We start from the raw sequence: 60521 nt of genomic DNA on the forward strand, positions 1-60521 counted from the left end.
CTAAAGCCCCCTTGATGTCTCTCTCTCTGTGGCAAAACCACCTTCTGAGCCCATGTACCTGTGTGCTCTGGACATATTTTCTTTTCTGGGCTCTGCTCTTTCCCACAAGGGACTGGATGAAAGTTGTCAGACATCCTTGGCACTCTGAGGTGCCAATTCACCTTTGTGTCCCACCCCAGTGGCGACCTGCATGTGTCCACTTCAGACATCGATGCTTCTGTAAGGGTCTGATCAGAGCTAAGAATTATTGAAGATAAAGTGTTTGCAAACCACGGGAATACAGGCCTTATTGTTCTCTGTGACACTCCAGAGGCTGGAAACTTAGATATCTGTCTTCTGATGTGTTTTTGGTCGTCATTACTGGGAGCCAGAGGGTCACTGAGCAGAGTCTCCAGAGGGTCACTGAGCAGAGTCTCCAGAGGCTTTTTTAAGGAACACGACTCATGGGGTTGCACTTGGTGAGCAGCCTAGGTTGTTGTTTCCTCAGATCTATTTTTAGTTACAAGCAGGGACCCACGTGCATGTTTGGTAGGGACAAGACCTGTAGACTCTCGCCACAGGTAGTCCAAATCCACATTTCATGTATCATCCAAGTAGGAAACAACAGAAAGGTTGTTTTTAGCTTTCAGAAACATTAAAATTTTCATGATGGTAAAAGACAGCACATGACGGAGCGGTCTCTCAGTTCACTCTGCCTTTTGCTGTGAATTAAATGCATGTGTGCCTGTGGGACACCATCTCTTCAGCATCTGTAAGTCTGAAAAACCACCTTACGGAGTCCAGCTGACAGATACACTCTCTTAGGGATTTTTTTTTTTTTTTTTGCTAATAATAAATCACAAAGAAATTTATTTTAAGACAATTTGTTGGTATACATACAATTTTATCATTTAAAAAGACCAAAGTGAATTTGTATGTTAAATGAGAACATGCTTTTCTGTATTTTATGTTTATTTTATTTTGGCTTTTTGAGACAGGGTTTCTCTGTGTAGCCCTGGCTCTTCTGGAACTCTCTCTGTAGACCAGGCTGGCCTGGAACTCAGAGATCCACCTGCCTCGCAAGTGCTGGGATTAAAGGCGTGTGCGACCTCTGCCCAGGTATTTTTATTTTTAATTAAATTACAATTACAGCATTTCTCCCTTCCTTTTCCTCCATCCAACCCCTTCTGTGTTCCCCCCCACTCAAATTCATGTCTTTTTTCTTTATTGTTATTATTATATGTATACAAACACATGAATTTATCACTACAACCTACCGAGTTTGTTTAGTGTTACTTGTATATGATTTCAGGACTCACCACCTGGTATTGGATAACCAATTAGGGAGCTCGTCCCTGGGGAAGACACTCTCCTGCTCTTAGCTCTCCTTAGTTGCCTATAATTCTTTGTCTAGAGGTGGGGTGCCGTGGATTCCCCTTTCCCAGTCTGCATGCTAAAAGACATTTTTCTCCCAACCTTTAACATCAGCTATATGAACCCCAGCCTTCTCCGGGCAGATTCTTAAAATATCTGCCATCAGCAGCCTCTCAAAGGGGAATGTTAATTGTTACCGTGATGTCAAAGAGGCCCCAAGAGAAGGGCCTGGGCCAAACTCAGCCTGTCACTCTCTGGCAGTGGCTGAGTGGGAGATAGACAAAACAGACACACAGAAAACCTGGTCCTCTCAGTTCCCCAAACAGCCCAGGCAGCAGGGCAGGCTGGTGCTGTGCAGCAAGGTTCTTAACAGGTCGATGGTCTTCCAGACGACCACCTAAGTGAGAAGCAGGCCTGGGGTGCTTGTTTCCTTGCCTCTGCCCTTACCAAGCCGGAACTGGGATGTCAGGAGTTTCGGAGGAGGATCCCGAGGGTCTGGGCCCTCTGGGTCTGCCAGCGTTGAGCAGAGCTTGCTTAACCACCGTGGACAAAAAACTTAACGCGCTGAGTGAGAAGGTTGACAGACTCTTGCATTTCCAAGAAGATGTTACAGAGAAGCTTCAGTGTGTGTGCCGAGGCATGGACCACCTGGAACAAGGTCTTCATCGGCTGGAGGCCTCCCGGGAGTTTGGTCTGGCAGGGCCTGACATTTCTCCTCCGGCCACTGCTCAGGCTGCATGGCCTGAAGTCCTGGAACTGGTGAGGGCTGTGCGGCAGGAGGGTGCTCAGCATGGTGCCAGGCTCGAAGCCCTCTTCAAGATGGTGGTGGCTGTGGATAGGGCTATTGCTTTGGTAGGGACCACTTTCCAGCACTCAAAGGTGGGTGATGTCGTCACCCAAGGGAACGTGCCCTGGAGAAAAGGCAGCCTAGCTGACCGCCCTGAGGAGGTTGGTTCTGGATTCCCTGCCCTGGTTGGAGGGGGTTCCGGGACCCTGGTGGGGAGACTGGCCAGGAAATGAGTCTTAGAAGAACTGGGAACATTGTTTCCTCATCATGCATTCTGTGTCCTGTTGATGGGGAAATGAAAGATGGAAACTTAGGGATTATAGACAGATTTCCATGCAGTCCACTGATCCCCGCTCTCTCTAAAAAAGGATGAGGTAGTGAGTGGTCCAGTCAGAAGGTAGGTCCTTGGGCAACTCCTGGGCCACCTAGATGTGAGGGACAAACTAGCTGTGAGGAAGAGGAGGGTGTTGCACTTAACATTCCTGGGACTTCTCTGTCCCCTTTCTGTCCCTTTATACCTTAAATAAGAGACATGGTCAATTTACCCCACAGCCCTTACTCAACAACCCAACTCTCTCTGTCCCCTACACTTTGCTTTGTCCCAGAGTAGGCAAAGTGTGTAGCCGCCTGTGGGGAAATGAGTGTTGACAGTGACTCACGGGACAAGCAGAAGCCTGACCCTCCCCCAAGGTGAAAGATGGCATTTCTGGGAGTGGCTGTTCCCAAGGGTTGTATAATCACACCCTCTGGCTAATAGAAGCTTGCCCAATGGTCAAGGGTGTGTGTGTGTGTGTGTGTGTGTGTGTGTGTGTGTGTGTGTGTGTGTGTGTGTGTGTGTGTGTGTGTGTGTGTAGGGAACACCCTGTTTGAGAACAGCTGAGGACCAGCCACTTAGCAACACCAGATAGCCTGGAGCCACCATTTAAGATTCTGTGATTATCACTTGCCCCTGGCAGGGAATGGATTGGGGTCTAATGAGGTCTGTGCTTGAAGAGGATGCCTTCCTTCCCAGCCCAGCAGGTCCTCAGCCACCCAGCTGTTCCTCTTCTCCCTGTCTGAAGCTCCTTCCTCCTGGAGCACACCTCTCCCTCCGCTTCCTGATCCCTGCTCTGCAGCCCTGGAAATCCTGGCCTGCAGAGAAAATGGGACACATGGCTCTGGCTACTGATAACCAGCCTGGATTTTGTGAAAGAAAAGGAATCTAATTACACTCCTAAAATAAATCGAATTAATGGACTTAAAAAGAAAATTAAACTAAAATCTAAAATGCTTTTAATTTGATAATTTAACATGATAAAAGAAAAATATTTTTGCTATAGGAGGCCCTAGGTTTAATCCCCAACACCAAAGTGAGTGTGTGTGTGTGTGGGGGGGGGCGGGAGGCGGGAATCAAGCAATTATAAATTCAAGAAAAACTCATGAAAATCGTCTCCTTCCAGTTCCACCCCCGGGTCCCCAGGAGACTCAGTTTCCAGGTTCCTATGAGCTATCCAGGTAAAGGTTTTGCAACTAAAAGCACATTATGTGGGCAAAGCCTAGCCAGCCTTTTAAAAATGTCATTTAAGGGGAGGTGTAGCAACACTTGCCTGCAGGATGATGAGGAGCTTAGGGCCAGCCTGGGCTATATGGGGCCTTGTCTAAAAAAATAAAAGGTCATTCCAGGGGCTGTGGGTGGAGGTTCATTATGACTTCAGTAAAGAAATTTCTCCTTGGTTTTCTGAGTGTAGGGAGTGAATTCTACCCCCTCCTGGGGGATATTTCTGCTACAAGATAATAACTATTTACATAGCACATTACATTAGGAACTATACTATACAGTGTATAATGTACAGAGGATTTGAAGTCCACAGGAATATCGAGGCTGGAGGCAAACACTAAGTCTCCTGTGTGTCCTGGATGCTATGGGGTGAATGTTCTTGAAGAAGTTGTTTTGTTTTGCTTATGATTTTGAAGTTTATCGTATTGAAATATTAAAAATGCACATGAGATCCCATTTCCTATCCATCAGAATGAAAAGAGTAGTGGAAGAGGATTAAAATGTTGGATAATGTGCTCTTTAGAGGCAGTGGTCTCACATTTATATAAGGCAGAGAACTAAGTTGGAATGAGTGGTGTTGCTCAATGGGGACTCTTACCCAGCATACCCGAGGCCCACGTTTCAAACCCAGCACTACAGTAAACAAACAACAAGAAGAATTTAGCATTTGTGTCTAAAAGACAAGGGCTACCTCAGACACACAATCATATCGCTGTTAGAGTATCCCCGAAGTAAACAGCTTTGCTACTATTTGAAGTTAGTATTCAAGCATCCCCGAATGTCTTAAACTTCTTAAAATTCTTACAGTTTTCTTATTAAATCAGACCTAAATGAAACAATTGGTGATGTCTTATAAAGCTAATTCATCTTTTGAACTCATAAAAATCTGTCTTTTTAATAAGGAAAGCCTCAAACATAACCACAAGCAGACAGAATGACATATTCTAAAGCTTTGACGTCTTTCACTAAAGGATGGAGCATTGTTTAAAACCTTTTTGCATTTTCGGTGAACGACCTGTTCACAAACTTTCCTCCTCTTTCCTATTTCATTCCCTTCCTTTCCTTATTTATTGATAAGAGTTGTTTGTGGGATAGTGGGACTAACTGATACCCGTGTTGTTATATATAGGCATCGCAGAGTGGGGAAGTCAGAGACTGTCATTTCATTCTTGCATGATTCCCTGTCTTCGCGGCCCCACTGCATCTCCCTCTGGTTTTGTGCTTAATTCATGTATCATTGACGGTCTGCTGTGTTGGGTCCTGTCTTTCCATTACATTGTCAATTGTTAATTGGATCATGACATGCTTCTGCTGTCAGGGATGAACTTGGAGTTCAGAGAACTCTGTGAACTGAGGTGGGAGTAAAGCTTAATGTCCTTGGTCTTGCAAGATGGTTCAGTGGGTAAAGACGTTTGCTGCAAAGTCTGAAAGCCTGAGTTAAAAACCAGTGGCAGAAGGAGGGGAATGAATTCCTGCAAGTTGTCATGTGATCTCCAAGGGTGGGGCTCATGCTTACACACACACACACACACACACACACACACACACTGAATGAATGAATGAATGAATGAATGGATGAATGAATGAATGAATGCAATACTTGATGCTCTGGGACCACAAAGGAGTAAGAAGGGAACAGGACTGAGAAGTGAGTGAAGCAAAGGAAAACTGGAGGGGAGTTTGGGAGATGGGAGGACTTTGGGGAACTGCCCTGGAGGATGAACCAAGGATTCAGGCCAGGAATGGAAAAACAAACTCTACCCTAAGTCAGATCAACATTCAAACTGCTATGGTTCTGGTTGAGATTGAATTTTGAAGTCAAATCATGCTTGGGGGATGGGACACCCCAGTCAGTGTCTAACCCCAGCCTGGGAACCGGGTGGGGACCACACTTCAGCCTTCCCAGTGCAGCAGTGTGGCAGGGACCTGGCCTCTCAGTCAAACTTGCTGCTTTGAACTCTGCTCTCAGCACCTGGACGACCCTCCGCTTCACTGCTTCTCACTTTCTCTCTGTGAACCAGGAATCATCCCATTAGTAAATATTATCTACCTCAAAGAGTGGACAGGAACCGGGAATCATCCCATTATTAGTAAATACTATCTGCCTCAAAGAGTGGGCACTAATCTGTGAAATGTTTCAAAAGTGTGTCCAGCACACCAAGTTAACCAACAGCTACAGCTATTTTGAAACAGTGACCAGTGTCAAGGAGCCACTGTGTAAGGATGCTGAACACTGGTCCAGAGACATGCCGGGCAATTCTCCTTTAAACCTAAAAGGTCTGCTAGAGACCAGGGCCTGATAGACATGCTCAGAGCCCTATACTGGTCCTGATCACTCTGTGAGTGTCAGGGGGCTCTCCAGAAAAGGTTTCCATCTCTTGCTGGGACCCTCAGGGGTTTTGAACCTTGAACCTTTGACCAGTGTAGTCCCAAATGTGGCTCCTGGTGTTAAGTCACAGAAATAGCTCTGGTTAATATACCCTTGGTCCCCTGTACACCAGGGGACATGATTCACCAGTCACAGGCCTCTCTCCGACCCCAGTCACAGAGTTCCTTAATGGGGAGCCCAGAGATAAAAACAGCTGAAGACACATTTTGTCTGCAGCATTAAAAAGATTTTAATTGATTTCCAACACTGAAGATTTAAATCTTTGGATTAAAACTCTAGGGATCCCTTTGAGGGTAGCAGAACTGTCCTATATCTTGTACATTTGTTGATTTGGTATGGTGGTGCACATCTTTAAGCTCAGTACTCAGGAGGCAGAAGCAGGAGGATTTCTGTGAGTCTGGTCTTTAGAAGGAGTTCTAGATCAGTCAGGGCTACATGGTGAGACACTGTCTCACAAAAAGGTTTATACTTCGTATGTGTAATTTATTGTATACAAATGATGATTTAATAAATTATTTTTTATTTAATTTTACACTTTAATAAGTCTGATTTAAACAAAAATCTAATTCCAGTCTCTCTTGTAAAACAAAGAAGATCTGGCAACTCTAGGCCCAAATGATAAAGCTCAGGTGGAGGCGTTCCTCAGCTCCCAGGCTGAAGTTAGCCATTGACTGTGGTGCCCCATCCCCTAATCATGGATTTGACTTTGGAATCCACTCTCAACCAGAACTATAGCAGCATGAATAGTAGAGCTGAGTTGATGATTTAGGATCGAGCTGTTTTTCCCATTCCTGGCCTAAGAGCCTTGTACTGCAGTGTGTTTAAAACCTTCTCTTAGGAGGCCCAGCGCCCTAGCTGTTCAGTGAAGCACTGGGAAGGATGTGGGTTCTGGGTTTGAGACTAGGCTCATCTGAACTCAGTGTCTTTATTCCCAAAGTGATAGTACTGTGCATCCCCTAACACTGCTGTGGATCATCTGAAATAAACCAACTACATCGAAGTGTGTGGTAGGTAGTTCATGGATGTCTGAATGATGTGTTTTTATGTGGTTATTTCAGAACAAGGAACAAGCAGAAATTACGGGAGTAAAGTCGAAGCATGTGCTGAGCCCCCGAGGTGAGCAAGCTGATCTCCCCAGGAGGCTGTGGGAAGGTGAGCTGCTGCTTGTTTGTTTCTACTGCACACGCAAGGGTTCAGAATCAAGTACCAAGTGGCATGGTTGTTTTAGTTTTGTTTGGCTTTTTCAGACAGGATCTCATGTAGCCCAGGCTGGTCTCAAACTCCACCATGTAGCTGAGATGACCTTGAACTTCTGGTCCTCCTGCCTCCATCTCCAGAGTGCCGGAACTAAGGGCATGGTGTTGGCATGGTGGTGCACACCTTTAATCCTGGCACACAGAAGGCAGAGGTAGGCAGATCTCTGTGAGTTTCAGGCCAGCCAGGGCTACACAGTGAGACCCTGTCTCAAGAAGACAAATTTTTTTTTGAATAATGTTTTTAGGGATCTAAGGTCAGATTGACAAAACAAGGTATGCTAAGAGAAGTCTGGCTATGTCCTTCCTCCCTAAGGTCTTTATTTGTGATCATTTAAAAGGTTCTTATCTTGTCTGCCAGGTCCAGTCTATGCAAAGCACTTGTAAATTGTTATATATTTACACATGTGCACACTCACAAACACCCTCCCTTCTTCTCTCAGTGTGTATTGGTCTGCATGTGTCTGTGCACCACTTGTGTGCACATTGTCTGTGGTGACCAGAAGAGGGCATTAGATGTCCTGGAACTGGGGTTACAGACAATTGTGAGCTACCTTGTAGGTGCTGGGGATCAAACCTGGATCCCCTGGAAGAGCAGGCAGTGCCTTTAACTGGTGAGCGACCTCTCAAGCCCCTATTTTCTCATTTTAAAAATGGCTGTACAACACTCCATTGGGTGACTATTCTGTCACCCAGACACATCTCCCATGTGTGGGTTATGTCCAGTTTTGGCTTTTATCGATGTGGTATATGGAATGACACATATATGCCCGTCTTTCCTTTGTGATCCATTTCTCTTAGAGTGCATTTCACCCCTCCTGTTACCTTCTAGAGAGCCAGAAGGAGGACGGACCAGTGGGGAGAGTGGAGAGGCTGCCTCTCATCATCAATACTTCACTGAAGGGAGCTGACTGCACCCAGGCAGGAGCCTCACCGAGGCAGGGAGTTGAAGTTCTTGGGCCAGGCCAAGTAGCCCCACCCACAGAAGCAGAATCCAGGCTTCCCGAAACATCCATTGAGAATACTGGGACGACCCTGGAATTGTCTGTAGCACTGGACAGAATCAGCGAGGTCCTCACCAGCCTCAAGATGTCACAAAGTGCGGGACAAGGAAACTCATCCAGCAAGTCCGACTGTTGGCTCTCAGAAGAGGGCATGAGACTGAGTTCAGGGCCTAGCTCTCAGCCCTTAGGGCCACTGACTCCAGCCAGTGAAGTTCACAGTGGTGAAGCACTCCCCAGGTAAGGGATGCTCTTCTGTGTTGGCCATGGGTGGAATTAGCTGCACCCCTTGACATGCAGCACGGCCAGTGGGCCAGTGGCACATGCTGGGTGACTGCTGCATATATAGAGCTGCTCTAGACTCAAAGGGGAAGGTCTTATGTTTGGGATCCTGGGGGTACTGGAATCTTCCTGGCCATGAAAATTACCTGGAGATAGGGAGTGGGGTTTAAAAAGAAATATCCATGCCCAGAGATTCTGATTCCTTTGGTCTGGAGTGATTCTCAGGTACCATTCTTGGATTTTTGTTTTTCATTCTAATGGGGAATAGGGTTGAGAATGACTAACTTTTAGATAAATAGTTACTTCAGCAAATGGGTTTCACAGAGCACTCTGTCACATGCCAAGCACTGGTATAGACTTCTGCAGCCATCTCATTTTATTCTCCCAGTATTCCCGGCATGTGAAGTTGGTTGTCATATTATTTTACCGGTGGTGAAATTTGGGCCGAGTGCTACCATCACACAAAGCTACCAAATCTATGTGCTTAACCACACACCTACTCCCTTGGGCCAGCATTATAAGTCCCAAACAATATGGTGATGAAGAAGGGTGGGGCAGACAGGTGGAGTCATTCTAGGGACTTTTGGGAGATTTATGTCCGACGTTCTGGAGAGGCAGTGATGCCTGGGACATAGCTTTGGGAGCTGTGCTCAGTAGAAACTGTAGAAAAGAGAGCTGGCTGGCTGTATCCAGTCTGTATTCAGTGTCATGGTGCAGCCCTGCTGTATCGTATCGGCACAGACTCTGAGGGACCTGCCTTTCTAGGCTTTTCTCAGTTACTTGATGCTGGCCTCTCCTGCCCCAACTCCCTTAACCTATTGCAAAGACCACAAGACCTGACGCTGGGAGATTATCTAGCCTCTTTTTGCTGTGGTGATGGGTTCTGGAAGGAAATGGGACCCCACCGGCACCCCACACACTCTGACCCAGGGGCCTTGACAGGCTGGAAGGAGGGATACCTGGTAGATGTGCTTGGATCTAGGCCAAAGCTCTGAATGTAGCGACCATGGTAGGCATGAACTTCCTGTAAGGTGTTAGGGATCCCTAAAAACCTCTCAGTGAGGAGCACTGTCCACCCCAGTCATAGCCCTGTGCTGAATTTCAGACACATCAGACTAGAAGCAGGTCTCCGGAAGTGGGGAGGTCACCACCTGCCCTTCCCCACCTAGAATGTGTTTTTTGAGGAAAGTAGATTGAAAATTAAGTGTTAGTTCTGACCAGAAGGGACTGCTTGTATGGGTATCCTGAGACCATTCCTGAACTTGGCAGCATGGAGCTTGTGGTTAATTGGCAATGTCTGTGGTAGGCGTGCTATGTGGTAGGTAAGGAAGCTCTGGACACCAAACACGACACAGAGCTGCGTGACACTGGGGTCACCTCCTACCCCACTGGAAGAGAAGGCCAGAGAGGGCAGAAGTGGCCAATGGCCTTTTCCATTGACCACCTGGATACTCCTCCAGCAATTGACTTGTCAAGTTTTGTGGACCCTTTGGTCTGAGGTAGGCTCATGTGACTCAGCTTGGATATCACCTTTCATCCACTGTGGTCACTGATGCCTGTCTAGGCCCAAGCACTCCTGCCAGTGCTTAACTGTAGACAGTCTGCCAGGTCTCTCAACTGCACCACTTAGGGCAGCTTCTGTTCTCAAAAGCCTAAACCTCAGAGAGCAGCCTAGGCTTTCAGCTGCTGGAGGAAGGTCTTGTATTCTTCTTTGTTCTCGTTATTATGACAAATGACGTAACATAGAATTTACCATCCATCTTAGTCTGTTGAAAGGACGATAAACAGCGCTGTTGGCGGCACTGGTTACTGCATGGAAAGGTCACAAGCACGACAGAACCCAGTGTTAGTTTTTAGAGCTTTATTAGGAGGGAAAAGGAGGGGGGAGGAAAGCCAGTCCTGGAGAGAGAGAAAGATGGTGATGGTGGGGAGCAGAGCAGAGCAGAGAGAGAGCAGAGAGAGCATGGGGTCTGTGTCCATCTTTTTAAGGTACGTACCTAGTCATCAGCGCACACTGATGACGTAAGACGCAAGACCTTTTGCTTAACTCCTGAACTGCTCATGTGCGGTCACAAGCTAGAGTAAGGGCAGGATCCTAATGTACGTGTGTGTGTGTGTGTGTGTGTGTGTGTGTGTGTGTGTGTGTGTGTGTTGTTTAGCTGGGGGTGGAACTAAGGGCATTGTGTATGCTAGATGAAGGCTCTACCATTTCACCCCGGCCCATCTTAACCATTTTTTATTTCTTCTTAAAAATCTGAAAGAGCCATATTTGTGTTTATTTTTGTAAACATTTTTAAACAAAGATGTATTTCTTTATCTATTTGTTTATGTGTATACATGTCTATGAGAGCATGCACACTTATATTTGCAGGTATATGTGCCCATGTGCATGATGTCAGAAGAAGGCATCAAGGATCTTCCTCTACTTCTTTCTGTCTGTTCTTTTGTGGCAGACTCTGTCCTTGAGTCTAGGGCTCATGGGGTATTTTGTTGTCATTGTTGTTTGTTTTTTGTTTTTGTTGTTGTTTTATTCTTGCTCGGCTGGACGCCCCAGTCATCCTGTCTCTCCCCCTGTCACAGCTGCAGTTATAAACTCATGAGATGCCCAGATTGTTATATGGGTGCTGTAAGATTTGAACTCCAGTCTTTGATTGGCAGCCATTTCTCCAACCCCAACATTTTCAGAGCTTCAAAGTTGGAGGCTAATGTTCCACAAGAGGATAAATGAAGAACTAAAATATTGTTACTCTTTACTTATGATTTTATATCATGTACACTACAAACTTAAATTTTTATCTTCCATAGCGCATTAAAGATTATTAGTGAAGGGGGAACAATGTAACTATATTTTAATTAAATAAAAATAAAGCAATCATGCCTAATGTTGCACAAATGATGGCTAGAAAACATAATTTAGGCTGAGCGTTGGTGGCGCACGCCTTTAATCCCAGCACTCGGGAGGCAGAGCCAGGAGGATCTCTGTGAGTTTGAGGCCAGCCTGGACTACAGAGTAAGTTACAGAAAAGGCACAAAGCTACACAGAGAAACCCTGTCTCGAAAAACCAAACCCTCCCCCCCAAAAAAAACCAAAAAACATAGTTTAGTATCTTATTATCACAAATACTATAATATGAATGCTATTGAAGCAATTTTGTCATTTGTATTTGTAAATCTCTAAGTATTTGTTTTATTTTTACTAGCACTTTTAAACTCTTAACAAATCCTTTCATCAGTTGGCTTAAAAAAAAAAAAGACAAAATTATTAGGACACTGGACTACCATGATGGAGAGATATTCTGTAGAACACACAGTTCTGACAAGGCAGTGATTGAAGCCAGGAACTTGCACATGCTAAATGTCTTAGTTTGCTTTCTGTTGCTGTGATAAAACGCTGTGACCAAAAGCATCTTAGGGAAGAAAGCTTTATTTGACTTATAGGTTATAGTCTATCATCAAGGGAAGCCAAGGCAGGGACCTGGAGGCCATGAGGTTTGCTCCTCATGGCTTGCTCAGCTCTCTTTCCTTTTTCTCTTAATTAATTTATTTATTCTTTGTTCATATAGTACATCCTGATTGCATTTTCTCCTCCCTCCTCTCTTCCCAGTCCATCTCCCCACCACCCTTCTTCACCAGATCCACTTCTCCTCCATTTCCCTTCAGAAAAGAGCAGGCCTCCCAGGGATATCAACCAAACATGGCATAACCAGTTGCAATAAGACGAGGCATAAACCCTTAATATTAAGGCTGGATGAGGAACCCGGTAGGAGGAAAAGGGTCCCAAAAGCAGACAAAAGAGTCAGAGACAGCTCCTGCTCTCACAGTTAGGAGTCTCACAAGCACACCAAGCTATATAACCATAAGGTATATGCACAGGGCCTAGGTCAGACCATGCAAGCTCCCTGATCATCCCTTCAGTTGCTATGAGCCCCTAGGAGCCCTGCTTAATTGATTCTGTGGTCCATATTCTTGTGGTGTCCTTGACCTCTCTGGATCCTACAATCCTTCCTCCCCCTCTTCTGCAGGATTCTCTGAGCTCTGCCTAATGTATGGACTGAGGGTCTCTGCAGCTCCGCTACCTTTTTCTTATATAGCCCAGGCCCATCTGTCTGGACAGAGGGCTGACTATAATAGGCTAGGCCCTCACACATCAATTAGCAATTAAGAAAATGCTCCCTTGATATGGACACAGGCCAGTTTGATCTGGACAATCCTTCAGTTGGGGGTTTCCTATTTCCAGGTGACTCGAAGTTTGTGTCAAGCTGAAGCTAACTATGACACTAAGCAATGCTTTGCTGCTGAGTTTCATCCCCTAAAATTCCTTGTTCGGAACCTCAGGGCCATATTTCTCTCTGCCCAGGATCTCTAGCCATGTGCAAGAGATGGATACTGCTGGGGAGCTGCTTGAGACACAAAGGGGCATTCCCATGGCCTCTGCAGAAGCACCAGCAGTTACCCAGCCTGATGAGCAGGACCCACATCCCAAAGGCCCTGGAACTGAGCTGGAAGAGCAGATCCCTAAGGGAGCCAGACCATCTCTACCCCTGCCAAAGAGGGGTAGCGACAATGGAGGAGTGAGCACAGAGGAGGAGGAGGGGCCTGGGGCTGAGCCTCTCACAGGACCAAGCTTGGCCACAAGGGACTGTGGAAATGAGGCTGTTGGGACCACAGGCCTGCAGCAAGACACAGGCCCAGGAGCAGGGAAGCCTGAGCCTGGGAAGGACCCTGCAGTCAAGGGCTCAGGGGGAACAGAAGCTGGAAGGAGGATGCCTGCTCCTGCAGAGGCTGCCATCATGGTTCTCGGTAAGTGGGGCCGTGGCTCAGCTCAAAATGGCCTTGAGGTGAGTGGCTGGGAGCCTTCCTACACCTTCCATAGATTATATGGTTCTGAGGAAGCCTAAGGTTCTGGAGAGTTAAGTCCTGGTGCTAGAGTCCAAGATACAGAAATGTGAAGGATTAGACTCAGGTCTTGAAACGGCTTTGATGGTTGTGAAGTGGGAACCTCTGGGGGCCAACTGGGTAGATTTCTCAAAGCGACTTCCCCGCCTGAGGGTTCCACCACTGGCACCATTTTAAATGAGAGCAGACAAGAATGCAAAAAACACAAGGGCTAGGGATGTAGCTCAGTTGCTGGGGTGTTTGCCTAGTATGCGTAAAGCAGAAGCCCTGGGTTTGATCCCCAATGTTGCATAAAACCGAATGTGGTATGGCACGTCTCCAATCCAAGCATGTGGGAAATGGAGGCGCAAGGATAAGTTCAAGGTGGTCCATAGCTACATAATGAGTTTGAGGTCAGCCTAGATTCCATAGGATGCTCTCCCCTCAGAGAGGGGGTGGAGAAGAAAAGAAAAACAGAGAAAAGACACTGACTGATATGTGTAAGACACAGTGAGCCATTTCCACTGCCATTTGCAATGGGGTGGAAGTGGTGAGATTTTGACCTACTTGTCATTCCTGAGGGGTGTTAGGTGTCTCTGTGTTCTTCTGCCACAAAGACCTTCAGCTCCAACAGTTCAGGAGTCTCCCTCCTGGTGGGAGAATTGTCTGCGGAGCACTCTCTACACTCAGGGAACACGCAGGATGCTTCAGGACAGGCGAGAACAGCCAATGAATGGCCCAGCCTCAGCGTCTTCCAGCCGTTTGTGCAAAAAACGCTTTGTAGTGTTGTGACTGTTGCATGTTTCCTTTTTAAAAAAATAATTTCATGTGACGTTTCTAGGTGTCATTATATTACCCAATTAAACATTCACATTACCCAATTAAAATGAATACCGAGGGCCAGTTCAGCAGGTAAAGGCATTTGCTGCCAAGCCTGAGTTCAGTTCCTGGGACCCGTATGGTGAAAGCTGAACCAACTCCTGAAAATTATCCTCTGGCCTCCATGTGTACGTGTGTGCCATAGCATGTGCGCGCACGCACGTGCACACACACACACACACACACACACACACACAAACACACACACACACACACACACACACACACAGAGAGAGAGAGAGAGAGAGAGAGAGAGAGAGAGAGAGAGTAATAAAATTAAAAAGAAAAAAAATCAATCCTAAATGTCTTTCCCCACTGTCTTCCCAAGTGCTAGCTGCCCTTAGCTTCCCTTCTAGATCCATTATCCCTCCTCAGCAACCCATGCCCTAAGAGATGCTCACCGTGGGCTCCACCACAGGCTCTCTTGTCCTCTGGGATCTAGTTGAGACCAACTATCAGGGTAAAGGCTGAGCAGTGAGGATGGTGTGTTTGTTTTTCTAGCTGTCTCCCTTTCACACTCCCCTGACTAGTTCCCATAGCCCCGTTGCCTTTGAACACAGCCGCCTCATGAAAATGTAGCGTGCTCAGCTTCCTCTCCTGCCAAATGTGTAGCTCCAATGGGGTGACTCTAGAGACAGGGCTCTGATGTGGGGGGCTGTAAGAAGGGCAGTGAGCTTGCCACCTGGTAATCCAAGTGACGTTTAGTGGGTTTAGGAGGGGAGGGTACTTGTAGGAGACTCATGGGTTCTCTGTCGTCTCTCTACAGATGACAGTGCAGCACCCCCAGCCCCTTTTGAACATCGGGTAGTGAGTGTCAAGGATACCTCGATCTCAGCAGGCTACACAGTGTCCCAACACGAAGTCTTGGGAGGGTAAGTGCAGCCTCCACCTGGGTGAGGGGCAGGGACTGGAGCATGGAGGCTGACCTGCACAGAGAATGAGCAGAGGTCTCCCCGGGATGCAGGTGGCTGTGCAGATGAGGGAGGAGAGGTGTAGGAGACTCTCAGAGTAGGACAAGGGAAACATTCCCGAGGCAGCAGGAGTGCCGGGCATGGGTGCGGTAAGGAGGCTGGCATGATGTAGAATGGATATTCCCATATCCAGAACAGACCATGGTAAGGTCAGGAGGTTTTCCCCTAGGTTACAGAGATGATCGTATGATTGTGAGTGGTGAAGATGTGATTTTCTAGACTTCGGGTTAACCCAGGGGTGAGTGATGACTAAGACAATAGCCTGAGGTGTAGGACAGTCCACATGGTGTGCATGAGGAGAGAAACAGTGACGCTCATGAGTTTGGTAGGCTTTTCATATTCTCAGCTTCCTGTGTCCCTGTGTCTCTGTAGGGGCCGGTTTGGCCAAGTGCACAGATGTACAGAGAGGTCCACAGGCCTTGCACTGGCAGCCAAGATCATCAAAGTGAAGAACATTAAAGACCGGGTAAGACATGTGCCCCAGGCCAGCCAGATCCTCTAGCCAAGACTCAGAAGCTTCCATTTCCTCCCTAGCAACCTGCCCCAGCCCCCTCCATTCCAAGCAGGAACCTTGATGTATTCCCTCCCTCTTTACCTTGGCTCTCACACATCAGTCACTCAGTCAGCCACATTCCTTACTCCAGACCTCATTGATGTGGATGGCCTGGCATGGCTCTGCCAACATGCTTGCAGGACCTTGGACACCAAGGGCTCTTCCTTCTTGGGCCTCCTGTCTGTGGTGTGAGTGGATGGATTGAACCAAGGTCCCTTCTGTTATAAGAATACAGTTTGGGTGATGAGTTGTGGAGACCTGGTGTGACAGCAGAAGTTGGAAGAAGCATAAGATGTGTGTGTGTGTGTGTGTGTGTGTGTGTGTGTGTGTGTGTGTGTGTGTGTGTGTGTATGAATGTGTGACTGTATGTGTGAGGGTATATATTTGTGAATGTGTGTATGTGTGTGTGAGTGTATGTGTAAGTAAGTAAATATGTGTGAATATGAGTGTGTGTGTGTGTGTGCGTGCAAGTGGGCACACATGCACACATATTGGGAGATGCAAGTAGCTTCTCTTCCTGACCTATTTTCTTGGAAAACCATTTTTCCTCTGGTCCCACAAGGAGGACGTGAAGAATGAGATCAACATCATGAACCAGCTCAGTCATGTGAACTTGATCCAACTTTACGATGCCTTTGAGAGCAAGAACAGCTTCACCCTGGTCATGGAGTAGTGAGTATCTCAGGGGTGGGTGCTAGCTGCTACCCAGGGCCTCATGGCAGGGACGGAGAAATTTCACTCTACACAAAACTCCCCATCTCTGCTCCTCACAGGCATGCCCAAGCCATGCCACCTTCTCTGGTTTAGTGCTTAAAACCTGAGCGTAGAAATTGGAGGACAAAGAATTTTTGTCACAAACCAGTAATCAGCATGTCTGATCTGATCTGAAGATATTATGCCAGTTTGGTCTAAATAGTTGTTAATGATTATGTATGAGCGATTAATTGATAGAAATTGGAAAACATAGACAGAAATTAGAAAATCTTTCTATCTGGCTTTCATGAAAACATAAACAATATAGATTGGACCCACATCTATGTCTGTAGAGGTGTACTGCAGCTCACTCTGTGTAGAAGTATACTGCAGCTCACTCTGTGCAGAGGTGTACTGCAGCTCACTCTGTGCAGAGGTGTACTGCAGCTCACTCTGTGCAGAGGTGTACTGAAGCTCACTCTGTGTAGCGGTGTACTGCAGCTCACTCTGTGTGTGGTGTACTGCAGTTCACTCTGTGTGGAGGTATACTACAGCTCACTCTGTGTAGAGGTGTACTGCAGCTCACTCTGTGCAGAGGTGTACTGCAGCTCACTCTGTGTGTGGGTGTACTGCAGCTCACTCTGTGCAGAGGTGTACTGCAGCTCACTCTGTGCAGAGGTGTACTGCAGCTCACTCTGTGCAGAGGTGTACTGCAGCTCACTCTGTGTAGAGGTGTACTGCAGCTCACTCTGTGTAGAGGTGTACTGCAGCTCACTCTGTGTAGAGGTGTACTGCAGCTCACTCTGTGTAGAGGTGTACTGCAGCTCACTCTGTGTAGAAGTGTACTTGTAGCTCACTCTGTGTGTGGGTGTACTGCAGCTCACTCTGTGTGTGGGTGTACTGCAGCTCACTCTGTGTGTGGGTGTACTCAGCTCATTCTGTGTGTGGGTGTACTGCAGCTCACTCTGTGTAGAGGTGTACTGCAGCTCACTCTGTGTAGAGGTGTACTGTAGCTCACTCTGTGTGTGGGTGTACTGAAGCTCACTCTGTGTGTGGTGTACTGCAGCTCACTCTATGCAGAGGTGTACTGCAGCTCACTCTGTGTAGAGGTGTACTGCAGCTCACTCTGTGCAGAGGTGTACTGCAGCTCACTCTGTGTGTGGTGTACTGCAGCTCACTCTGTGCAGAGGTGTACTGCAGCTCACTCTGTGCAGAGGTGTACTGCAGCTCACTCTGTGTAGAGGTGTACTGCTGCTCACTCTGTGTGTGGGTGTACTGCAGCTCACTCTGTGTGTGGGTGTACTCAGCTCATTCTGTGTGTGGGTGTACTGCAGCTCACTCTGTGTAGAGGTGTACTGCAGCTCACTCTGTGTGTGAGTGTACTGCAGCTCACTCTGTGTGTGGTGTACTGCAGCTCACTCTGTGCAGAGGTGTACTGCAGCTCACTCTGTGCAGAGGTGTACTGCAGCTCACTCTATGCAGAGGTGTACTGCAGCTCACTCTGTGTAGAGGTGTACTGCAGCTCACTCTGTGCAGAGGTGTACTGCAGCTCACTCTGTGTGTGGGTGTACTGAAGCTCACTCTGTGTGTGGGTGTACTGCAGCTCACTCTGTGTGTGGTGTACTGCAGCTCACTCTATGCAGAGGTGTACTGCAGCTCACTCTGTGCAGAGGTGTACTGCAGCTCACTCTGTGTGTGGGTGTACTGCAGCTCACTCTGTGTGTGGGTGTACTGCAGCTCACTCTGTGTGTGGTGTACTGCAGCTCACTCTGTGCAGAGGTGTACTGCAGCTCACTCTGTGTGTGGTGTACTGCAGCTCACTCTGTGTAGAGGTGTACTGCAGCTCACTCTGTGTGTGGTGTACTGCAGCTCACTCTGTGCAGAGGTGTACTGCAGCTCTTTCTGTGTGTGGGTGTACTGCAGCTCACTCTGTGTGTGGGTGTACTGCAGCTCACTCTCTGTGTGGTGTACTGCAGCTCACTCTGTGTTTGGACCTAATACATTCACTCTCTATACTGACGTACCACAACTTACTGGTGTACTGTAGCTCAGTCGAGTTGAGCCTTCTGTTTAGGCCAGAAACTAACTCTTGGCACTGAAGCCGCAGCCTAGGGGCCATTTATCTTTGTGCTTGTGTTGTTGTTTACCTCAGATAGGGATAATGAGAGTAAAACATTTGTCATAATAAAAGTAGGAAAAACAGTGGTCTCAGTGGTAGAGTGCTTGCCAGGCATGTCTGAGACCTGGGGTTCAATCACAGTACTGGCCAAAATATTTGGGAAAGCAGAGAAAACTTTTGCGTCACATTTGGTCTAATTTGCCTATTTAGACTTCTTTTTAGCTTTTCAGCTAATTAACTTATTAATTTGTTTTTTGAGACAGGGTTTCATGTAGCACATGTCTGGAATCATTGTGTAGCTGTGAATGATCCTCAACTCTTGACCGTCTTTTCTCCACTTCCCAAGTGCTAGGATAATAGCTGTGGGTCACCGTGCCATGCTCCTTAGGCTTCTTGCCATGTGAGTGCTACCTGGCACTCCCTGCAGCTGTATTTGTAACCCTCATTTAGATTATCCAGGTTCAAGGAAAACCTTCTGTGGCATATGTATCAGAACAAAGGACCCAAGCCAACTCCATGTAGCAGTGTCAGGAGCCCTTGGTAACCAGCCTTGGCATTCGGGGGCCTAGGCGACTTTAGGCATAGCGAGACTGACTGCCCCCAGGCCCTCTGAGAGCTGCACTCAGTTTGACCCTCGCTTCTTACTTTTGTCTGGCAGTGTGGATGGAGGGGAACTCTTTGACCGGATCACGGATGAGAAGTACCACCTGACGGAACTGGATGTGGTCCTGTTCACGAAGCAGATCTGTGAGGGTGTGCATTACCTGCACCAGCACTACATCCTGCACCTGGACCTCAAGGTCAGTGGTGTGCCGGGCCTCGGCAGGTCCCTCCTGAGCATCTTGTGCCCAGGTCACCGGGGCCTCTGGGGCTTCCCTTCCTGGCTCTGCCATTTCCAAGTTCTGGCATCTAGAACAGACCTGTTATTTTGCCTCTCTATTCCTGTTTGGGACTTATAGATAATTGTGCCTCTTTAAGTGTTGTTTGAATATTAAATAATACAGTAGCCTTTTTCTTTCAAAGTGTCTTAAAATTAATTTTTTGGTCTGGAGAGATGACTTAAGAGCACTTGCTGCTTTCCCCAGGGACCTAAGTTCAGTTCCTAACATCCACATTGGGTAGCTCACAACCATCTGTAACTATACCTCCAAGGGGTTTGATACCCTCCTCTGGTCTCCACAGGCACCCACATACACATGGCATACACTCACACAGACACACTTCCATAAAAATAAACCTTTAAAATTGCTTTTTAAAAACCTCAAGGGGCGGGCCTGTGAGATGCTTGGAAGAAATGTTGCCAAGCTTGATGATCTGAGTTTGACCCCCAGGTCCCACATAGTAAAAAGAGAGAACTGACTCCAGCAAGGGATCCCGTAACTTCCATACATATATCACAGCACATGAGTGCACACGCACCCCTGTCCCACCCCCCAGACACACCCATACCCATACACCCACACCTACACACACACACAAACACACACACACAGTCAAATAAACAATGTAATTTAAAAAATAAAGTTCAAGGGGAGAGTTCTAGAGGAAGTGGGGGAGGGGTAGGAAGTGAATATGATCAAAATACATTATAAACATGTATAAAATTGTGAAAGAATAGATAAAGATCCTTGGAGTGGCTGGAGAGATTGCCACACAATCATGAGGATCAGAGTTCAGGTCCCAGCATCCACATAACAAGCTGAGTGTCCCATACAGCACACCCTAGAGTAGTATGCCTATAACCCCAGCACTAAGATAAGTGGAAACAGGATTGCTGGGGTTACTGGCTCCCAGAATAGCTGGGGAAACAGGAGTCCCAGTTTCAGGGAGAGACCCTGCCTTAAATGAAGACAGGTAGAGTGATAGAGAAGGATATCCAATGCCCTCTTCCAGCTCAGTGCATGTGCTCAGGAGCATGCATACACTCACACACAAATAAGTACATAAAAGTATTATTTTTAAAGTTCAACGGGTTGAGGAGATGGCTCAGTGGGTAAAGCGCTTGCTGTGAAAACCTGAGGTCTTAGCTCAGAATTCCAGTACCTGGGTAAAGAGTATCATGTGGTATCTTGTGTCTGTAATCTCACTAGAGACAGAAGATTCTGGGGTCAGCCAGTTTAGCCAATAGGTGAGCTCCAGGTTCAGTGAAAGACCCTGTCTCAAAAATAAGGTGGAGAGCAGTAGAGGAGGACACTCATTGTTGACCTCCGGCTACTACACATACGATCATACACACCCACACACAGATATGTACATACATGCATATACCGCACATGTATACATGCATGCGCACACACAGTTTAAAAGCTTGTGGTAACAAGTATGGGCAACATAAAAATGTGTAAAATATGTTTTTCCCAACCAGTCTTCATGAACATAGGCCTTCTGTATGAGTGACTTAGCATTACACAGGAACACCTACAAAGGGTCATAGGATGCATCCTGATTTACATTGTGGTGTGTGAGTGTGTGTGTGCATAGATGTGCATATTCCATGATACACATATGCCACAATGCATTGTGTAGAAGTCAGAGAGCAACTTTCAGGAGTTAGTTCTGTCCTTCACCATGTAGTTTCCAGGGTCAAAGCTGGGCATCAGGCCAGGTGGCATATGCCTTGACCAGCTGAGCCATTTCATTAGGCTTGTGTCTTATTTCTTTTTCTTTTTTTGTTTTTCGAGACAGGGTTTCTCTGTGTAGTTTTGGAGTCTGTCCTGGATCTCACTCTGTAGACCAGGCTGGACTCGAACTCACAGAGATTCACCAGGTTCTGCCTCCCGAGTGCTGGGATTAAAGGCATGTGCCACCACCGCCTGGCTCTGAAAGACTTAAAAAGAAAAATTTGTCAAGGTCACAATTTCAACCCTATGGGTCATAGTTATTACTGCTGACTTGCAGACATTGCCCTCCCCAAGATTTTGTTTTTAATTCTTTGTGTGTGTGTGTGTGTGTGTGTGTGTGTGTGTGTATGTCCGTCTGTCTGTCTGTGTGAGAATGTGCAGGTGAGTGCAGTTTTCCATGGAGACAAAAAAGATGGTGTCAGATACACTAGAGTTATAGGTGGTTGTGAGCTGTCTAACATGGGTGCTGGGAAGAACTCAGGTCCTCTGCAAGAGCATCACATGCTCTTAACCACTGAGCCATTTCTCCAGCCCCCTATGCCAACAACTGTTCTGTTAGTGCAGCTCATTTATTTGTATTATGTCTAGCCCCGTATGACTACCCTAAGCCATTTGCTTCCCTTAGATTCTGAGAGAAGGAGGCCTATGAACAAATAAGTGTGAGAGTTGTAGGTTTCCTTAGCCAGGGTAAGGATAAAATGTCTCCCCCCTCCTTTTCTCTTCCAGCCAGAAAACATACTGTGTGTCAACCAGACGGGACATCAAATTAAGATCATTGACTTTGGGCTGGCTAGAAGGTAAGGCTCCTGATATTTTGACAAAATCCCTTCTTCAGTGGCACCTACAGCTCTCTGGAATGTGCTTACCTGTCTGAGATCTAGCCATTTTTTTAGTTTGGAGATGGATATAAGAAATTCTCACACAGAGACTGGTGGCCTCTGGCTTGCTGTTAATCCAGTGGGGTTATAGTACAGGCTCCATTTGTCCTAAAAGACTGTAGAATTAACTGTACTTCAAACCACCCGTGTGAGCAGAAGACCATAGTTACCGGGGACTGCTGAACAGGGTTCAAGGTGGACTGAATTCCATCAGTTCTCCATTCTGCTAGGGGCCAAGCTAGGCAGTACATTCACCGCCATCCTTGCACTCGGAGAAATCTCTAGCTTAATATGAAAACACGTATGTGAATTGGGTGGTGCCATAATAAGTAGATCTGGAACCATTGAAGACTAGATTGAAATTTAGTACAGTGGTGACATAATGACATTCTCGCTCATATGGAGAGAGTCACGAGGCCTAAATGGGATCTTATATGGGTAGTGCAAACTCCGTTAGGTCCTCAAGTTTCAATACATTAAATGGATATTGTTTACAATTTAAATTTTTGTTACATTTATTTATGTGGGAGCAAGGAGGCACAGTGCATGCTGTAGATTCTGTGTGGAGATCAGAGGACAGCTTCCGGAAGCTGGTTCTTTTCTTCCTATGTATGGGTCCTAGGAGCCAAACTCAGGTCATCAGGCCTGGCAGCAAGCACATTCACCCAGAATATCTCACTGGCTCTTATATATAATCTTTTAAAAAGATTGATTTATTCTTATTGTAAGTATATGGTGTTTTATTGCATGTGTGTCTGCATAAAATCTGTGGAAGCCCACAGAGATCAGAAAAGGATGTCAGATCCCCTGGAACTGGAGTTACATATAGTTGTGAATTTCCATATAGGTGCTGGGAACTAAACCTAGGTCCTCTGAAAGAGCAGCCTGTGCTCTTCACCACCTAGTATTTCTCTAGCCCTCTTCATATGTAATTTTAAAAATATCTTAAAATCCACAGAGCCTAAAGTACACACAGTTTTACTTCCCAGTCTTGACAGTCTCAAGCCCAGGATGGGCACAGCTGGCAGCATGGATTCCCAGAAGAGACTGCAGAAATCTGTGGTGTTTAGGAAGACTGCCCACCAAACCTCCGGTCTCAATTAGGATGCTAACTAAAACTGATTCTCTAGTTGTGTGCCATCCTCCAAGCTTCCCTCCAATTTTCTTTCCTCCAAGAATGACTCTTCTTTGGGAATCACATATTTTCTGGGTAGTTCTGAGTATAGTAACTGTCTTAGTCAGGGTTTCTAAGCTGCGAAGAGACACCATGATCATGTCAACTCCTATAAGGAAAACATTTAATTGGGGCTGGCTCACAGGTTCAGAGGTTCAGTCCATTATCATCATGGTGGGAAACATGGCAGCACACAGGCAGACACGGTGCTGGAGAAGCAGCTGAGAGCCCTACATCTTACAGGCAACAGGAAGTGGTCTCTGACACCTCAAACTTGTTCTGCAGTGAGGATGACCTTGACCTTTGAAGTCTTGATCTTCCTGCCTTCCCCTCTTTAGTGTCGGGATTATAGCAAGTGCCACCACAAAGCTTTGTTTATCGGTTTGTTAATGAGACAAGGTCTTATTATGTAGTCCTTGGCTGGTCTCCAACTTGTGATCTTCCTTCTTCAGCCTCCTGAGTGCTAAGATTATGTGTGTGTGCCTTTGCAGCCGGATTTTCTGTCATCTTGATGGCGTTTCCCATAAGGGGCTGTCTTTGTTGCTTTCTGAGCTGCCAAGTATCCTCCCCTTCCTCACCATCCACATGGAAGCAGAGCTACTCGCCTGCAGTTAGCCTCTGGCTTCTGCTCCTGCTTCCAGGCAACATCCAGAACCACAGTGGCAGTCTTTTCGGGTCACTCCTCCACTGGTTAAAGTGTTACCTATTTGCAGGAGTGAAAGATACATTTTATTGCCCCCACATGCTGTTGCTATAACAGAAGTTTGTCACCCCACCACCTTCAATGAACAATATGAAACCCCTCTACACACACAGTTGAAAATCACATTCTGTCTATGATGTAGAAAACCTGTGCCGGGCTGTAACTAGAGTTTTTCTAGTCTTGCCTGGCCCACGGTCAGGACAAATCTCTCTCACCCACCAGTCCCACAGCCGCTTAGACCCAACTGAGTAAACACACAGAGACTTATATTGCTTACAAACTGTATGGCTGCAGCAGGCTTCTTATCTAGTTCTTATATCTTAAATTAACTCATTTCTATTAGTCTATAAGTTGCCACATGGCTCGTGGTTTACCAGTATCTTACATGTTGGTACTCATGGCAGCAGCTGGAATCGTCTCTCTGACTCAGCCTTCCACTTCCCAGAATTCTCTTCTCTGATTGTCCCGCCTATACTTCCTGCCTGGCTACTGGCCAATCAGCATTTTATTTATACAGAGCAATATCCACAGCACCGGGCAGTGGTGGCGCATGCCTTTAATTCCAGCACTTGGGAGGCAGAGTCAGGCAGATCTCTGTGAGGCCAGCCTTGGCTACAGAGTGAGTTCCAGGAAAGTCTCCAAAGCTACACAGAGAAACCTGTCTCAATAAGAAAGAAAGAAAGAAAGAAAAAGAAAGAAAGAAAGAAAGAAAGAAAGAAAGAAAGAAAGAAAGAAAGAAAGAAAGGAAGGAAGGAAGGAAGGAAGGAAGAAAGAAAGAAAGAAGGAAGGAAGGAAGGAAGGAAGGAAGGAAGGAAGGAAGGAAGGAAGGAAGGAAGGAAAGAAGGAAGGAAGGAAGGAAGTAGATGTAACCAACCTTCTTATTAAATAAGAAACACAGAACCAATGCAAAGAAGAAAGCCAAGAGGTCAGAGCTAAGAGCTAAAACCTTACCCTTCCTCCTGCAGTGGTCCTACCTCTCCGAACCAGCTACCCCTGTGTTAAAGTCTTTATATAGAGTTCCTGTTCTGCCTTCTCATTGGTTGTAAACCCAACCACATGACCGCCTCGTCATGACCTGTCTGTATAGGCCTCCAGGTTTTCCATGATTGGTATTGAGATTAAAGGCATGTGTATCCAATACTGGCTGTATCCCTGAGCACATAGAGACTTACCCAGCTCTGCCTACCAAGTGCTGGGATTACAAGCATACGCCACCACTGCCCTGCTTTCCTATGGCTTGCTAATAGCTCTGACCCCTGGGCAACTTTATTTATTAACATACAAATAACATTTTAATACAAATAAAATATCACCATAGAAGGAAGAAAAAAAACCTGCTTCATAGGTTCCTAAATAATGTCTCCTAAAGTTGAGATTATTTTGCACGTATTGTGCGTCTTCTACAAGAGAGTGGTGCTTTTCAACCTGTTTCTCATTATCACCATTTGGCTCCAGCAGGCCTTTTTAGACCTTTTCCATACTCACATTGTCCTCCATTCAGTGGAGTGCAGTGCCAAAGAAGCACTGTGTATCTGGAAAAGCCGTAATAGCTAAATATTTTTTGATTCTCCAAAGCTCCCGCTTTGGATCCTTGTGGCATAACATTGTACTTAGTGGAATGCACATACAAGATTTGCAGGACACACTTGAATGTCAGTTGTCATATGAGCACTTAACAGGGAGACACTGAATTCAGAGCAAGAAGATGCTAGAAGCTTCACTAGAAGCTCCTGGTATGAGGGAAGTTTCTCTCATGGACAGGACTTGTCAGGCGCAGGGAGTGATATGCTGGCGAATGTTCAACTACCAGTTCAGAAGAGGAGGGAATTGAGGACAGAGGGTTGACTTGTAATATTTTCCAGTTTTTACAAATTGATAAACACAATTATCTCTGGTGCTCTCGGAGAGCCAGAGCCAGTGTGAACAGGAGCTGTAGAGGGAAGTCAGGGGTGATGGCATTAGTTATGGCCTGAGAACAAATGTGTGAGTGTGAGCATGCTAAACTAAGGAGAACACAATAGAAGATGAGAACAGATGAGAACACACACACACACACACACACACACACACACACACACACACACACACAAAAGAAAAAAAAAGATGAGAACACCAAAGAAGGAACTGGAATGTTAGGCTCAAAAGTTTGAAAGGCCACTGAATCTTACCACTCAGTAACTTCATTATGGTACCTTAACGCTAGCCTGGGAAAATCAGTATTGTATCACCCAAATTGGCAATTATTGCAGATCAAGTCTTAAAAAAATCTGGACAGCTAATTTTGAATATTTACCTATGAACCACTATTTGAGATAATTGAGCTGGCTCAGCATATATATATATGTGTATATATATATATATACATATATATATATGTATATATATGTGTGTGTGGTGTGTGTGTTTGTGTGTGTGTGTGGTATGTGTGTTTTGCCTGCATGTATGTATGTGCACATGTGCACAGTGTCCACAGAAGCCAGAAGAAGGCATTGGATCCCTTGGAACTGGGGTTACAAATAGCTGTGAGCCACCATATGGGTTCTGGGAATATGGGTCTTCTGCCAGAGCAGCAGTCTCTTAACCACTGAGCCATCTCTCCAGCCCTTCAGTGAGGTCAGATATGCACACTGTGTCTCTTGTTCTCGTGGCAGTAACACAGGAGCAGTTATAGCCTGGCTTGGAATCGACCCTGTGTAACTTTTCCCTCACATCTCATTGACTAAAGCAACTCCGATGGCCAGTCCCAGCATTAGTGGAATGGAGCAAGGTATTTCCACTTGTAGTGGAAGGAATATCACATCTCAGGATGCAGGGGATGGAAATGGGATACAGGAAAGCACACATGTCTCCTGGAGCCCTACTTTTAATTCTTTTGAATACATGCTCAAAAGCATTGCTAGATCACATAATTCTATTTTTAATGTTTTGATTAGCTATCTCTCTGGGTTTTGTTTTGTTGAGACAGAGTCTGTCATCCATGTTTGCCTAAGCTCATTGTAACTTATCCTGGTCTCTCTCATCTCAGTCCTCACGTGTTAGCCTTCGGGGCATGAGAATCACAGTTCAAGACACCAACAGTGTCTGCTCCACTTCACATTCCTTACATTCCATAAAGGATCGGAATTCTCTACATTCTAGTCAACACTTGCTATAGTTTTTCTCCCTCTCCTGTACGTATGTGTGTGTGTGTGTGTGTGTGTGTGTGTGTGTTTTAGTACTGTAGACATTTATATGGGTGCATATGGAACCACATTGTACTTTCGGTTTGTATTTCTCTAATGATTGCTGATGATGACTATGGTGTCTTTTCCTTACTATGATTCCTCTAGAACATTGTGCACACCAACAGAGCGCTCACTCTTCCGAAGCTCTGTCCCATTTGTTCACACTCATTCATGTGGCTGCATGCCAAGTAAGATATATTGGTCTCCTCTCATCTTCAGATTGTAAGTGGCTAGAAGGACTGTAGTTTTCTGGTCTACCACTAACTTAAAAAGGCTGGAAGGCATGTCTGAGGGTCCAGTTATTCCCTAGGAAACTTTGTAGTATGAGTGTTGAGTTCAGGCAACATACTTGATAGGTAGGGTGGGGAAATGTTGCCTTTTAGAATCAGCATCTGCCCCCACACATTCTCTCCCATGGTGATTGCCTTCTCTCCTTTTTTCTCAGGTACAAGCCTCGGGAGAAGCTAAAGGTGAACTTTGGTACTCCAGAGTTCCTGGCCCCAGAAGTTGTTAACTATGAATTTGTCTCATTCCCAACAGACATGTGGAGTGTGGGAGTTATCACCTACATGCTGTGAGTACTCAGGGGCCTCGTTCTGGGCGGGGCTTGGGTTAGCCATCTTACATTGGTACTTTTAGAAGCAGAAAATCACAATTTGGGAAGTGTTCTCAGGAACATTCACAGAGAAGCAGGGCTGAGACTGAAGAAAGGCAGTCAGCTAGGGTGTGTGCCACAACTGAATCTTACTTCTAGACACTGAAGGAAAGTGAGGACATAGCTGCTCCTAGGTATGGTTGAGGAGGTGTTAGTGCAGATATGAGGGAGTGAACATCCAGAGTTGATTCATGCCTTTGAGTCATAGCAAAAGCTTGGGGATCCAAAGAAATGACTCTGGGTTAAAAGCATTAATACTCTTCCCTCTGTCCAGAGGGCTGGGTGTACAGATTGAACAGAGATGATTTCAGCATGATGAGAAGCACTTTTAAGTCTATACTTAGAAGACAACCAAAGGGAATCTAGAATTGTGAGCTGCGCTCACCAGAGCTAGATTACTAGCTTGGCAGAACTCCATTGATTCATGTTAGAACTCTGAACTTTTGAAGTCTTAGTGTGACAATAGCATAGACAGGAAAAGACGTCGGAAACATTTCTCACTTTTTGCATATGTCAGACCTTTACAGCTTGCATTGACTTTCTTAGACTCACAACTTACATAAATTTTAAACATTTTCTTTTTCCATCTAATCATTTACCGTGAGACACAGGTGGTTGATTACTGACAGCAGTCATTGCAAAGCAAGTTCCTTTAAATAAAGGAAAAGTTAAAAAAAAAAAAAAGTATACTGAAGCCTGCTTTGTGAGTTTATATCTTTCAGTGTGAAGTCTGTCAGCAAGGTAAACTGTGTCTGCCTTTCTCAGCTGGAGACCTAGTAGCTCTAGAAAAATGAAGCCTAGTTTTACATATGAAATGAGTGGGGCAGGCAGCTACAGCCTCAGGGGGAGGAGCTGGGTGCTTGCTGCTGTTAACATAAGGCCACAGTTAGCTGCCAATATTATCAGAGATCTGAGAAGGATAAATTCTAGCAGGAAGTATAATCCAAATGACCTATGTATCAATTAAAATGATAATGACTTACCTCTACCTGGATGGTTTCCCTAGCCTCCCTTGGTCTTGATGGCTTCATTGGGGGCAGTGGTCATAGGTCACATAAGTCAGCATAGCATCTTTAGCTGCTAGACCCAGAAGGTCTCAGAGATTTTCCTGTGGAGGAGGAGCCTGAGAAAACTGATACACCCTGTCAAGGCAGAGTAGGGTAATCAACCCAACAGGGTCCACAGTTTGGACAAGGTCTTGGCAGCAGGTGAGGCATGGGGCAGTTATTTTATCACAGTGACCACAATCCATGTGGAGTTGTCTATGCCCCATTGTCTTCTTTGGAGACTGTAGGGTCATTGCTAGGAGCTGGCATTTCTATCATGGGAAGCTTTTTTCATTAAACACTTTAAATGCCACATTCAATAGATTTCTGAAGAATTCGAGGACCATTATCTATTTGTATACCTGATCTAAACAAACCTTACTTGTTTTTAGTTACTTGCTTTAGGCTTGACCTTAAAAACATACACAGGAGGCTAAATAAAGCTTGTCACTAAATGAGTTACATTTGTACTTAGCATGACTATGAGCCTAGTTCTGAGCACATTAAAGAATTTGATCATTTTTATAAGGTGACTGACCTAACTTGCATGTCTTAATTATTTTTAACAGTTTACAAGTCAGTAGCTCTCATAAGATTAGGATTTTAGTTTTATTCCTATTAAGTTTGAGCCTTAAAAATTTGAGTTGAAGATTCTTTTACCATCAAAATAAAACTTTAGACCATAAATACAGTTTATAGAGAGACTGGAAACTTTAAATGAAATCCACAAAGGGATTGGGGACCTTATTTTCTTGATCCTTTTATAGTGCATGATTACAGAATATCACAGTTTCTTGTATGGCTCAGTTTATCCAAATAGCTAAAGCTTAACCAAGTTAACAAAGACAAAGAGGCTAGACATAACATATAGTCAGTTACTATCAACCCAAGTAGATCATGGGAATTTATAAATCTTATTTATTGAACATGTTATTCCTAATTTAAATTTTCTAGAAGCCTGGTGTTGAACACAATTAGCAAAGACATACATAGTTACACATACATCTCTAAACAAGTTTCTGTTAAGCTGAGTAGACCTTTATAACCTTAGGAATTTATCATCCATCCTAAACCGAGATGTTTTGGAGACCTGTTGTTGCCTCCTTAGTCTAAAAGGAGATACAATGATAATGAGAGGGCCTAGTAGGACTAAGAAGTTTTATGATTGTTGCTTTAGTTATTTTATACCACGTGGTCGGTCATCTTACTCAAGATGGTGGTGAAGTTACATGCTATGTACCCTGTAACCTTAGTAAAGATGGCTGCCAGCCATGTGGTTGCTTCTGTCCTAATGAGATCATCAGCCAAGATGGAGGCAAGCCTCATGTTGCTGTTTAAAACATCTATTTTCCTAAACACGAGTTCAATTCAAGTTACATATATAGTAAGTAGATCTATTTTTCTAAATAAGTGTTGAATCACTTATAGCAAATTAATATTAAACCTTTTGTTACAAGTTTTAAGCTTATTTTTTGTTGCAGACTTTACAGATTCTTTAACCACACCCAATGAATTTACAAATCCTGAGATAAAGAGTGTTTATACAATAGTCTTAGAAGATTTCTTGAGAGCAGAATTCAGAGAAATGGTAGAAATAAAGGATTTTGAAGAGTGAAAAGTAGAGACTTTGGGGATTATAGAGCAGAGAAAGCTTAGATATAGAGATTTGGGGATCATTTGTTTGTATGGTGGCAGAAGCTGTTATGTTTTGGGAGAATTTGAAAATTGAGTGTACCAATTTTTGGCCTTTGAACTGTACTAAGTGATGGTTTTTAGCAGCTCTCTTACCCTGCAAGGAAAAGTCACAAAACACGACAGAACCCACTAGCAAGAGTTTTATTGAGGAAGGGAGAAGGGATAGTTGTGTTCAGGCCTGATAAAAGGACATGTGAGGAAAGGGACGGGGCAGGGTGGGGTGGAAATAGGGTCCAACTTTTTAAGGACCACCCACCCATATGCACACAGGCCCACATGGCTACTCTACACATGTGCATAGATCATATGGTCACGCTATCTATGTGACCACTCAGTGCATGGGTTATGTAGGATGGCTAGACTGGAAATGGCTAGACAGAAATGACTAAGTGTCCCGCTGGTGTATGTGTGATCATGAGGTCGTGGCTGGAATTCCTATCATCCTGGACTCTTTGTTTTCATAAAAGATGGTGGATGAGTGGGTTTCTCCCAAAAACTGCTTCCAGCTGACTTGGTTGGTGTCAGTTGGCTTTTGGAGGGGATAGGGAAGGGGGCTTCTGAAGTAGACAGGTGTTCTGGGATGGTGGGGCTGTCGTCTGCTGCCCTGGAGTTGTCAATTTTTCCTGGCTTGGAACTCTGTAGCTAGAGTTTACCTGCCTGGCCCACAGTCAGGACAAATCTCTGTCACCCACCAGTCCCACAGCCGCTCAGACCCAACCAAGTAAACACAGAGACTTATATTGCTTACAAACTGTATGGCCATGCCAGGCTTCTTGCTAACTGTTCTTATATCTTAAATTAGTCCATTTCTATAAATCTATACCTTGCCACGTGGCTCGTGGCTTACCGGCATCTTCACATGCTGCTTGTCATGGCGGCAGCTGGCAGTGTCTCTTCCTGTTCTCTCAATTTTCCTCTCTGTTAGTCCCGCCTATACTTCCTGCCTGGCCACTGCCAATCAGTGATTTATTCATTGACCAATCAGCAACACATTTGACATACAGACCATCCCACAGCAAGGCACTTGTTTCCTTTATTAGTTTAGCATTTAGGAGACACAGGTGATCAATTGCTGAGAGTGATAGACTGTTATATTAAAGTCTGTTTTTGCAGAGCCCAGACACTTTTGGGTCTGGGAGTGTAAATACCTTTTGATTGTTACTTTTTTTTCCCCTTACCATCTGGATACATCTGATGGTCCTTTGTCTCCAGCTCTGTGGTGATCCCATAACAATTAGCTGAGTAGTTAATTAGGAAAGGGAGAGCTTGTGGGATGATACCTCATTCCTCTGGAATTGGTGACAAGGCAGTGGATCCTGGTGTCCTCTGGAGCTTGAGAGAACAGGGCTCTGTCTGTGTCACTGTATATGAAGAGAGATTTTTCTGGGATGGAGATAAGATAAAAGACTCAGCCTTCCTGTTCTCTCAATTCTCCTCTCTGTTAGTCCTGCCAATACTTCCTGCCTGGCTACTGGCCAATCAGTGTTTTATTTATTGACCAATCAGAGCAACACATTTGACATACAGACCATCCCACAGCAGAACTCTTTGGCTATTCATGTCTGACAGGATACTGGTGAGACAGAAAAGCTTAGGAAAAAGAATCATTATTATTTTACTTTTTTCTTTGGAGTGTTCCCAGACCAGGAAAATTTGGGTTTGGCACTTATCTGAAGTAGATTCAACCTGTCCAGAAGGGATTAATCTGGTTTCTGGAGCTTGGGAAAAATTTTAAACATATTAAGAAACAGCCAGGCTGGAGAGATGGCTCAGTGATTAAGAGCACTGGCTGCTCTTCTAGAGGTCCTGAGTTCAATTTCCAGTATGGTGGCTCATAATCATCAATAATGAGATCTGGTCTGTAGATGTAACCAACCGTCTTATTAAATAAGAAACACAGAACCAATGCAAAGAAGAAAGCCAAGAGGTCAGAGCTAAGAGCTAAAACCTTACCCTTCCTCCTGCGGTGGTCCTACCTCTCTGAAAGAGAGCTACTTCCTGTGTTTTATAAAGTCTTTATAAAGACTTTCGGTTCTGCCTTCTCATTGGTTGTAAACCCAACCACATGACCGCCTCGTCACTGCCTTTCTGTACAGACCTCCAGGTCTTCTATGGTTGGTATTGAGATTAAAGGCGTGTGTCTCCAATGCTGGCTGTATCCCTGAACACACAGAGACTTACCCAGCTCTGCCTACCAAGTACTGGGATTAAAGGCGTGTGCCACCACCGCCCTGCTTTCCTATGGCTTGCTAATAGCTCTGACCCCCGGGCAACTTTATTTATTAACATACAAATAACATTTTAGTACAAAATAAAATATCACCATACTGTCCCTTCTTCTGGCCTGCAGGTATACATGCATATAGAACACTATACATAGCAATAATAATTTTTTTAAAAAAGGCACGCACCACCTCCATCAGGCAGAAAGTTATATTTTATGGGGCTGGAGAGATGGCTCAAAGGTTAGGAGTGGTGGCTGCTCTTCCAGAGGTCCTAAGTTCATTTCCCAGCAACCACATGGTGGCTCACAACCATCTGTAGTTAGAACTGGTGCCCTCTTCTGGCCTGCCTGCATACATGCAGGCAGAAACTTATATACATAATAAATAAACCTTAAAAAAAAAAAAAAAAGAAACAGCCATGAGAAAATTAAAGCCTTGTGCTGGTGACCATTGTAGTGTTTAGTACTATGCTTAATTTTTATTTGAGATAAGCTTGATTAGAGATAGATTATTTTAAGGCACTGTTGCTAGAGTTTTCCTGCCTGGCCCACAGTCAGGGCAAATCTCTCTCACCCGCCAGTCCCAAGCCGCTCAAACCCGATCAAGTAAACACAGAGACTTACATTAGTTTCAAACTGTATGGCCGTGGCAGGCTTCTTGCTAACTGTTCTTACAGCTTAAATTAATCCATTTCTATTAATCTATACCTTGCCACGTGGCTTGTGGCTTACCAGTACTTTACATCTTCCTTGTCCTGATGGCGGCTGGCAGTGTCTCTCCCCCAGCTTCCTGTTCTCTCAATTTTCCTCTCTGTTAGTCCCGCCTATACTTCCTGCCTGGCCACTGCCAATCAGTGATTTATTCATTGACCAATCAGCAACACATTTGACATACAGACCATCCCACAGCAAGGCACTTGTTTCCTTTATTAGTTTAGCATTTAGGAGACACAGGTGATCAATTGCTGAGAGTGATAGACTGTTATATTAAAGTCTGTTTTTGCAGAGCCCAGACACTTTTGGGTCTGGGAGTGTAAATACCTTTTGATTGTTACTTTTTTTTCCCCTTACCATCTGGATACATCTGATGGTCCTTTGTCTCCAGCTCTGTGGTGATCCCATAACAATTAGCTGAGTAGTTAATTAGGAAAGGGAGAGCTTGTGGGATGATACCTCATTCCTCTGGAATTGGTGACAAGGCAGTGGATCCTGGTGTCCTCTGGAGCTTGAGAGAACAGGGCTCTGTCTGTGTCACTGTATATGAAGAGAGATTTTTCTGGGATGGAGATAAGATAAAAGGTTCCAGATGAGACAGGTGGACACAGTGAGGAAAGCCCTCGAGTTTAGCAGCTGTGGGGGTTACAAGAATGACCTTGAAGGGTCCCTGCCTTTAGGGGAAAGGGATGAAGGGCACTGGCCTGGAGGGGAAAGAGAAATGTGGATTGGGGGTGGGCAAGGACTGTTACATGGCTGAGGTAAGGAATGGTCTGTGAAGTTCCACAGGATAGACCTTAGGTGACAGAGCAGGGGAGTTAACAGGCTATCTGGAATGGTTGAAGGTTTGGACAGAAGATCCAGCATTAGAACTGGTCTCCCATATATTAGATCAAACAGAGAAATTGAAAGAGGCTTCTTAGGAAGAGCCCTGAGCCTGAAAAGAGCTAGAGGCAATAATCTTACCCAGTTGAGATGAAGTTCCTGTGACATCTTAGTAAGAATAGATTTTAAAGACCAGTTGGTACGCTCCACCTTTCCTGAGGATTGAGGATGGTATGAGATATGAAAACGCCAAGGAATGTTAAGAACCTTAGCCAGTGTCTGGGAAACCTGGGAGGTGAACTCCAGACCACTGTCAGACTGAAGGGAAGCAGGAATCCCAAACTGAGGAATAATTTATCAGAGAAGGAGATCTGCAACTGTTTGAACCCGCTTATTAGAAGCAGGGTATGCCTCCACCCAATTTGAAAATGAGTCCACCATCACGAGGAGATATTTAATTTTTTGAGACTGAGGGCTGAGAGGAATAGAAAAGAAGTCATCGTTAAGGTCTAGAACTGAGAAGTGAGAGGTTCCTGGAGGATAGTGGACAGGAGAGTATAAGGGTTAGGCACTACCAGGTGGAGAGGGACCACTGCAGAGTTAATGAGCCGGAGGTCTTGAACCAGGTGGTAGGTTCCATTAGACTTCTTAACTGCAAGTATGGGGGTGTTAAAAGGCAAAGAGGGTGTATGGAGCAGCTTTTTCTTGAGAAGGTCAGAAATGATAGGTGTAAGTTCTCTTAGACTCTGGAGTGAGAGAGGGTACTGAGCTTGGGTGATATATCTGGTAGGGTCCTGTAGCTGGAGAGTAATAGGCAAATGGTATCTAGCGATAGAAGGGTTCTGGGTGTCCCAGACTTTGGGGTCTACCTGAGAGGCTGGCAAGGGAAAGGAACTGTTAGAGTCAGTAGGGTGGGTGGCTAGGAGAAGAAGGAGAGGAGCTGCTGGCGAGTCTGGGGTGAGGCAAATATGGGGAGCAAATGAAATGAATGCTCCTACCTTAGCTAGAAAATCCCTTCCCATGAGAGGCCTGGGGCAGGTCAGCACCACTAAGAATGTGTGTGTGAGAGGGGTGCCTCTGAAAATACAGTTAAGTGGTGGGGTCTGGTGAGGCAGGTAAGGCTGTCCCTCTACCCCGACAATAGGGAGACAAGAAGGAGAAGTGGGTCCCCAAAACTCTCTCAGGACAGAATAGGTAGCTCCGGTGTCCAGAAGGAAGAAGATGGGGCACCCAGATATTATTATCACTACCCTGGGTTCCCTGTGTGAGATGGGAGTGGTGGGGCAGGACCTGGGCAGCGTCAGTTGTCGCTGAAGGCCAAGCCTAGGAAGTCAGCCAGAGGGTGATCTTCATCTGGCATTCCCATGCCGCTAGGTGCATTAGGACAGTCAGCTGACCAGTGGCCCTTTTGGCAGCATTTTGGGCAAGGCCCTATCAGTCCCCTGCCCATGGGGCTGTGGCACAAGCCTGGGTCCAATGACCATCTTTCCTGCACTTGAAACAGGGACCCAGTGGCTTTTGGGGAGCTGGTCAGACAGCATGTGCCAGCATTTGGCAGCTCCTTTTTTGGGCTTTTTCACCTCTGGTACATTTTAAATGCCACTGCTAACACTTCTGCCTGTGGAGTCAGAGGGCCTCTCTCCAAGTGTTTAAGTTTCACCCTTATGTCAGGGAAGCTCTGTGAGACAAAGTGGGTCATAAGGAGCTGCCTTCCCTCTGGGCTTTCAGGATCTAGGCTAGTATATTAGTGAGCTGTTCTAAGAAATGAGATGCATTTTTGTTCTTATCTTGAATTATAATTTTTAGCTTTTCATAGTTTACTGGTTTTAGAGCAGTCTTATGGAGGCCTGCCAGGAGGCAGGTAATAAACCTATCCCTGGCTAGAGACCCACCCTGGGTGTTATAATCCCAATGTGGGTCCTGATCAGGAACTGCCTCAGCCCCTGGAGGGTATACAGGGTTAGTTTGGTGAACCTCATATGCATGTGTTCTAGCCTGCTCCCAAATCCACCTGAGCTCCTTAGGAAGTAGGTTTTTAGCAAGTATCATATATACATCATGAAAGGTGAGACTATAAGATTGGGTAATATATTAAAATTGTTTAATAAAGGAAGCAGAATTGGAGGTATAAGAACCCAGTTTCTTTTCTATCTGAGAGAGTTCTGCAAGAGAGAATGGGACATGGACCTTAACCAGTCCATCCACTCTGGCCATCTCTTACAAAGGGAGAATGGTTGGGGTCAGACCCTTTAGCAGTCCAAGAGCGGGTAGTAGTAGGTGTGAAGGTTGGAGCCAGAGCTGGAACAGCAGCTGTTGAAGAGGAGGAGGAAGCCAGAGGAGGAGCCAAAGGGACAGGTGCCCTGGGAGCAGGAGTGGGAGTGGAAAGTCAGAGAGGCAGAGGTTCGTTTGCAGGATCCAGAGTTAGAGGCTCCAGAGTCAGAGAGTCGTCCGGTTCAGGCATAGCTAAGAGCATATGGGCAGGAGAGAAGAAATCGAGAAGAGAAGGTTTAGAGCTTAGACAGAAAAAAGCTATAATATAAGGCAACTCCTTCCATTTGCCTGTTTGCTGGCAGAAGTTAGATAATTCCCGTAATATATCGTGGTCTAAGGAACTGCTGGGTGGCCATTTTTTTGTTGTTTTCTAAGGCATATTTGGGCCATCTCTTAGTACAAAGACAGAAAAGCTTAGGAATCTTTAAGGAAGGCTTTAGATTGAGAGGTTTTAGAGCTTCCAGAAGGCATCCTAGGGGAGAGGTGGGACTGATGGGATTGGACGCCTCATTTCCCATGTCTGCAGCAGAGAGGAAAGAAATAAAAAAACAAACGTGATCTCAAGCCAAGGCCCCAGGTGTCCCTAAGGCCAAGGATAGATCTGTAAACAGTTACAGGCCACCAGGCATCTCATCAGACTGCTTTGTCAAGCCAGAAAAATGTGTCAGCCTTACACAGCCTGAAGACGCACCCAAGGATGGGGTTCTGACCGGGAGAATTATATCTCAAACTGCAGACATGGGAGATGGCTAGAAATTTTAACCTGCAATAGGGACTGACCATAGCCAGTTAAGACCATGGTCAGGGATACCCTCAGTCTCAGGTACTTCAGAGGAATGCTGGATACTCGACAGTCATTCCCACGGGTCCAGGAAACTACGCTGGCTGAAAAGTGGGGGGCTTACCAATCAAAGTAGCTGGTGGTGGTGTTTGCAGGATCCGGCAGCCAGGCAAATAGACAGTGGGCTGTCGTGGATGGAGCAGACTCCCCAGGTACAGGTTCCCAGGCACAAAGCACCAAGAGGGCCTGTTGTGCATGGCACCAATGATGGTTTTTAGCGGCACTCTTTTTTTTCTTTTTTTTTTCTTTTTATTTATTTTGCAATACAATTCAGTTCTACATATCAGCCACGGATTCCCTTGTTCTCCCCCCTCCCGTCCCCCTCACCTTCCCCCCAACCCGCCCCCCATTCCCATCTCCTCCAGGGCAAAGCCTTCCCCACAGACTGAGGTCAACCTGGTAGACTCAGTCCAGGTAGGTCTAGTCCCCTCCTCCCAGGCTGAGCCAAACAATCCTGCATAGGCCCCAGGTTCCAAAAAGCCAACTCATGCAATGAGCACAAGATCTGGTCCCACTGCCTGGCTGCCTCCCAAACAGATCAAGCCAATCAACTGTCTCACCCATTCAGAGGGCCTGATCCAGTGGGGACCTCTCAGCCATTGGTTCATAGTTCATGTGTTTCCATTCATTTGGCTATTTGTCCCTGTGCTTTATCCAACCTTGGTCTCAACAATTCTCACTCATATAAACCCTCCTCATTCTCGCTAATTGGACTCCCAGAGATCCACCCGGGGCCTAGTCATGGATCTCTGCATCCAGATCCCTCAGTAGTTGGATGAGGTTTCTAGCACAACAATTAGGGTGTTTGGCCATCCCATCACCAGAGTAGGTCAGTTCGGGCTGTCTCTCGACCATTACCGGCAGTCTGTTGTGTGGGTATCTTTGTGGATTTCTGTGGGTCTCTCTAGCACTTTGCTTCTTCCTATTCTCATGTGGTCTTCATTTACCATGGTCTCCTATTCCTTGTTCTCCCTCTCTGTTGTTGATCCAGCTGGGATCTCCCGCTCCCCCAAGCTCTCTTTCCCTCGACCCTCGCCTTTCATTACCCCCACTCATGTCCAGGCTGTTCATGTAGATCTCATTCCATTTCTCTGTCATTGGGCGATCCCTGTGTCTTTCTTGGGGTCCTGTTTTCCAGGTAGCCTCCCTGGTGATGTGAGTAGCAGACAAGTCATCCTTGTTTCATGTCTAGTATCCTGCTATGAGTGAGTACATACCATGTTTGTTTTTCTGAGTCTGGGTTACCTCACTCAGGATGATTTTTTCTAGATCCATCCATTTGTCTGCAAACCTCATGATGTCATTGTTTTTCTCTGCTGAGTAGTATTCCATTGTGTATATGTACCACATTTTGTTTATCCATTCTTCAGTTGAAGGGCATCTAGGTTGTTTCCATGTTCTGGCTATTACAAACAATGCTGATATGAACATAGCTGAACAAGTTCTCTTATGGTGTGGTTGAGCATTCCTTGGGTATATGCCCAAGAGTGGTATAGCTGGATCTTGGGGGAGATTGATTCCCAATTTTCTAAGAAAGCGCCATATTGATTTCCAAAGTGGTTGTACAAGCTTGCATTCCCACCAGCAGTGGAGGAGAGTTCCCCTAGCACCACATCCTCTCCATTTAGCGGCACTCTTACCCTGCGAGGAAAAGTCACGAAACATGACAGAACCCACTAGCAAGAGTTTTATTAAGGAAGGGAGAAGGGATAGCTGTGTTCAGGCCTGTGAAAGGATGCGTGAGGGAAGGGGGAAGGGAGACATGGGGCCTGCCCTTTTTTTTTTTCTGTTTTTTAAGACAGGGTCCTCTCTGTGTAGCTTTGGAGCCTTTCCTGGAACTCACTCTGTAGCCCAGGCAGGCCTCGAACTCACAGAGATCCGCCTGCCTCTGCCTCCTGAGTGCTGGGTTTAAAAGCGTGTGCCAACACCACCCGGGGCCTGCCTTTTAAGGATCATCTTATGCATACACACAAAGGCCCATGTGGCTACTCCACGTGGGTACTCCATGCATGTGCATAGATCATGTGGTCACGCCGTGCACAATTTATGTGACCACGCAGAGTGTGGGTTACATAGCATGTATGACCCAGAAATGGCTATGTGGAAATGACTAAGTGGCATGTGTGATCATGGGGGCATGGCTGGAATTCCTATCACTGAGACCACACCATTTGCAGCAAGACAGTGAGGTTTTAATAAAATCTCTGAGTCCGAGAATGAAAGGAGAGAGAGTTGAAAAATGAACTCCACCAAAGAGAGGGTTCCTCTAAGCTCCAAGAGGGAGCTGAGAGATGAGAACAGTGTAGCCATGAGAAACAGGGTTCACAATAGGAACTTTGCCTGCGGGAAGACTCATAGAGGCCACAAGGGTGTAGAGAAGCTGAGGGACTTCGGCTCCTCAGGGGAGGCAAGGATGCTCCCAGGAAAGAGCTGACCATGAAGAGAGCAGAGAAGGTAAGTGTTGTGGTGACAAGAATTTCAATCCAGGGGATCCCCAGGCACACTGAGAGGCGTGTCAGAGAGAAATGTCCCAACACAGAGCAGAGGTGTCCCTTTCCACGTGAGAGGGGCCGAGTAGGGCGAGAGGAGCTTCCTGGCACACTGGTGAGGCTTTTGTAGTAATAGTAGACAAAGCAGGCAGCTCCGGGGTAACACCCAGTAGAAGAGGAGAGATGAGCGGTTAGAGCGGGTAGAGGATAAACAGCTGGGGAGGTGCATTGGCAGAGGCCTCTGGGAAAAGGGAGGGTTCTGATAGAGGGAGATGATGTGTAAGGGGTGCTTACATGGTGGGGCCCTGGGGGCGTAGGAGGCTTCTTAGTAGAGAGATGAGGATTTAGAAGGCTCCAGGAGCCAGAGAGAGGCCACTTACTGAGCAGGTGAGGAAAGGCGGATGGTTAGAGCAAGTAGAAGGAAGAAGCTATGAAGAGGAGGACTAGAATTTGGAGTCAAATCTGGTGGATGGCAGAAGCTGGCAGAAACAAATGATCCTACATACCTCGGGAGAGTCTGGTCAGCAGCTTGGTCTGGAGAGGCCAAGTCCCATGGAAGGGATCTCATTTATGCCATTCCTGTGGTTTAGGCACTAGAAGAATGAAAATGAGGCTTGACCATTGCTAGGAATGGTTGAGGAAAAGGGTTTTAATGTAGATATGAGGAAGAGAACAGCCAGAGGCACCTGGAAGGGTCCAGACTGAACTGGACTGTTGTGGGGGGGGGTGTGGGTGGCAGGGGAGAGAGGAAAGGAGGGGGAAGTGGATCAAGAGAGGAGCTGTGCATATAATTATTTTTGTTGCTACTCATAACTGTAATTTTGCTACTGTTATGAATTGTAATATAAATATCTGATATTCAGATGGTCTTAGTCAATGTTAGATTCAAAATTAAGCCCCACCTGCCCAAGGACCAGGTAACTTCCTGAGATTCTAGGAATTGTAGTTCTTGGAAACTGACAACAAAGCCTCATGGGAAAGTATGGTGACCTGTGGGTTTTGCCCATATTAAGCTCTACCAACAGTGTCTTAGGACCAACCTGGAAAGTTTCCAGTTGATGATGATCCTTGCCATATTCCATCTTGGTCAGTATTTAGTATTTTTAATAAAAGCTTGCTTAAATTAAAAGAGAGAGAGAGAGAGAGAGAGAGAGAGACAGAGAGAGAGAGAGAGAGAGAGAGAGAGAGAGAGAGAGAGAGAGAGAGAGAGAGAGAGAGGAGCTGTGCACCAAGAGGCCAAGAGCAAACCAAGAGAGCCAAGAGGAGAACCAGGAGCAAGGAACGGAGCCAAGAGAGCTTCAGTCAAAATGGCTGAGTTATATAAGGAAGGGAAGCTGGGAGAAGCAAAGCCCAGCCCCTGGGAGGAGGAGGTTTAGGGTAGGGGTGAGGTGAGAGGTGCTGGGAGGGGCCACAGGCACAGAGTGAGGCTTCTCCTGGGTTTCTTTGAGATCTAACATTAACAACTAAAAGTGACTCAATGTATCAATAGCACAGAAGTAAAGTACACCTGTGCAAGGTTGGGAAGCTCTTGAATCCATTGTGGGACACCCCTCAAAGCTATTTTATCAGAGGAGTAAAAGAGTTGAATGTTTACAACCACAGCTCTTACTAGTTTTTTTGTTTGTTTGTTTGTTTTTGGTTTTTTGGTTTTTTTTTTTTTTTTTTGGTTTTTTGAGACAGGGTTTCTCTGTGAAGCTTTGGAGCCTTTCCTAGATCTCACTCAGTAGCCCAGGCTGGCCTCAAACTCACAGAGATCTGCCTGTCTCTGCTCTTACTAGTTCTTATTTGTGGGTTGTTCTTAAGTGTGGGGCCTGAGTTAATTTCCTGATATTTCTAGGTAGTGAAAAGAAGCTTCAGTTGGAAAGATGTCAAGCAAAGAAATGCATGTGCTGTGTACCGGCCAGGGAAGGTGTGCATTACAGGATTGTGTAACTGTGTCACTTCTGACACAGAGTAGCCTCTTTTCTCTCTCTGACTAGATTTTCTTAGCTTTTCCTTAAGCCTTATCTGGTTTCATTCTTGTTGCTGTGATAAAACTCAGATGGACACAATTTAGGGGAGGACAGAGTTTCAGATTACTGCCAACACTGAGAGAAGTCAGGGAAGGAGCTCAAGGCAGAAACCGTAGAGGAATGCTGCTTCATACACCTACGCTTAGCTAGCTTTCTTTTCTAGCCTGGGGAATGGTACTGTCCATAGTGGGCGGGGTCCTCCTACATCAATTTAACAATCAAGACAGTCCCTACAGGCCAATCTGATCTGGGGGGTCACTCAATTGAGATTCCCTTTTCAGGTGACTCTGGGCTGTGTCAAGCTGACAGCTAAAGCTAACTAATACAGGGGCCAATATCATGTTTGGCTTCTTATCTTATTCTTACTGTCCTGTACCATATGTTCCTGCACTTTGTGTCCGCTGTACCAGGCTAGGGAAGCTTGACGTCTTAAAGTCAGTCAGTTAGATTATCTTTCTCCCTGCCTTAGCCTGAGCATAGTAAAGCCAATATTTCATTGGCTTGAAGGACAATAATATCTATTAGAGCCTGGCTGTCCCAGAGAAATAGAAAGCTATTTTTAAATAAATACACATACTTGGCATGGTGGTGCACACCTTTAATCCCAACACTCAGGAGACATAGGCAGGCAGATCTCTGTGAGTTCAAGGATAGCCTGGTCCACATAGTGAGTTACAGGATGGCCAAGGCTAACTAGAGAGACACAGTCTCAAAAAACAAAGACAACAACAAAAATAACCACATACTTGATAAATGGACACATTGTATTAGACTCCATTTTACAGTTACTTAGAGATAAGGGAAGGGTTGCATGTTATAGATTGTTGAGAACATCCTCTCCCCATCCACCTCCTTCACGTGAACATGTGGAGCCATATGCAATGAAGAAGTACTAGAAGTAGAGCATGTGATACACTGAGCTTGTGACACACTCATGGTCCTTTCTCTCCTCTGCAGACTCAGTGGTTTGTCCCCATTTCTAGGGGAAACAGATGCAGAGACCATGAATTTTATTGTGAACTGTAGCTGGGATTTCGATGCTGATACCTTCAAAGGACTGTCAGAGGAAGCCAAGGACTTTGTTTCCCGGTTGCTGGTCAAAGAGAAGAGGTATTTTTAGTTGCTGGTCACTTGGTGGCCATTATAATGGACCCTGATCTGCGTGCTGAGCTGGGATGCTGAATTCTTTCTTCTTGGGGGATTTCTTAGTCCATTACTTGGTGGGACATTAAAAGGGACAGCAGCAGGACAAAGGGAATTACTCTAAAAACAACTAGGCAAGACAGAGTCTTAGACAGAGGTATATATTACAAGTGAGTCCTATTTCCAAGTTACTACTTACAATAAGCTAATGTTGAAAAGAAAGTTGAGATATTATAGTCTAGCTCTTTCTCTGTCCCACCAGCCAGCTCCATAATAATGGCACTAGAGACTTACTATTAATTACAAATGCTCGGCCTTAGCTTAGGCTTGTCCTACTAGCTCTTTTAAGTTAATTTAACCTGCTTCTAGTCATCTATATTTTGCCTTGGGGCTTTTTACCTTTTTTTCATTCTGTGTATCCTACTATCTTGCTTCCTCTATGTCTGTCTGGTTGGTACCTGGCATATCCCCCATATCTTTTTTTCTTTCTGTTTCCCTCTGTCTCTCTCAGGCCTAGATTCCTCCTCCTACTTACTCTCTTTGCCTAGAAGTCCCACTTATACCTCCTGCCTAGCTATTGGCCATTTAGCTTTTTATTAGACCAATCAGGTGCCTTAGGCAGGCAAGGTAAACAAATACACACATCTTTACATAGTTAAACAAATATTCTGTAAACAAATGTAACACATCTTTACATAATTAAACTAATATTCTATAACATAAACAAATGCAACACATATTTATGTAATTAAACTAATATTCCACAACATAAACAAATGCAACACATCTTTACATAGTTAAACTAATATTTCACAACAATATATGAAGATGTCATCCTTCAGAATATAAGTCTGAGTACTTCATTTCTTGGCCACAAAGGCCTTTTTAGATTTCAGCAGTACCTTAGGGTGACTACTGTTGTGATGAAACACCATGACCAAAAACAAATTTGGGTAAGAAAGGGTTTATTTCACTCACAGTTCCATGTAACAGTTTGTTATCCAAAGCAGTGAGGGTAGAACACTCAAGCAGGGCAGGAACCTGGAGGCCAGAGCTGATGCCGAGACCATGGAGGAGTGCTACTTATTGGCTTGCTCCTCATGACTTGCTCAGTCTGTTTTCTTATAGAACTCAGGACCACCAACCAAGGGATGACATCACCCACAATGGGCTAGGCCCTCCTCCATTAATCACTAATCAACAAAATGCTCTACAGGTTTGCCTACAGCCCCATCTTATGAAGGCATTTTCTCAGTTGAGGATCCTCCTCCTCTCAGATGACCTTTGCTTGTGTCAAGTTGACTTAAAATTAGCGAGCACAAACAGCTCAACCAAGGTCATAGATTGAGCCATTGAGTTTTTTGATACTCAGACATAAAATAATTGAAAAAAACCAATGACAACAAAAGTACACTCCCAGGAGAAAGGTCCAAGAGTCCAGTCTTTAGGAAAGCTCACTGCTCTCTGATCTTCAGAGTTTCCTGCTGTAAAAACTTTCTAGGTGAAAACCCCAAACCTATAATGCAGATGAGCTGGCTGATGCTTTAAAGACTCTGCCAGGAGAAATGGGTTTTGTTCAAGCATCACATTCTCCTAAAAGCAATCCAAGCAGGCTTTCCTTTGCTCTGCCTTAGCTTCCCAGCCCTCGGGAGGTGGTGTGAGTCAGCTGGATGAAAGCTTACCAGGATGTCAGGACACTTCCCCTGACAGCTTCCTGGCTCTTGTAAGGAGGGGTGTGTTGGGCGCATGGTGTGAATCTGCCTGAGTGATGAACCTGTTCCATTGACTCAGACCTCCTATCCAACAGAACAGACTTTTGGACAACTCTAAAAGGTTAGTGCATTTCAAAGTTTCTACTGTGTTTGACTCCACAGCTGCAGGATGAGCGCCACACAGTGTCTGAAACATGAGTGGTTAAACCATCTGCCCGCCAAAGCCTCGGGATCCAATGTTCGTCTCAGATCCCAACTGTTGCTGCAGAAATATATGGCCCAGAGTAAATGGAAGGTATTTTGTCTTCTGTCCTTTGAAAGAATTACAGCCAAGTTTTAACTAATACATGGATTCTAAGTATAAGGATTATTTAAAGGGAAAACTTTTCTCTCCTGTCATAGATGCTAGCTGGATTAAAAGATGCCACAGGGCTGGGCCTGATGGTGCACGCCTTTAATCTCAACAGTCTGAGAGGCAGAGCAAGAGGCAGGCAGATCACTGAGTTCAAGGCTAGCGTAGTCTATATATCAAGTTCCAGGACAGCCAGGGTTACATAGTGAGACCAGATTCCAAGACAAACAAAAAAACAAATGAAAATGCTACAGATTAGAAATCACTGGTGCCAGGTGGTGATGGACACCCGCCTTTAATCCCAGCACTTGGGAGGCAGAGGCAGGCAGATCTCTGTGAGTTCAAGGCCAGCCTGGTCTCCAAAGCGAGTTACAGGAAAGGCGCAAAGCTACACAGAGAAACCCTGTCTCAAAAAACCAAAAAAAAAAAAAAAAAAAAGAAAAGAAAAGAAATCACTGGTATAAAAGTGATGTTAGCCCTTAGTTATCTGAATTCTTGAAGTACCAGGATGAAATTAAGTGCATATTCTCAGCAGTGATAGTAGGGAGGATCCTGGCTTAGCTGTGTGCAGCTTGAGGCTTGATCCTATCACATTTCAGAAATGTGAGATGGGAAAGCCGTATTTTAAGTGTTATTCACCACAGATCTGTTTGTTACCATTGACACAGAACCTATCTTAACAGCAGTTGTTTTCCAGGGAACTAGCTTCCCAAAGTGGTGTTGTTGACTTAGATCCCCATGGGGAAAAACAACAGGATTTTGTGCTGGGCTCGGCATGTCTGAGGCTCTTAGTTCAAATCTCAGCATCTAACAAACAAACAAACAAACAAACAACAAGAAGCCCCCACAAAACTCCCTCCCCCAACTTAGAAATAGACAATGAAAGCAGAATCCCTTTCCCTGGAGTCAGACCTTAAGCATAAATATGCACACAGCCATGTGTAAAATGTTTGTTTTACACTACTCCAACAGTGTAGGACAGCCTATTTTCTGTTCTGTGCCATTTGCTTAAAAAAAAAAAAAAAGCTGCACAGGTTGGATTTGATGGCCTGTTGGTGATTTAGGAGTCACAATTTTGAAAACGTGTTCCAGAGAGCTCTATTTTCTGCTTGAAAGGACAGAATAATTTTCTTCTCAATCATGGCCCAGAATGTGACTGTTGACTATTCTGAAAACCTGGCCTCCTTTAGAGTACCAATTTTATTTGTTTTTCCTTTTGCTGAAAATAGATTTTTTTTCTTTCACATAATATATTCTGATTATGGTTTCCCCTCCCTCTTCTCCTCCCAGTCCCTCCCCACCTCCCCTCCCTTCTGGATCCACTCCCTTTCTGTCTCTCGTTAGAAACAAACAGGCTTCTAAGGGATAATAATATAATGTAATATAAGATAAGATAAGATAAGATAAGATAAGACAAAACAAGGACTAACACATTGAAATTGGACAAAACAAACAGAAGGAAAAGAGCCCAAGAGACGGCACAAGAGTCAGAGACTCACTTACTACTGGAGTACCAGTTTTGAATATGCCTACAAGTCTAGACTTGTCTAAGTTTTTTCATCATTTCCTCTTAAGCACTCAATCTAAAGATACATCTTTCTTCTTTTATTCCCCTCCCTCCTTTACTTCAAGAAACATTTCCACGTGGTGACTGCAGTCAACAGGTTAAGGAAATTTCCAACGTGTCCCTAATCTTCAACTCTGCTGCTCCATTGGGCCCAGGAATTTTTGAGGCAACATGAGGTGGTAATATGAAGAGATTATTCAAGATTTTATGTAGTCTGGCCTTTTGCTATTATTGATTCTTCTTGGTTTGCAAAGAATGATGAAAGAAAGAGAGAAAAAGAAAAGAAGAAAAAAAGAAAAGGAAAAGGAAGAAAGCAAGGGAGGAAAAAAGATTGCTGCTGCCTTTCTTGTGGATGAAAAGTGTTTTTTTTTTTAAGCCTTAGGAACATTTTTCTGCCTTGTAAGATCAACAGATCCGATACACTGTTACCTCCCCAGTACCCTTACTTTTAGTAATAAGGGAAGGCATGCTCACGATGGGCAAGGGAAGTCCTACTTGGCTTTTGTAAAATTAGAATTCCAAACTTGTCATGATTAAAGAACTCAGTAGGGAGGGAAGTATGGATCTGGAAAGGGTTAGGAGCAAGAGCGGGGAATGAATATGATCAGAACATATTGTATAAAATTCTCAAAGAATTAATAAAATATATTTTAAAAGGGGAATCAGTAGATTTGAGCTGCTTACAACTGGTCAGAAAAGCTCCTTTCTGCAGTGGGTAGCAATTAGTGCAAAGACTTAGAGCTGGTCAAGTGCAGAGTAAGTGACTGGGAGGCTCAGCTCTGGGTGAGTCATCTTATTTACCTCCCACCATCCAAGGCTCAGGGAGAGCCCCAGAAGAGAGGGCAGAAAGAGTCTAAGAGTTGGAGAGGAGGGTGAGTGAGTGCTAGGAAATGCTGTTTTCTAGACATGACATGGCCTTTACAGGCATCCAACTCACAGCATTCGTAGCTACAAGATCAAGTCGGTCAAAATTCAAGCATGGATGGAAGGGAACTCCTGAGGCTCACCCCTATTGGTGGAGCTATTGGCCATCAGTAGCTGATGAGGTAGGGAGAATCATTCTCCTTCAGCCTCTAGTAGTAGTTGTTCATGCCCCAGTGGATACTACATACCCATGTGCATATGGGCGGTACTAGTTAGACTTGGGATATTACTAATAGCAAAAAATAAATGAAAAGAGGCCGTGAAGCTAGGAGGGAGATGGGGTGGGAGGACATTAGGGATAATTAGAGGCAGGCAGATGGATGTGATCAATATGCATTGTACTACTGTATGGAGTGTTCAAAGAATAAACAATATAATTTTAAAAAGAACCCAGTAGATCCTTTTGCAAAGAAAGGCATGTCAATGTTTCTCCCAGTGCAAAGACCTCCAGTGCCAAGAATTCCTAGAATTATGACTGACTTAGGGCCAACAATCTCATACTGCTCCACTCTGCTCTCAGGATATCTGAGAAGAACCCTCAAATGTTTTATCATCTCTTTTAAGAATCAACATTGGCTAGGTGGTGGTGGTACACACCTTTAATCCCAGCATTTGGAGCAGGGCGGGGCAGAGGCCAGAGGATCTCTGGGTTCAAGGCCAGCCTGGTCTACAGAGTGAGTTCCAGGACAGAGAAACCTTGTCTCAAGAAAACAAAAGGAAAGGAAAAAAAATCAGCCAGGTATAGTGACTACACCTGTAATCTCAACCTCAAAAGTCTGAGGCAGGAGGATTTCAAGTTTGAGGCCAGCTGAGCTACATGCTGAGACACTGAGAAAAAATCCTTCCAATTAAATAGAAAACAAAAAACAAGAACCAACATCAACCTACATTTCTTTAGTATTATTTGAAATTTTATAGCCTATCAGCCTTCATGACCAAATTTGATTATTTTGAATGTACTTTTAAAACTTGATATGCAACCCCAGCTTCTCTTCTAATTCTTACCCACACTGACATCTTCTTTCTTGGTTATGAATTTCTAGTCTCATAAGTCTGGACACTGGTGTACACTGTATGGAAGAAAAAGATGACTGTAATGTCTAGCTTTCTGATGGAAACTCAGAAATGACCCATCACAGAGCAGTGAAGGGAAATTGCTTTCCTCTAGCCTGTGCATAGTTTAAAGAGATGTTTCTAGATGCTGATCTATGAAGCCACTGTGGTATGCGCTGCCTTTTGTCCACAGAGAAGACTGTTCTCAATGTGGTGAACAACTAACACACCGCAAACTTCTCATGTGTATTTGAATATTTTGCCAACTTTTGAAGTGATTTAAAACTAAATCATTCTAATTTCCTTGTTTCTTATTTATTTGTAATATCTCTAATACTTTGTGTGTGTCAGTGTGTATTCACACATGTGTGCATGTTCCCATGGGGCCAGAGGTCAGTGTTGAGTGTCTTCCTCAATTGTTCTATGCTTCCTACTTTGGCTAGATCAGCTAGCCAGCAAGCCCCTGGGGTGCTCCTGTCTCTGATGCTTAGTACTGGATTACAGGCTTTGACATGGGTGCTGGGGGTTAAGTTCAGGTCCTAATGCTTGTATGGCAAACAGTTTATCCCCTGAGCCATCTCTCCAGCCTCCAGATCCCTTTACATCCAGCACTTCCAGTCACTGTAGTGACTTTTAGATTTTAGTTAGATGTGCATCAGTTTCACAGCTTTCTTATACCCACCCCCAACACTCTCTCTCTCTCTCTCTCTCTCTCTCTCTCTCTCTCTCTCTCTCTCTCTCTCAAGACTTTCTTGCAGAGAGCCTGAGTACAGACAAGGACTCATTCTGCTGCTGTAGTTCTCAAATTGCAACATTTCTCAGCAATGCTAGCCCTTGTCAAGATGCTGAGGTTTCCAGAACCATCATGTAAAAGTCTGCTCCAAAATGACCACAAATGAACATCTGAAGCAAGGTTGTGGGCGCCATCTTAGAGAGACAGTCAGTGATCTGTCAGAGTGTCAGTTATCTTCCTGGGGAAGGATGTAAGGGCAGTCTCCAGAGCCTGGAAAGGACTAGAACTGATCTTCTGAGCTCCATCTAGGAGCTTGGTCCTTACCCTCCTGAGACTTAGGACCCTTGGTGGATGCTGAGTCTTCCTGGAAACACACACAGGCTGTTGCACTGATCTGGAGAAGCTTGTCCAAATGCAAAACAAGCCATGCACACAGTTTGAATGTTCTCATCACTCCTCTAAAAGATCCATTTAAATTAACTTCAGTAATTTAACCAAGTTGTTAGAGTCTGACAAGGTGCCAAATATTTGTATTGTTTCTGTTCGTATTAAAGCTCCAAAATCTCGTGTATAATTTAGACTTATAAACACATGCCAATTCAGATGCTATGCTTTTATTAGATAGACTCTGTACTTGGAGTTCATAAACTATACTGTAGAGAATGTATGCATATAGTCAAATACTTTGGAACATACTTAAAACTTTTCATAATAATCAAGTGAGGTGTCCATTTTTACACTTAATTAAAATTAGAAAATTAGTTTAGGGGCTGGAGAGATGGCTCAGTGGCTAAGAGCACTATCTGTTCTTCCAGAGTACCCAGGTTCAGTTCCCAGCACCCACATGGAAGTTCACAACTATCTGTAACTCTAGTTCCAGGGGATCCAACACCCTCACACAGACATAAATCCTGGCAAAATATCAGTGCACAAGAAATAAAAATACATTTAGAAAAAGAAAATTAGTCACTGGATTAGCTGCATTTAATATTTACTAAGCCTGTTTTAATGGCTTTTGTATTGGGCTGGGCAGGTCTAGAGAGAATCTTGCATCTCTTTTATTTCTGCATTTCTTTCCCTATGTCTTTGTCTAAGAAACAATTTTTCTCAAAAGCCTCTGTTACCGAACACCCTCGTATTTTAGTTGTAGGAAGTGGAGAAATCAAGGGGCTCCTGAGCTCTAACTGGCTGGAATTCCTAATGCTGGAAGGGGCTCTATAAGCTGCCAAACTGTCACCAACGTCTTGCTTAGCTATGGAATCTACCTGTCAGGCTAGCACCATGCCAGGTAAGATGTGCCCAGTGACCTTGTAGTGATACAACTCTTGAAGGTACAACCAAGTTTTTCAATAGGATTAAAGCCCCCTTCACAGGAGGCACCACATTCTTCCTCTTGTAAAACAGGGCAAAATCCTGTGTCTTGGAAAGACTTGGGTCCCAGTGAGAAGTCTGTTGTTTGGTTAGATGGAAATGATGGTCCCTATTAGATTGCCCTCTAAACATTTGTGCTCATACCCATGTACCGTTGCTGCTTTCAGCCTTGAGAAGTTCTTGTTACAGTTGGTGTCTACCTGGTCAAAGCACTAGGAGCAAGTGGCTGTTATGGTGGTCTTCATTATTGATTTGGCACAGCATCCCAATGTCAGAGAAAAACATAATCATACATGCATATCAAACCCTCAAGGTTCAGGAAACCCTGCAGAAGAGCAGGAAAATGTAAAAACTGGAAGAAAAGGTGGAGTGGGGTATAGTTATTTTCTCTTGGACTTATGTGGTCATTGATGTCTTGAAGCAAAGGTGTTAAGAAGGTGACCTATGGGAAACCTTGGCCCACAGTCATAGCAGCAAAGGAAACAGCATAAGTGACATCTAGATCTAGGAAGTGGTAATCCACTTTTTGGCTTCTCATGGGCCATGTTGAGTAAAGGATTATTTTGGACCACATATTAAACACAGAAACACCAATAAAAGCTGGTGAGAAAAAGTTCGTGTATAATTTTATGATATCTGCCTCCACAGATAAGCAAACGTTTCCTCATGTAATAGTCATAATTATATGGTGCTCCATTTAGATTCTAAATTTTAGAGAGTCTTTTTAATTGCTGAGCAGGTCCCAAGTTTGAGATCAATTAGTAAAACGACTACACCTAAGTAACACAACTTCATCAATTTTTATTTTTTTGCTATAAAAGTGAAAAAAGAATAATAAAACTAGTGGGATATTGATGTCGAATTTGCAGGATGAACTCACCGGTGCTTGTAGCTGCGGCTGCTTAGCCTGTATTTTGGTTTTAATTTTACTCTTGCTGAATTTCATTCTTCAAAGTAGTTGCTCACAGATATGAGTGCCATCAGAAAGTAATGACATGAATAAGTCGTGTTGTGAACCAAAGGATATTTGTCCCTGGAAAGACAGGATTCTATAGTGTAGTAAAGAAGCTGGGCATGGTGGCACACACCTTTAGTCCCAGCAGTGGGAGACAGAGGCAGGCGGATCTCTGTGAGTTCAAAGTCAGCCTGGTCTACAGAGCGAGTTCCAGGACAGCCAGGGCTACGTAGAGAGACCCTGTCTCAAAAACAATAATGGCAATAAACAAACAAAAATCTCAAACCAAACAAAGTCTAATAAGGAGACATGATCCACTTTTTCTCTATGTTGAATGGCAGGTCACCAGGACGTTTTTTTTTTTTAATTGAAAATAGATTTTTTTCAAACAATATATTCTGATCATAGTTTCCCTCCTTCATCTTCTCCCAGATCCTCCCTACCTCCCCACCCACCCCACTCCACACATTCTTTCTCTTTTCAAAAACAAACAGGCAAATAAAATATACAAACCAGAATAGAAATAACAAGTAACAAAGAAGGAACACAAGAAACACACACACACACACACACACACACACACACACACACACACACACACACACACACACAGAGAGAGAGAGAGAGAGAGAGAGAGAGAGAGAGAGAGAGAGAGAGGATCCATGAAAACAAACTTCAGAAACCATATTATATAAGCAAAAGACTAGTAAGTTTTAAAGTAAAAGGCCCAGACAAAGTATTACAAAATAGAAACAAAACTCCAAAAATACCAATGAGTTCATTCTGTGTTGGCCACCTAGTGCTGGGCATGGGCCTGCCCTTAAATGTGATTCGTATACCCAGTGAGACACCATCAGAGAAAACTAAGTTTCCCTTTGTAAGCAGTTGTCATTTGGAGATAGCTTCTTGGTTAGGGATGGGTGCTCATGTCTCCTTCCTTTCTAAGTGCTCGGACCTTAGCCAGCTTGGACCGGTGCAGGCCCTGTGCATGTTGCCACAGATTCTGTGAGTTCATATGTGCGTCAGTCCTGTTTCGTCTAAAAGGCCTTGGTGTCCTCCATCCTTACTGGCTCTCACAATCTTTCCTCATAGCTCCCTGACCCCTGAGGGGAGGGGTTTGATGGAGACATCTCATATAGGACTTAGTGTTCCAACCTCTCTCTCTCTCTCTCTCTCTCTCTCTCTCTCTCTCTCTCTCTCTCTCTCTCTCTCTCTCTCTCTCACTCTCTCACTCTCTCACTCTCTCACTCTCTCCACAGTGTCCAGTTGTGGATCTCTGTATTTGTCCCCATCTACTGCAAGAGGAAGCTTTTCTGATGATGGTTGAGTAAGACATTGGTCTATGAGTATAGCAGGATGTAGTTAGGAGTCATTTTGTTCCTCTGTTTCTTTAGCAGAACAATAGTATTTGGTTTTCCCCTAGACCCATGGCCTGTCTACTCTCAGGTTCTTGGCCACCCGGGCAGTGTCAGGCATGGGCTGCATCTCAAGGAGTGGACTTAAATCCAGTCAGATAGTGGTTTCTACAATGTGTGTGCCACTATCACACCAGCATATCATGTAGCAGGTCACCATTGTAGATCCAAGTGTTTGTAGCTGGGTTGGTGTTTACTTTTCTCCTCTGGTACAGAGCAGAGTACCTTCTAGTACCGTGAAAACTAGTCAGTAGGGAGTACCAGAAATCCTGAAATCATGTTTCAAATTATTTCATAACTGAATAATAACATAAAAATTAAGTCTTTTCAACATTTGGCCTCAGTTTAGCCATTTTACTCCTGAGAGTAAACATCATCATCATAGTCAGCATCAACACTTTGAGGCATTCCTGGGACCTCAGATGATCTAATCCCTCTGCCCCGATGAAACTGTGTCTTGATAATGATTTGCACAGTTAGCTGTTTTGATAATATTACCTAAGTATTCTTGATAGCTATGCAGTGGTGTTTAATAAACTTGAGTTTAGGCTGGAAATTACATTGCTTTCTAATTTTACAAGTACCTTTCTTTTACCTACCATTACCAGGGCACTGTTTTAGTTGTACCAGACATGTTGACAACGTAAGGAAAAAAAAATATTAGCAGAAATTAATCAAGAGATGGCAAACTGAGGGCCACAGTTTTACAAAATAGAGCTACTATAGATTATTTGCTACTTAAACATAATCTTGATTGTCTACAATTTCCTGGTATGCGTTGCTTTAATGTGCTAGATTTTTCTCATACTATTGATAGTCAAATTAATGATCTGTGTAATTCTCTTATGTTTGCCTATATTAATTAGAGTAGCAATACAGGCAAGGCATTCAACCTTGGCCTCTATAACAGCCACTATTTTTCTTTAAAAAATTAGAAAGGAGGGGATGTTGGGAACACAAAGGTCCTTACTTCCATGGATAGTACTAGGAAAGCCAGGAACATTAAATACACAGGGTTGTCTTTTTAAGGGAAAAGATGTATAACCTGTTTTCTGCCTAGAAGGCTGGGAATGGAGATAGCAAATAGCTTAGGTGACCCTTGTATTACCTGTAGGGCCAGGGACTCTCCCAGGCTCCCGCAAGCAGGACCAGAGATAATTAATAGTCTAAGTAACCTCTGTGTTATCTGTATGGCCAGGGTCTCCTTCATGCTCCCACAACCAGGACTGAGGTGGCTAACAGTCTAGAGGACCTTTGTGCTATCTGTATGACCGAGACCACACCAGATCCTCCCCTAGGATAACACATGTAGCCTATCTATAGAATCCATCTTCATGGAAGAAGTCTTGCACTTTGAGGAGAGTTTCAGTATAATTATGACTCCTTGTGCACATAGGATTGTGTTATACCAAGAAACATTTTTCCAAATTTTACTATACTTAAATATGTCTAAAATAAACTGCCCTGGGTCAGACTCTAGAAGTTTGAACCAACACTGGCTAACTATGTCCTGTTGAACCAGATTTCCTTTTTGCCTCATGCGGATTGTTACTCTGCTGGCTGTGGCATTTGCAGAGACCCCCTATAATAATAGCCCATAGTTGAGTAACTGAACTTTTAAAAAAATTTTGGATTTTACTTTTGATTTTAAAAGAGATTTTGTATGCTTTATAAACTGGAGTTTTAAAGTGCTTGAATTTATAAAGATACTTTTAAGTTTGTAACATGTTTATATTATGATATGTATTAATATGAGATCTTGGGAATAAACAACAAAAAGGAAAGGTTATTGTTAAATAGTGTATTGGTGTGTCAAGCTGACAAGGGGTCAATTGTTATGGCTAGTTTTATGTCAACATGACACAAGCTAAAGTCATCTGTGAGGAGGGGACCTCAATTGAGAAACTGCTTCCATAAGATTGCGCTGTAGGCAACCTTGTCGGGCATTTTAATTAGTGATTGATGTGGAAGGGCCCTATCCACCGTGAACTGGGCCACCCCAGGGCTGGTGGTCCTGGGTTCTATAAGAAAGCAGGCTGAGCAATCCATAGGGAGCAAGACAGTAAGCAGAACTCTTCCATAGCCTCTGCATCAACTCCTGCCCTGTTTTGAGTCCCTGCCCTGACTGTCTTCAATGATGAACTGTGATATGGAAGTGTAAGCCAAATAAACCCTTTTCTCCCACCTTGCTTTTGGTCATAGTGTTTCATCACAGCAATAGTAACCCTAAGATAGTGCTCTACCACAGACTACAATTTGAGTTGAAATTCAAAATTTGTTGTTGTGGTTGTTGAGAGGATATTTTCTCCGTTCTGCTAGTATGTCTTGGACACAATCCTTGATAGGCACTGAGTTTGGCAGTATGCTTTTGCATATAATACCTTTTGAAATTAGTCTTCGAAAAAGTTCACACATTCTCTACAAACTAAACAGAGTGCCTACTATTTTCATTAACAATAAATGGAGCTGGGAAGATGGTTTAGTTGCTGTGGAATAATTCTTCTCTACACTGTGTGAATATATGTCACTATGATTGGTTTAATAAACAAGTTGACTGGCCAATAGCTGAACAGGATAGAGTTAGGTGGGAAAGCCAAACTAAGAATGATGAGATAAGGAAGGGCAGAGTCAGAGGAGTCGCCAGCCAGTCAGAGAACAAGTTGGACACACAAAATAAGATAGAGGCAAAAGCCACAAGCCTCAGGGCAACATGTCAATGAATAGAAATAGGTTACGTTGTAAGAGCTAGTTAGTAACAAGCTTGAGCTATTGGCCAAGCATTTATAATTTATATTAGGTCTCTGAGTCAGTTATTTGGGAAGCAGCTGCCAGTTATGTGGGAGTAGGAGGTCTGGACAGGAAACTTCTGCCTACACTTAGTAAAGTGCTTGCAGGGAAAGCTTGAGAACCTGAGTTGAGATCCCCAGCACCCACCCAAGAATTGAAGAATGGTGGTGCTACCTCTGTAACTACAGGGTTGGGGGTGAAGGTGGATGAAATAGGAAGATCCTTGGAACTCATTGGCTAGTCTAGTCATATCCCAGAGCTATAGGTAGTACACAATCAACCATTTTTATTTATTTATTTATTTATTTATTTATTTATTTATTTATTTATTTATTTATTTATTTAGCTTTTTCAAGACAGGGTTTCTCTGTGTAGCTTTGTGCCTTGCCTGGAACTCACTTTGGAGACCAGGTTGGCCTCGAACTCACAGAGATCCGCCTGCCTCTGCCTCCCAAGTGCTGGGATTAAAGGTGTGCGCCACCACCACCCAGCTAACCATTTTTAATTTTAGTTAAAATCATCCATGACATGATTCTCCTAGCAGCTTCTTAACATCTACAAAGCCCACACAATCTCTCCAGAATCATCATCAGCCCTGTATCACCCTGCTTGTAGGTGCCTCTCCTCCCACCCTACCTCCATTCCCTGGGGACTTCACCAAACCTTGGTGTGGACCCAGCTTCCTTCCTTCCTATGGACCCTCTCAGCCCTCCCGTCTAATCCATTCCCGTCCTTTATGTCAGCCCACAACACCTAAAACACTTTGTACCTGGAACTCCCAGTGGCCACATCTGACAGGGACACAGGTGGGTGAGTCACACTGTCCTTCCTATTCTCCATTATGATCTCTCTATTCTCACCTTCAGCCCAGCATAGTATAGATTCTGTTGTGTGGTTGTTAGCGTTAACTCTAGTGAAGATTCATAATGAAAAGGAGCAAGCTGAGCAGGGTAAATTACAAATGTAAATTTTGAGGAGAAAAAACCAGGAAGTGGAACGGAGCCTTGTCCTGTGTTCAAGAAGATAAACGGATTAAGAAATAGAATAAAGGTAGTGGTGACCTCAGGGCAAGATTCCACCCAGCTAAGTTTCCAATTTGTAAAAAGGAATTAAAGAAAAGCTCTCTGGCCTCTGCATCAGCTCCTGCCTCCATGTTCCTGCCCTCTTCAAGTTCCTGTCTGTGTGTCAGAATTCCTAGCCACTCGCCCTGCTACATGACCACCTGTGTGCTATCCAGTAGCCAGGCAAGATGCTAAGTCATCCTAGGGCCTTACGTCTTACGTAATCCATGAGCTGTGTGATCATGTAATCTGTGGGCAGCATGGTCACTCAATCTATGAGCATGTGTGGTATAGCTACATAAGCCCATATGTGCATGTGTGGGGGGAACCTATGAAAGCAGGTTCCATCTATTCCTCCCCTCTCCTCCTACATGATCATTCCATAGGCCTATGCACACCCCTTCTATTCCCTTCCCTTAATTAACTCTTATAGTGGGCTTTGTTATCCCTTGTGGCTTCTCTCATATGGTAAACAGCACTGCTTAATAAACAACATTGATAATAAATAATACTGTGGGGAGCCCAAAACAACTTGACCACATAGCTGTCATGATAGGCTTACAGGCAGGTACCACCTGGTCCCCAGGAAAAGTCATAAGCTGATCCCACTGAGGGAGGGCCAGCATCTAAAGGGAAATACCTGACATTCCAGCATTCCATTCCAACCATTATAAGATATCACCAGGTGTCCTTTAGCTCAAGCACACACCCATTTCCCTTTTACCAAGATGCCCCTAGCCAATTAGGGTCCTGAACCCTGGAAATCTCCTCTACTGTGATAAAAACCCCAACCTGCCCCGGCTTAGCACTCTCTGATCATACTACTGGGCCTGACATATAGAGGGTCCAAGCTTGAACTTGCTCGAATAAAGAAAGGCTCTTCGCTTTTACATACAGGATTCTGTCTCCATGGTGGTCTTTTGGGGGTTCCTGCCATCTGGGCCTAACATGGGCCAGCTCCAGCAAGTAGCAGAACTTGGCAGCTTCAGCCACGTGGTTCTGGAGTTAAGGATAGAAGAAAGGGGCTATAGAATTTGCTCCTGAGACTAAGGAAAGGCATTGAGCAGGCATGTGTCAAGGGTGTCCCTGAATAGAGACCCAGAGAGGCCATTGCATGAAGCTATGAAATTGAAGCCTGAATTGCCTTAGTGAACCTAAGATATTGGAGATGCTAGAGTCATGGGATACCTGCCAAAGGAAGCTGCTAACAGGGAGTGGAACCAGCCCAAGAGAGAGAAGTGTGTTGCAGTTAACAGAGCTGAAAGGAGTTGGAGATCTGAAAAGCATTTTGACATCAGACATGAAGATGCAGTGTTTGGACTTTGCCCAGCTGCTTTTCAGTCTTGCTTTGGTCCAGTATTTCCTCACTATGCTCCCTTCTCTATGTTTTGGAATGGTAGTGTATATCCTGTGCCATTATATGTTGGATGTATGGGATCTGCCTTTTGATTTTAATTTTACAGGGGATTACAGTTAAGAGACTGCCATGAGTCTCAGAAGAGACTTTGTGAAGGGTATGGAGTGGCGCTCGTGGCTGACTGTGGCTACTGCTTTGGCCAAGGTTTGGTCGGCACTGGATACCACGGGTATATGGAGAAGAGGGTGGAGGAATCAAGAGCCATGGTACCTTTTAGAGCTTTATTAGGAGAAGGAGAGAGAGAGAAACAGACAGAGAGGCCACTCGGAGGGAGAGTACAGAGACAACTCGTGGGAGTGTAAGTCCGCTTTTAGGCTGGGACGCAGTTGCCTGCTGATGAAGTAATAAGGCGCCAGATGAGACTCCTGAGCAGCTGAGCTGCTGTGCTTATACAGAATTCTTACACTTTGGACTTCGAACAAGTTTGAGACTGTTATAGACTATGGGGACTTTTGAAGTTGGAATAAATGCATTTTTGCATTAGGATATGGCTATAAGCCTTTGGGGGCCAGGGAGTGGAATGTGGTGGTTTGAAAGAAAATGGCCTCCAAAGAGACAGGCACTATTGGGAGGTATGACTTTGTTGGAGTAGGGATGGCCTTGTTGGAGGAAGTGTGTCGCTGTGGAGGCAGGCTTTGAGGTCTCTTTTGCTTAACTTCTATCAGTGTTACAGTCCACTTCCTGTTGCCTGCAAGATGTAGGACTCTCAGCTACTTCTCCAGCACCATGTCCACCTGCAGACCATGCTCTCTGTCATGATGATAATGAACTGAACCTCTGAAACTGTAAGCAGCCACCGCAATTAAATGTTTTCCCTTATAGGAGTTGTGCTCATGGTGTCTCCTCCCTGCAATAGAAACCCTAACTAAAAGAGTTAATGTATTATTTACGACTTCTATTGCAGGGAAGAGACACCATGAGCACAACTTTTATAAAGGAAAACATTTAATTGGGGTGGCTGCTTACAGTTCAGAGGTTTAGTTCATTATCATTGCAGGGAGCATGGCAGTGTGTAGGCAGACAGGGTGCTGGAGAAGAAGCTGTGAGTTCTATGGCTTGATCTGAAGGCAACAGTAAGTAACCTTTTGTCTCACTGGGCAAAGCTTGAGCATAGGAGACCTCAAAGTCCACTCCCACAGTAACATACTTCCTCCAACAAGGCCATACCCCCTAATAGTGCCATTCCCTTTGGGGGCCATTTTCTTTCAAACCACTGGAGTTAATATCTAAAATATATGAAGAACTAAAAAAATTGGGCATCAAGAAAGAATAACCCAATTAAAAAAGGGATATTAAACAGAAAGTTCCTCAAAAGATGAAAAACAAATGGCTGAGAAACACTGAAAGAAATGTTCAACATCCTTAGTTATAGGGAAATGCAAATCAAAACTACTTTGAGATTTTACCTTACACCAGTCAGCATGGCTAAGATCAATAAAACAATAACAGCTCATGCTGGTAAAGATGTGTGGTAAGGGGAACACTCATTCATTGCTGGTGGGAGTGCAAACTTGTACACACACTATGGAAATCAGTGTGGCAGTTTCTCAGGAAGCTGGGAATAGATCTAGCTCAAGATTCAGCTATACCACTCTTGGTATATATGCAAAGGACTCTACCTCCCATTTCAGAGACACTTGTTCATCCATTTTCATTGCTGCTCTGTTCATAATAGCCAGAAATTAGAAACAGCCTACATGTCCATCAACAGATGATAAAAACATGATACATTTGCACAGTGGAATATTATTCAGCTATTAAAACCAAATAACCAAAACTGTGAAATTCACAGGTAAATGGATGGACTAAGGGGAAAAAAAATCACCCTGAGTGAGGTAGCCAGACTGAAAAAGGCAAATATGTTTTCTTTTTATATGTAGATGTTAGTGCTTAAGCCTTTCATGAGCATGCTACAATCCTTATAATCACAGAGGTTAGATATAGAGTAAGGGACTAGGAGGGAGGAG

General features: G+C 44.6%; 1 protein-coding gene across 1 annotated transcript; it reads left to right on the forward strand.

Annotated features, from left to right (window-relative positions):
• The first annotated feature begins 1815 nt into the window (after window positions 1–1815).
• On the forward strand, window positions 1816–50180 carry Mylk3 (myosin light chain kinase 3). The gene is made up of 13 exons (XM_052728104.1): window positions 1816–2301; window positions 7125–7218; window positions 8152–8560; window positions 12960–13402; window positions 15123–15228; window positions 15700–15793; window positions 16443–16552; window positions 19351–19492; window positions 22040–22110; window positions 27738–27866; window positions 43022–43174; window positions 45082–45214; window positions 46904–50180. Exons 1-13 carry the CDS (start codon window positions 1816–1818, stop codon window positions 46961–46963), a joined length of 2430 nt encoding a protein of 809 aa, XP_052584064.1. The 3' UTR covers window positions 46964–50180.
• The last annotated feature ends 10341 nt before the right edge of the window (window positions 50181–60521 follow it).

This window comes from Peromyscus californicus, unplaced genomic scaffold (genome assembly GCF_007827085.1).
Source record: "Peromyscus californicus insignis strain IS unplaced genomic scaffold, ASM782708v3 Scaffold_8__1_contigs__length_139910024, whole genome shotgun sequence".
In the NCBI taxonomy this organism is placed as follows: Eukaryota; Metazoa; Chordata; class Mammalia; order Rodentia; family Cricetidae; genus Peromyscus; species Peromyscus californicus.

What these genes read in the sequence shown, in the direction of transcription:
- Mylk3 (XM_052728104.1), top strand. Translation starts at nt 1,816, where the DNA reads ATGTCAGGAGTTTCGGAGGAGGATCCCGAGGGTCTGGGCCCTCTGGGT. An exon ending in GGCTGCCATCATGGTTCTCG is followed by an intron (nt 13,403 to 15,122) that starts GTAAGTGGGGCC and finishes GTCTCTCTACAG; the next exon opens with ATGACAGTGCAGCACCCCCA. An exon ending in GGAGTTATCACCTACATGCT is followed by an intron (nt 27,867 to 43,021) that starts GTGAGTACTCAG and finishes TCTCCTCTGCAG; the next exon opens with ACTCAGTGGTTTGTCCCCAT.